The sequence below is a fragment of the Notamacropus eugenii genome, chromosome 1 (genome assembly GCF_028372415.1).
Source record: "Notamacropus eugenii isolate mMacEug1 chromosome 1, mMacEug1.pri_v2, whole genome shotgun sequence".
In the NCBI taxonomy this organism is placed as follows: Eukaryota; Metazoa; Chordata; class Mammalia; order Diprotodontia; family Macropodidae; genus Notamacropus; species Notamacropus eugenii.
Window position 1 is genome coordinate 503,593,199 of NC_092872.1, and position 72,089 is coordinate 503,665,287.

The 72,089-nt window shown below is 36.9% G+C and overlaps 1 pseudogene; it reads right to left on the bottom strand.

Annotated features, from left to right (window-relative positions):
• Positions 1 to 19,983: 19,983 nt before the first annotated feature.
• On the bottom strand, positions 19,984 to 20,680 carry LOC140518606 (polycomb group RING finger protein 2 pseudogene; annotated as a pseudogene).
• Between the last annotated feature and the right edge of the window lie 51,409 nt (positions 20,681 to 72,089).

Sequence of the window (72,089 nt, forward strand, 5' to 3'; positions counted from 1 at the left end):
AATCTGGTTATTCTATGTCTGAAGCATTTTGTACAACTTGGAGAGCATCTAAAGTAATACAAATAAGAGGTTGAATGCACTGGGACCCCTATCGTAAAAGGAGAAATTGAAGGACCTGGGGAAGTATATCCCTGAGAAAAGAATACATAGGTAGAATATGGTAGTAATCTTTAAATATCTTAAGGATTATCATGTAAAAGAGGGATTAGAGTTATTGTGCTGTGTCCCAGAGCAAAGGGCTAAGAACAAAATGAACACATTTTACAAAAAGGCAAATTTTTGTCCAACATTAATTAAAGTATCTTAATGATTAGAGAAATTCAGAAATATAATATACTACCTGTGAGTTTAATTACCTTCATCACAGAAGATCTTCCAGGAAAGACTGAATGGACATTTGTTGGAGAATGAGTAGTCAGAGTTCTAGAGTCAGGTTAAATGAACTCTCAGATCCTTTCTAACTGTAAGATTCTAATATTGTATGAAAACTGAATTTCATACAGGTTTTATGAATGCTTTTTGCTCTCTTCCCCTCCTATCCAATTCCTACCCACTTTAAAGTCTTAACAGAAGTTTTAAGTCTTCCCTTGCAACAGTTTTTTTTTTTCCGTTTTCAGAACTTGGAGCACTTATTTTTTATGCTAGTTATTTACTACTCAGAATACTGGCAACATCAATCATAGAATCAGTCATAGAATTTTTAGTTAGAGGAAATTTGAAATAGTTTGGATTAGAGATTTCATATTTAGAATTGAAAAACTGAGGTTCAACTAGATTTAAGATTTGGTTACCAATAAATCACAATAAACAATGGAATGAATGAATGGATATATGGTATGATGGCTGGCTGGCCGAAGGAAAATAAAAAGCATCTGGGATATGAAATCTAGAAAATGGGATTATTTTGTTGTCTAAGAGTCTGACTCAACCAATTTATCTTTTTTCAATTAAATATATGTGATTTTTGAACAAATTTGAATTTTCTGGATGGATGATATTGGCCTTCATCTACAACAGCCATATTAAGAGTCATCTTCACCAGTAGCATAAAAGAGCATATGTATAAGCAGTATGTGATGTTTCAATTTGATGCAGAGTAACCTGTCACATTATAGGCACTTAATAATGTTTGATGATTGAAATAAATAGAACCAAGAAAACAATATGCATAGAGATCACAAAGTATAAAAAGAAAAAGCATAGTTTAAATTTTTACAATCCAGCTTGGTCCCAGGAAAGATGTGAGAAAGTATACCTTCCTTGCTAAATTTCAGAGGTAGTAGAATAGGGGTGTAGAATATTGTTTATAATGTCATATTCAGTTAATATATGGGTTGGCTTTATTGAAAGCTATTTCTCTTTGAAAAAAGTGTGTTATAAGTGATGTGATTGAATAAGAGAGTTGGGAAGTTTTATGTTTAGAAATTATTATGGTGTAAAACAAATATTCCTGATTTTAAAATAAAATATCTGCAAAGAAAATTTGTCATATAAATATGAAAATTATGAGAAAATTGAAACTGAAATGTCACTACAAGTAATCAGAAGGTCCTTTATAAAGATGAAATGTTTGCATGTTAATGGAGAGTGTGGAAGTCAAAAAGATTCTTTTTCTTTCTAATTTCACAAGGGGTCAGAGAGGTAGTCAACTGAACCATAAAATCTACAAATAGTTATATGTTTGGGGAAGCAACAACAACTAGGAATAAAATAAATTAGTGAGAAATAAAAGACTGGGAAACTTATTAAGATGTCTAATTGGGTTGTGTATGTATAAACATTTGGACTTTAATTCAAGTACACTGATACAAAGAGGACTCCACAGATAGACAGACAGACAGACAGACAGACAGACAGACAGACAGATAGATAGATAGATAGATAGATAGATAGACAGATAGATATTTAGATAGAGAGGATAGATTTAGATATCGAAATAGTTAGATATAAGAGTTTGGTATACAAATGCTGAGTAGACTAACTCAGCACGAAAATAGGAAGGAACATGAAAAACAGAAAGAGAAATGTAATAGAAATTGTACATTCAGAAAGGGATTGGTTGTAAATAAAAGAAATCTTAAACTTGGAGAGGGGATAGTGAAGAAAAGTTTAAAAGGGGGAAAAAGGCAATAATTTGAAATTTATTACCAAAAAGAAGTATAGAGAAGAAAAAGGTGTACAGGAGTAGACTAAAATAAAATAAGCAATTAACTATCTTAACACTAAAATTGAATAGGTTCAACTTACCCATAAAATGGAAGAAAGCAGACTGAACTAGAACAAAAATATATTGTTTATAAGAAATATATTTGAAACATAAAGACAGAGTTAAAATAAGAAGTTGAAACAAATTCTATTTTGTCTCAAATGAACAAACAGACATACAGACATAAAAAAGTCGTTCAGGCATAGCAATCTTGATTTCAGACAAGTTAATAGCAAAAATAGAGGGAAATTGCATTTTGCTGAAAGGTACCAGTGAAAAAGAATGTATTTCAATACTTAATATACATGTACCCAACTGCAGAACTAAATAATTAAAGACTAAATAAATTAAAAGGAGAAATAGACAAAACAATTATAATGATCAAGGACCTCAATTTTCCTCTATTGGCTCTAGATAAATCTAATCAAAATAAATAAGAAATAAGCTAACGTCCTAAATAGCATTATAGAGCTTTAGAAAAATTAGATATTTTAGAATTTGTAAATATTGAATAGAAATACAAAGGATTAGACAAATATAGATATATATGTATAAACATAGATCAAAATCTATGCATGTGTGTGCACGCGCACACACACACACACACACACATTTTTTTCTCACCTGTGTATAACATCTTAAAAAAAAAAAGATCATGTCACAGGATGATGTTATAAACAAATAGAGAAAGCCCAGAAATAGTATATGCATTCTTTACTAATTATCATAAAGCAATAAAAGTCATATTAAAGAAAAAACCATAAAATTATTAAAAGTCAAGTGTAAACTAAATAAATTACTACATAATCATTGAGTCAAATAACAAAGCATAGACATAACAGATAATTTCATGAAAGATAGTTTTAACAATGAAAAAATATTTCAAAGTCAAATTTAGAAAATGTATCTCTAAACACCTTTACTAACAGAAAAAGGAGGAGGGAAGAGCAGAGCAATGAATTAGGAATGCAACTAAAATATAAGAAAATTAACAAATTTTAAAACTCAGAACTATATAGCAATGCAGAAAATTAAAGTAGTATGTAAAACATAAAACAAAAAAAGTGAATTAATAAATAAAATAGGAACTCTAAAAATAAGCAAATTCTCACCTAATTTTATTTTAAAAAATAAAAGGGGAAACCAAATTGCTCAGTATCAGAAATTAAAAGGAAGAATACATAACAAACAGTGAAAGGAATAATTGATCTTATTAAAAACTTCTGTCCAAATATGTCAACAAAAACAGTAATTAGATGAAACACAGCAATATTTATAAATATATGAAATATATAATTGAAAGGAAAAGTAGATAATTGAAACAACCCAATTTCAGAGAAAGAATCTGAACATGTAATAAATAAACTTCTAAGGTGGGGGAGAGGGAGGGAACTCCAGGAACAGAATGATTCACAAAATGATAGTATCAAACAATCAAAGAACAATTAATTCCTACATTACATAAATTGTTTGCAAAAGATAGAGAAAGATGGAATCCTGCCAAATTCCTTCCATAATATAGATGTCGTCTTGATACATAAATCAAGAGTATCAAAATAGACAAAAAAATTTCTAGGACAATATCCCAAATGAACATCAGTGCAATTAAAAAAAAAGTTAGCAAAGTGCATAAAATAAGTATGTATAAGGATTATGCACTATGGAGAGGTTGGGTTTATACCAGGAATTCAGGGTTATTGTAATATTAAGAAAACTGCAAACTTAATTAACAATTTTCATAACAAAATCATATAATTTTATCAATGTATGTGGAAAAAGCCTTGACAAAAACCACCAGAAAATAAAGGAGTAAACAGACCCTTCCTTAAAATAGTATAGCTAAAACTAGGAGAAACCACTATTCAAAATAAGGACAAACTAGAATCCCAAGAAGTTTGAAGGTAAAAAAGGCAAAATGAAATAGTTCATTCCTAACACTTCTATTTGATAAAGTAGTAGAAATGTCAGGTCTAGCAATAAGAAAAAAAAATGCTTTCCTTTTCTTTTTTTCCCCCAACAATGGTGGAAAGAGGTGAGATGGAGAGATAATACATTATTCATTTTTTTAAAACTGAGATGTGAGTGTATATGTGTATATGGTGGGGTACTCTACATGTGGAACATTAAATGTATTTTCATATTAAGTCATTGTATCATCAGTTTTACTTAGCTCATTTGCTTTGTTACAAAAGACTTCTCACTAAATGGAGGTAATTCATAAATGTAATTTAAAAATGAAACACATTTCCAAAACTTAAAATGCCAAATAAAATAAAACAATAAAATAAGGTAAACTTTTAAAAATATAAAATCTTTAAGAATAGGGTCTACTTTTCTTTGACTATTTTGTCTTTTTAATCTCTAGTATCTATCAAAGAAACTTTGTCCATAATAGGTGATTAATATAATTGTTAAATTGAATTGAAAGATATGAAGAACTAAGCAATTCAGATTTCAGTTTAAATGCAACTTATATCCACTTGACTTTGTATTGAGTACAGTACAATTATGGTTGCAAGTTATTACCTGAAATTGATTTGAGTGGTGAAATTTGCATGCACTGTGGTTGTTAGTGGAAAGCTTGTTTGAGATTCTTAGAGAATTGGGCATTGAATTATGTTCATTTATGGGTTTAATATTTTCCCTGAAAGTAAAAGGAAACAAACTGTTTTTTTTTAATAAAGCGAAAAATAACATCCCAGAACAGAGTGAAGCCAACCATCACTTCATTTCCCACATGGAATTATTTATCATAATCAAAGGGATCCACTTTAGAAGATAAAATTATTTTAATATATTCCATTTTTCACATATCATCCTTTGAATCTTCATTGGTTGCTTACTACAAGCCAGGAAATATGGGGGGGGGGGGATGGTCAGTTCAATTCTGAAATTATTTTTTTTACATTATTTACTAGAAGAATATCTAGAGAAGGGAAACTGGGATGGTTGAAGAACCTTGAATTTATGTCAAATGAGTATCATTTAAAAGAACTGGGGCTATGAGAAAGAAGAAGGAAAAGAATAAACATTTGTGTAGCTCTTTCCATGTATCATTCTCTGTGCTAAGTGCTTCTCTTTTAATTGTTACAACAACCCTGAAAGTTTTAATCCCCATTTTATATTTGAGGAAACTGAGGTAGATAGCAATTAAGTTAATTGCTTGGGTTGCATTGCTAAGAAGTTTCTAAGCCTGTATTTGAACTCCAGTCCCAACACTTTAGAGAAGACTAAGAAGGGATATGAGTGTAATCTTCAAGATTTGTAGGGAAGAAATGTATTAGATATGTTCTGGTTGATCTAACAGGGCAGAATTGAGAGCAAGGAAGGAATAGAAGACATGAAAAAGAAAATTTAGAATTGACATGTTGAAATACTTCCTAATAATTAGAGCCACCCTGAAGTGAAGTGGAATGCCTTGTGAAATGGTTCTTTCTCACTGGGGAAGATTATGAATTACATTTAATGAGTATTTAATAATATAGATTATACTAGATGACCACTTAAGTTCTTAAAAATTCTAACATGTGATTCTGTGGAGTAACTGGAACAGGGTCAGACCTGGTAGTTGGGCTCAAGGACATTTTATCATGCAGAAAATAACATTAGTTGCTGTTAGTTATCTTTTAATGTATTTTTTTTGCATTGCAAGATACATGGTAGGATAGGTACCCTAGTACCTTCTAAAATGACTGCACTTCATGCTTGAAATACTTTTCCTCTTAACTTTCAACTCTGATAATCCCTAGCTTCCATCAAGTCTTTGAAGTGACAGAATATTAAAATTTGGTAAGGTGTGAGGGGCCGAGAATGGACCCCCTAAGTGGGTAGGAGACACCCTGGTGTTGGGACCCGCCCGAACCCGGGACTGCCACGTCGCGAAGGCTACGCGGCCGCCGAGAACGGGTGCTGGGGAGGCACCATAAAAGGAGATGGCTTCACCCTTGGGGAGGATCCGGGACGGACCCTGGAAAGAGGAAGGTATATAAGACAACGCCCTAGGGAGCTCGGGGGAACTGGACTGAGACACGCCAAATAAACGCTTTCTCTACCCTACTCTGGTCTCTGCTCGATTACTGCTCCTTTCCCTTGTTCCCCGGGAGGGAGCCCGGAGCCCGGGTCCGAAGCCGCGGTGTGCGGAGTGGAGAAAAGACCTCGCTCTCAGGGATCGCGAAGGTGGTCGGTGGTCGTCGCCCGGCCCGTGACAGTAAGGCTTCCTATAAGACTTGAATAAATCCCATCTTCTTTCCTAATTCCTGTGATTGCCATTGACTTCTTTTAAGGCAACCTTATACCTCTTCTAGAGTGATTTTATATGCACTAATTTATGTATGCTTTTTCCACAGTTGGAAAGTAAGCTCAGTGAGGGCAGGGACTCTTTTTGCTTTTAATTTGTTACTCCAGTGCTTACTACAATGCCTGACCCATAGTAAGCACATAAATACTTATTGAATATGGGCCCAAAGAAGTGATTGAGAAGATACTTTACTGAGACAGAAGGTCCATAGATGTGGAATATTACATAGATTTTTGACTTGTTTTTTGATTTATTGAAAATTTTTGCTGATTTTTTTCTTTCCTTCTTTAAAATATTCTTTATTATATGGAATGGATCACTGGGAATAAGGAAGGATACTGGGAGAAACATTTAGTGTATAAAACAGAATTTACATATATGCATATACATATATAAACACCCATATATTTGCATATACATATGTATAGATATATCATGCACACATTTGTGTGTGTGTGTGTGTGTGTGTGTGTGTGTGCGTGTGTGTGTGTATCAATGGATCAGGGAAGGCTGTATGGAGGAGGTAGTCTGTGAAAAATGGGTAAATTTCCATAGATTAAGAGGTGAGTACTCTGAGAACTGGGGCTCAGTTTTCCATCACAACCTCTGATACAAACAATTGAGAGATATTCACCAGAGAAACAGGATCTAGGAAGGCCTCCTCACACCTCTGGTGTTCTCTAACTTCTATAAACTGTACCTTTCAATAGAAATATAAAATATAAAATTCCTATTCTGACCAGTTAAGGGACATTCCTCTGGTGTACATCATGGGCAAAAGCAATTTACCATAAATATTTAATTTAGAACCTTGGGAATCTATTTAGTAAATATACATTATTCTTTGGAGAAAGCTAAATCCTATGCCCTCAGTCATAAAACTAGTAAATTTTTACCTTTTGCTCTCTAAGTTCTGTGATCCAAAACAACTGACTCCCAAAGTAAAATATCCCTTCATCTCCTATCTCTCTTCACTCTCTCAGTCCCTATTAAGTTAGATCAAATCTCCCCTACCCCAGACCATATCCTCCCCTTTCTCCTGATCTTAACTAATTTTACGGTGCATTACAGAAGTCATGCTTTGCGACTTGCCCAGGATCACACAGTTAGTAAATGTCAGGCCGAATTTAAACTCAGGTCCTTCTGACTCCAGGGCAGGTTCTCTATACGCTGCACTACCTACTTGCCTCTAAGCTCTTTTCTCAATACATTCTCTTTCATCTTTTATCATATTCTCTCTCACTCCTCTTTTGGCACCTGAAACCTGAGTTTTTCCTAAAAGTATTATACCCCTAAAAACATGTTTAATGTTAACTGTTTCTTCTTTTTCTTTTTGTTGTGGATGATGGTTGTTTGTTTTCCACTCACCACTTGAACCACAGATATAGGCAGAGTAATTGGTGCATTCCTTAATTCCCCACTGACACTCTCAGAGTTTCTCTAAGAAATTATAATTTGGAAACTTTCTTCTTTTGAAGTCCATAATAAGCAATTAAATCATGACCAGCTTGTATTATCTTCTGATAACTTCTAAGTCTCTTTTCCTAATTTCTTAATGAGTCCATTAGTTCACAATCTTTTTCTCCACCTTGAACCCTGTTCTCATCCTTAGTAACATTTTTGACCCTTCTAATATTCAGTTCCTTTTCCGTGAAGCCTTTCTTGCAAAGCTGAAAGTGTATTTTTTCCTCCACAAAATTTCTAAAAACACTTTGTTTAGATCTTTTCCTTCACCATTCTTATTGGATATTAGCCTATCACCTTTCTCTGTCTCTGTCTCTGTCTCTCTGTCTCTCTGTCTCTGTCTCTGTCTCTGTCTCTCTCTCCATATATATATATATATATATACATATATATATATATATATATATATATATATACACATATATCCAAAAGTGTGCAAGCACTTTGACAGCCGAGACTTTCACTTAAAAATATATTCACTTTAAGCTTAAATAAAAAATGAGAAAAGAATAAAGGACCTTTCCATGCACATAACAAAACATGAGAGTGTTCAATATAAAACAATAAATTTCTATCTCAAGAAAACCTATGAAATAAATAGTACATGTTGTTTTCCAAGCTACCCAGCTTTTCTCCGCTTCCTCCTAGATTTTCTTTTGTTCTCTGCTATGCACTTTTTATTTAATTTTGCTTTTATGCATCCCCCCACCCTAGAGAAGGTTACAATTAAACACGAATATATATATAGATATATAGATATATATACACACATCTCTATAAAAGCACACATCTGTAGCTATCTATATATGTATATATATGTGTGTGTGTATGTATCTTTATCTACACACACACACATCTGATCATACTATACATATTTCTATGTGTCATACCATGTCATTTTTATCACCACCTATATTCCCTGTGTTTAGGGGAAAGCCTTGTTCATAATATTTTGATGCTTTGATAGATCTCTGATCCTTTTGATTGAAGGATTTCTCTCAATATTGCAGTTTGCAGTCCATCTACATCTTCACATCCTCTGTTATCACCAAACACATTCACCTTTAAATAGTCCACAGATGTTGCCCCTGACATGTCAAGGTTTTTCTCTATAACACTTGTTAAAAAATTCTTCTCCTCCTCCAAGAAAACCAACATGAAGTCTCTTCTCATATATTACTTTTCATTCTAATTTTGTGACCAACCCACTTTTTTTAAGAGTTGAATATCTCCTTGTTGATATATTTGACATCATTTCTGGAATTTTTTCATATTCTTTTTATTGCTAACATATTGAAACCTCTTTGTGCTCACCATGCATCTCTCCATTGTCCTTTGTGAAACCTTTAATGGCAATTCTTTGACTACTCTGGCATTCAGTGATGTGTAAATATACAACCTTACCGGATGAATATCACTGATAAAAAGGTAGATCTGTATTTCAGGAAGAAGCTTGAACCGTCTTCGCTTCCTGAACATGAGGCACTTAAAGTGTGTTTGTGAAATGACATTGAAAGATTAAATGTATGAAGAAGTAAATGGTTAGGTGATTAGATTTAGGCAGGTTGGACCCTCCAAACAAATATACACCCCCCATGCAGGGTAAGTGATTTGCTCAAGACTCAACAGCAAGGAAAATGGAAACATATGGAGAGGAAAATATTCAACATCAGAGAGGACTAATGGTTAGGCTTGAATTCATATTTTTAGGCAGAGCAGGTTATACCAGCAGAGCCCTGGAGTCTACAATAGGTAAGGTTTATGTAGGAGAGCCACTGGAATCAGATCTTTATTTTAGTATTAGTCATTCAAAACTCAGATAATTTATCTATGCCTTCAAATCACGTCACCTGACACAGCATTTTAAAAGAAGTATAGATGAGAATCTGAAGCATTCATGTGTGAACAGAGAATAGATTGTGATCATCCTGGCAGTTGTATTAGGCTGAAGGACATCTAGCTTGTCTCCTTGTCCCCTCAGTTTTGACATCGTATTATGAAGTCTCTGACCTCAGTTGTGGATACTTTAATACTAGAGAAGCTCCATGATTTCATCATTGTCCATTCACTTACAGCCCTTGAGTACCTTAGGAGACAGTATTAATGATTGATGTTGGGGAAGAGGGTCAGTGTGGCACAAAAGAAAGAAGATTGGCTCTAGATTCGATTTGCCATGGGTTCAAATTCTGCCTCAGACACTACTTGTGTGATCACTGGCAAATTATTGAAACTGCGTAGGTCTCAAGTTTCTCATCGATAAAATGAGAGGGTTGGACTAATTTGGGCAAGGTCACTGCCCACTTTGCAAGTCAATTTCATCATTTGTAACATGAAATGGTTGGACTGCATGACTTGAGAAGTTCCTTCCAGCACTTGGTCTATAGTCCTAATTGCCTTGCAACCTGACAGACAGCCTTCAGTTGATAAGTAATTTTGCTCAAAGCTAAGCTGGTCCTCAGAGCTGACCCTGTAATTCTGTATCTTGCCAGGTTAAGCCTAAGTAATATCAGAGGATATAGAATTGAAAGAGACTTTGGGGTCATCTAGTCCAATACTTTCATTTTACTCTTAAGAAACTGAGGTCCAGAAAGATAAAATTATTAATCCGTGGTTTTGTTTCATTGTTTTTTTAAATAATGTTTTATTAAATAGTCTCAGAAATGCCTTTTCTATCACTATTTGATACATGATTTCAGTCTTGCCCCATACCCCTAATAACCAATATATCACAGAAGGGTCAGCTAATAAGCATTTATTAAATACCTACTATATACTAGTACACTACAGGCACTGTGCTAAGCACCAAAGTTACAAAGAAAAGCAACAACATAGTTCCTGCTCTCAAGGGTCTTACATTCTAATAGGGGAAGCAACATGCAACAAACTATGTTTAAACAAGCTATGTAAAGGAAAAATAAAGACTACTCTCAGAGTGAGGCACTAAAATTAAGGAAGACTGGTCTTGAAGAAGGTAAGATTTTTAACTCACACATGAAGGAAGGCAAGTGACAGAAATGAGGAAGAAGAGAGGACATGGCAAAAGACAAATGTGAAAACTGTCATCTTGTCACATGTTCTCAGGCAGCAATTTCAGAGTGAGGAAAGTAAGTAGCAAAGTCTTTGTTTATTAATACTGTTATGGAATATCACCAAATCAAATTATTCATTAGGCAGAATACTAATAAGATGGCTGAAGCTTCTGTCATGTTCTTGCAAGATAATGTTCCTTCCACCTAACTCACCTGGTTCAGTTATTTAGTTTTCTGGAGGCTTCAATTTGTTACAGTTTGAAAGAGACTTTTTAAAAACTCTTTTCAACAGGACTTGGCAACCCTGGCTTGCAAGGTCAGAAACTCATTTAGTCTTCATGAGCTACTTAGCTTTTGAGCCCATGGAGGCTGCCAATTAATTTTTAGGACATGATGGGAACTATTGCACTTTCAGCGCTGGAATGAGCCGAAATATTCACTCCAGACTATATGTTGCAAGAGAAAAGAAAACAATCATCTAGTGTATTTGTCTTTATCCAGGTGCTTGAAAAATATATGCTTTAAAGAAATTAAGTTTATAATTCCAATTTAACCTGCTTTCCCAGAACAGCCCCAAATGACTATCTTGGGTCATCTTATTACTTAAAATGAAAACATTATTATTATTATTAATTATTATAACATTATCTATGCTATTACTCAAAAGACTTCACAATTTCTGAAATGCCTTTGCTATCACCATTTGAAAAGTGATTACATCTTATCTTAGTTTCTAGTCAGAGTCTCCTATCAGAGAAAGAAATGGCAAAATATGAAAGAACTTAACCTTTCACCTGCCTTTTATCAGCAATTGAAGTGTGTCATGGAGGTAACCCAAATTGTCATTGAAATTCATTCACAGTAATATACCAAACCAGGCCTCTTAGTAGGTGCTTCAGAGAACCTTACCCGTAACTAGATTTTCTGGATTGCTTTTCTTTGTTTTTATTTTTGCAGGAATGAGGAGTTGACTTTCCAGAAATCTGGTATTGTGCATACCAGGTCAAGGACAGAGGAAGTCAATGACGAACATTCCCTAACTTGCAGGTCTTTTGCTAACATCCATAGGATAAATGGAAGACAAAAGGAAGAATCTCTGTCTTTGGTTGTCATTTGTTAAGCTGTTGTCGCTAAGGAAAAGAAAAGCAGAGGAGTCCTAGAGAAATTGCTCCTATAGACTCTTTGTCCTAGGGCAGACAGGTTTCCACTTTCCTAATGCTGCAGTCTTGATTTTTTCATATGCCATTTATGCCCTAAATTTCAAATTCTGTTCTTGTAATTTTAGATACACTTAATAATTCTAGTACTATTTTATAGGTAGAAAAGGATCCAGACCCTATACAGCCTTCTAATTTTGGCTAAAAGCAGACTAACTAAGCTGTGAACCTAGCCACATACTCACTGGTGGGGTGAGGGTGAGTGAATAAAAGCTAAGGAAAACAGACTACACCTTTTCTCAAATGAGTCTCTAAAACTGGTAGATTCTGCTATACTCCTCAGTCCTTGCACCTGGCCTCTACCTTTTTCTGGGGAAGAAAAAGCCAGTGACTTGAACAAAAAAGAAAAAAATCCTCCAAAAAAAAATCAAAGACATTTTCCTGATTAAAAAATTCAAGCAAAACCAAACATTCACAATGACCATATTTGATAGGGTATATGGCATTAAAAATAATATTTTATAAATCCATGAGAAGAGAAGAGGTATGATTTACAAACATTCTTCAAGGTTGAGCGTTACAAATAATTAGGTTGACCATCTTTGGAGGTTGTTTCCCTTTATATTACAATCATTACATAGTCCTTATTCTGTTGATTGCTTACTTTTCCCAGCATTAGTTCATATATTTCACCAATTCTTCTCAGTAATCATTATTATAACTCAATAAAATTCAATTATGGACGTATGCCAGTGTTTTCTTTTATTATTCCTCTATATATGAATACCTAGTACTTTTCTTTCTTTCCATGCCAAAAGTTTTTCAAACTACACTTTTATATATCTATGTATATATAAATATATATGTAATATATATATATACATATACATACATACATATATATATATGGAACTTGTTCTTTATAGTCCCACAGTTTTGGGACTATTGGTTCAAAAGACATGAACAGTCTTGTAGTTGGTATTTCTTAACCCAAGTGTATAAATTTATATTTATCCGTGTCAAATTTCATCTTACTAAATTTAACCCATTATGTTAGAAGCTTGTTTTATAGAACAAATCCTTTCATTAAGGGGATTTGTTCTGTGAAGTTTGGATTCAGTCAAAGGGCCCCACTTGAAGAACTAGAGGGCCATCAGTAACTTCAAGTCCTTAGGTTCCCCACCCCTGTTCTAACCTGATGAGACTTTCTAACTCTCAATTGCTACCTTCCCTACCTTTGTATCTGCAAAGATGATAAGCCATGCCAAATAGCTAATGTTAAGTGTTGAAAATTGTTGTAACGTTAGTGTAAAAATGTTAAATTGCACATGCCTCCAGGCAAATCCGTGGGGCATTTCACTGGAGATGTATATTCAAAGTGACATTTGCTCCTTAATGAATATCTCTTGGAACTAGTCTTTCAAATAATTTTAAATATTCTGGACTATTCAACAATCCAGCCTAGATTTCCTCTATTTTGTGCCAAAGGACTGCATGAGAGACTTTGCTGAATTCTTCGTTGAAATCTAGGTAAACTATACACCTACTCATAAATTCCAGTGACTTTCTATGACTTACAGACTAAAATATAAACTCTTCTGTTGTCATTTAAGGTCTTTATAACTTACTTTTAATCTACCTTCTCAGGCTTATTCCATATTAATACCCATCATACATTCCACATTACAGACAAACTATCCTTACTTTTCCTCACATATGACAACACTCCATCTTCCATCTCAATGCCTTTGCAAAGACTGTCTTTCATGCTTGGAATGTATTCCCTTTTCACATCTATCTTTGAGAATCAACAGTGTCCTTCAAAGCTCAGCTCAAATGCTTCTTTCTGAATAAGATCTTTACTGATCCTCCTTGAGAATATTAATTTTTATTTATTGTATATAATATATATGTATACATGCATGTATATATGTATGTATTAATGCTCATCACATTTCTGTCTTTGGAATGTAAGTTCATACAAGTCAACAATTGGTCTTTGTATTCTCACTGTTTAATAGCACAATATGTGACACATAGTAGGTGCTTAATAAATGCTATTTATTGACTGACAGCATTTGCCTGACCTACTATTCTTGTTAAAAAAAGAGAGAAAGAGAAGTGAGATTGGTGAAACATGAAGTTTTGTTAGCATTTGCATGTGTTTGTATTTTTTAATCACAGCTTCTATTTCTCTATGTTTATTAAGAATCTCTTTATTAAGATATTCTATCATTTTTTTTTTCAGGAATCAAAGTCAAGCTTAGTGGCTCATTATTTGGAGATTGTACACTTTTTCTTTTCTTTAAAATCAGAGAATTTGCCCTTCCCTACTGTCAAATTTCTCCATTTCTACATAGATTGATGTTTTTAAGTAATTAATTAGTTTTTCTCAATTCAATTCAACAATAACCTAAATTCCATACTGTGTACAACTTATACGCAGATAAGTAAATATTATATAGGCATGCATGTGTATAAGTATATGTTCTAGAAAATAATTGTGGGGCAAAGAAAAAATGTTGACATCTGGAATGCAGGTATGCTTAGAAAAGACAATTAACTTAAGAATAAGTTGAGATGGGTTGAGCCTTGAAGGTAGCTAGGGATTTTCAGATGTGAACATGAGGGTCTAGAGCATGATAGAGAGCCTTATGGAGCCTGAAGATTTGTTGTGGACAGGGAGTAAGTTTGGCTTGAATCTGGGGTGAGAGAAAGGGATTAAATCAATCAGAAGACACAGGTTGAGGACTATGTAAGACTTTAAATGACAGTTAGGGGAGTTTTATTTTACCCTAGAAGTGATAGGGGTCAAAGCTTCCTGAACAAGGAAGGAAAGTAGTCAAACTGGTACATGTACTTTAGATCACAAAAGAATTGTCTGTGGAGGGAATTCTTACACCAATGAAATCATAGGTCATTGAAGGGCAAATACAAACAATACCTCATATTGTTCATGGATAAATAAATATAGATGCAAAAAAAGATTGAATACATGGCAGAGTTTTTTTAAAGTGACTTACCTATTTCTCTACCCAGTAACCAAGTAATAAAACTCCTCCATAATCTTATGGTTTTCTCCTTTGATTAAAAAGGTGAAGAAAAAAAGTTTAAATGGGATCCTACTGCCATCAACAGCCCTGAAAACTGTCAACTCCTTGAGAAATTTTATGAATAAGGAATATAGTTCATGAAAGACATTTCAAAAGAAGTCAGAGAATCCAGACAAAATGTGATTTTAATGAATTGTGCTGTTACTTATTAAGTGCACTTAAATCCTATGAACAGCAATGGTCAATCACATTGGAAAAAAATGACAAATGTATAATTTGTCCCATTCTACATAGCATTACTGTTGTTTTTGCTCCTAAGTTATGTGAAAGGTTTTTATGCCTGTTTTAATGAATATTTATGTTTTCAGTGATGGGAATAGAAGCTAACCTGCTTAGGTAGTTTTCTAATTTTCTAATTGCTCTCAGAGCATTCTAGGAAGAGCATATTTACACTAATTGGGAGAGATTTTTTTTTTTTTTTAGCATACTCAGACCTGGTAAAATTTGTTCTTTATTACTCTATCCACTACTTTGTTTTGTATTGACTATAGTAATAGTAGGATCTTTTATTGATATATACATACCTGTTTGTCTCTGCAATGACCAAAGCATTGGAAGAAAGGTTGGTCAAACAGCCTCTGAGATCTTAGGGGATCATAGGATTTTTGAGTTTAAAAGGCCTTTAGAACATAAAACATAGACTATCAGTGGTAGAGGGGGATCTCCTTCTCTTTTTAAGTGTATTTGAAAAAACATTGCCCTCCTGAGAGGAAAGAATCCCCCCAAGTTTCCATAGGTAACAGAACTAGAATTTAAAACCATGATTTCTAACATCAAAGGTGGGTGATTAGAACTTGCTATTCTGTTTTAGTTATGAACATGTTTTATAATTAATCTATTAATGCCTTTTATTTTGGTATCCCTTATGTTTGTAAATATGTCCCTTGACATTCAAATTTTTGTTTTCTAATTTTAAGTACTTATTATATTCCAAAACAACCAATTGCTTATGCAGTTACTACTTTGAGACCAGGTGAAAATACATCCTATTTGTGCTTGATGTATTCTGTATTTCTCTTATTCTCTTATGTTTCCTCTGTCATACTATCTTTAAAGCATATCCACATTTATGTTGATTTTTATTATAGAGCAAGTGCATCTAATATGAGAAAACCTATTCCATTGTGTGTGTATATATATATATATATATATATATATATATATATATATATATATATATATATATATATATATATATATATATATATATATACGCTCCCAAACAATCATGGTCCATGAAGGAAAAACACATACGAATAATGCAGACTGAGATGTTCATATTGATTACTATAATGTCCTCTAAGCTATTCCACAGGCTTATATTTTTTCAATAGAGGCACTCAAGTGGAGAATAACTCATTTCCTAACAAAATAAATATAGTGAGTCCAATTTTAGCCAATTTTTCTTGACAATGTTTCATTAGGAACCTTCTCCAACAGCTTTTAGTTAGTTGTTCAAGCAGATGATATCAGACCATTCACAACAAATAAAAATAATTCCACCGTATCTCTTATGATTCATTTACAAATAGTGCTTGCAGTGATATCATGGATAAAACACTCAACTTCAGGTCTGGAGAACTAGGTTTGTGTCACAGCTCCAGTACCCCAGATGGAATAGAGGTAAGTTCCTTTCCTTTCTGGGGACCTAAAACCTTCATCAATAAAATAAGAAAATTTGGCTAGGTTATTTCTAACATCCTTTATTTTTTCATAGCATTTTCTGTGCATCAGTACTATGCATTGGGCAGTACAACCTATTTTACCCATTTATAGAGGCTTAGAATAGTTTATTGACTTGCTCATGATAATATACCTGATATATTCTAGAGTCAGAATTAGAACTTTGCTTTTTTTTTCCATAATTTAAATAGAAAATTTTGTTTATTATACTCCTGAGAGATAGTTGTATAGTGGGTAGCACAATAGCTGAGGCATATTAAGTCTTTAATAAAAATTTATTGACTAGATTTATGATGCTAACTGAATGTTGGGGTTTGGAATCAGGGAGACCTCAATTTTTATAAAGCTGTGTGGTCATGGGAAAGTCATCTGACCCTAATTTTCTCCATCTACAAAATGAGTTTTATAATAAAACCTATGTCATAAGGTTATTAGGAGAATAAAATTTGAAAATGCATATAAAGCCCTTTGCAAATCCAAAAGCATTATATATAAATGTAATAACCCATTTATTTTTACTACCATTACTACTGGTACTACTGTAGCCACTGCCACCATTTCCCCATCATTTCAGCTTACCAATAACCATTTTGCAGTGGAGAGATCACTGGGCCCTGAGTCAGAAAGACTGGAGTTCAAATCCCACCCTCAGGTACTTACTAACTGTGTGATGCTCAACAAATCATGACTTCTTTATGCCTTGGTTATTACATATATGTGTGTGTATGTATCAATAAATATCTATAAATATATTTATACAGAATAAGTACAAACTAAGTACAAGATCAATAAAATAAAGTAGAAGAGGAGGGAAGGTCCTACAAGATCGAGAAATGTACTTCCTTACACATTAATTGAATTGGCATGCTACTTTTTCAAGAATATATGTTGCGAACTGGTCATGTGTGAAGGTTGGAAGTATACAATGAGTTGAAAGACAGCTCAAAGGCCATATAGATCAACCTTCTCATTTCATGTACAAGTAAACTGAAACCCAGATTGATCCCTGAAAATCTTTTCCCTTTATAACTTTCTGGACAAAGAGTAATTCATACTCTACTAGCTAATATCTAGTGAGGAGAGGCCTATTAACTTAAGAGACATGCCATTCAACTTTGAGAGAATATTAATTGTTATGGAAATTTTTCTTTACATCAAGAAGAAATCATGATGAAAATATTCTGTTCATTTGGCCAGAAGGACAGACAAACAATGGTATTTTCTATTCATTGTTCCTAGTTCTGCCTTCAAGGAGCAGAAAAAATCTAATCTCTCATTTACTTGCCAGCCTGAAAGACAGGTGAAGACAATTAATATGCTTACCTTTTCCTTACCCTTCTCTCACCTCCAACCTTGTCTTCCCTTGGCTGAGCATTATTAGTTTTGATTTTTTTAAAAAAAATATTTTCATATTGTATGGACTCCAGTCTCTTCATTTTCTTGCTGGGGCTTCTTTAGACATTAGATTGTCTTTCTTCTTTTTTTTTTTTAAATTTAAGAATCTGCAGCATTTATTACAAAGCTGATTAGTTGCACCAAGGTGGGGAGGGGAAGAGGTAACACAGACAGATTGCAGGACCCAGAACAAGGAGGACAGAATGCACACAGACAAAGACATTTGGTTGATTGTATCCCTACACATGAGTCAAGAATTGATGTCCTGCCTCCTCACCCCATTCCACCTTCTCACTATTTATACTATAGAAATGACAGGGCCAAGTTGGGATTGCTTGAGGAGGAGCAAAGATCTGGGGAGGTGCCCAAGGCAGCCCTGTAACTAAATAATTCAGCCTTCTGGATGGGAATGCCCCCACCCCACACCAATCCAAGGTGTCTGTTCAATATGCAGGCAACAGCACTGGGGAAAAAGAAACCCTGATAACCCTACCTTTGTCTTGTGATTTAAGATGTCCCTTTACATCTGTCCTGAACTTGGAGCCCCTGGATGGGGAAAGGAGGAGGGGGGCTGCTGACCCTCCCAGGGAATTTTCCCAAATCTGGAATCAGTGTGTCTGTGTGAGATTCAAGCACCCTCTTCCCACAAAGTCCCAAATGTGGACTTCACTTGAAGCTTCAGTTAACCCCTGGCCAAAGGAGAATGGAAATGGGGGAAAAGGGAATAGTGTCCACATTGGGAAAGCTTCGAGGTAGATTCAGGAACTTCTGATGCCTCCTTTCTCCTTCCCCCTCAAGTTCTCTCCTACACCAAGAAAAATGTCAAAAGGGACACAAACCAAAGGAAAAAGAATCTAAAGTATCCATAGAAGCTATAAAAATGGCGGGGAGAGGTTGAGGACTATTGTCACCCACCCTTCCAGATCTCTCCCCTCAGAACTGAAGGACAAACCACATTTGCAAAATTCCCTGTCTGAGACATGCTACATTAAGACTCTATTACATTAAACATGGAAATGGAGAAGAGGAACAATGAAGGATGGTGGAGTGGGAAAACTGCAAGCTCTCCCCACTTCTTCCTCCCCTTTATGATCACACTCCATCTCCAAAAGCTGCCTCTAATATAGAAGGCAGCTTTTGCTACCCTAAATGTGCAGTTCTTGCAAGACCTGGGGTTACCTCAAGCTTTGGTGTCTTGGAGGAGGGGCATCGCAAATAAAACAAAAGCAATCAGATCCATACCTCCCTCTGTTCCTCAAGGAGAGGGGAGAACAAGAAGATGGGGCAGACATAAAGATTCTTCCTACCTAAATGTTTAAACAAAAGATGGAAGGAGCAAGAGTAAGTCATGCAGTTCCCTTAAAAATGCGGATTAAAAATAATCCACACATGTACCTGCACACACATACATGTAAAGTCCCTGTTTCCTCTAGCTTTTAAATTAATCTTGCTAATCCATAGAAAATAACTATGTATAGATTTTTATTCATTCATTTGTTTGTTTGCTTATTTATTTGTAAAACCTAACAACATCACCTCCTGGGGGAGCTTGGGTCAAAGAGACAATAGGGGAAGTCAAGAAAAAGGTAGAAGGGATAGAGAAGAGAGGTTGCACAAATAGTAGGGAGGAAAACCCTAGTGCTCAGGTTGGGGGGTGGGAGTCTGGGGTACCATTGCCAGTCATATTATGCCCCTTGCTGGTAGATGATGGTTTTTGCAGGCAGATCGAGGTGCCACCCTTGGTGCACATATGGGGCTGGGGGCAACTGGGTGGGGCAGGGGTAGGCTCAGGGGAACTAAGGGAGCCATGGGATGGAGTCTCAGGGTTGGAGAGGGAGGAGGAAGTGGCAGGCAGAGTGACAGGACTGACTAGCTGACTGACTCGCACTCAGATACCCACTGGTGTTGGTGCCTTCTGAAGAAGCCAGTACAGTTGCGAGTGGGAGCCACTCACAGGCTGGCTGGACTCACTACTTGAGGAGAAGAGGGCCTTTCCTTCTCCATGGGTAAATATAGGCAATACCCATGAGTGTATAGCACTCCTTCAGAGCTTCATCTTCATACACCTTCACTTTATACTTGCTGGACGTATCCATCTTGTTACAGAGAAACTTGGCAAGACACACGATCATCCTGACTGCTGGGCGTTGCAAGAACTGTACCCCTGTTTTCATCTTGTTTCCCTTCTCTGGGGAGATCTTCTCTTGCCTGTACCTGATACTCTTGTAAAATTCAACAGAGAAGCTGATAATTTTATTCTCACTCAGGGCCCTCTTATCCTGTTCTAGGACCTCACCATGGTCTTTACTGGAGCCACTGAGGACTTTGGTGATGGGTCACTAGAAAAGTGGGGGGCAGAGGGAGGACATGGAAGAGAGGTACCCAACTGGAGAGGAGAACACAAACCTATCATAAAACAAACAAAAAACTAACAATTGTTGGGTGGATTGGAAATTGGATGGACCCTGATTATGTACCCCAAGTACAAAGGCTGACATAAATATGGCATACTAGAAAATGGGGAAGAGGAGGAAATGGGGGATGGGGAGGCAGAGAAAGAAAGAGTAAGAGACAGAGACAGAGACTGAGAGAGACAGGGAGAGGTTGAGAGAGAGAAAGGGAAAAAGTTTGAATCAACGGATCACTTCAAGGAGGGGGAAGTTAAGGAATCTTGGAAGTCCCTGTAGTTTTTTTGTTTTTTTTTATTTTGTTGTGTTTAGAGTAAGAGGAGAAAATCTTAATATGGGAGATGCAGAATGGGGGTGTTTCTGGAGACTGGAGAACATGTGCAATAGGAGTAAAGAAGCAGTGTGTATGAAAGTTAGGCTCAACAGTACCAGCAAGTTTGTGGGAACTTGGTATAAATGTAAATTTTTGACAGGAGATGGTAACTACTTTGTGTCTTGGTCTTATTCTAACCCCACCAATCATCCTCATCCTATCATCAATAGAAAGAAAGAAAGCCCAGAGGGTTTCTACTTTTGAATGACAAATATGTGAGCTTTCTGTTTTCTCTGCAAGGAAGAGAATATGTCTGGAAGGCGTAAGAGGGCCTCTAGTACTAGACATGAGAGACAACAAAATGACTGAATTAAATTTCCCTTACAAAGACAGATCCCAAAGTCAAGGGAAATCCAAAAAATCATAGGATTGAGCCCAGGTAGGGAGCTTAGAAATTATTTAGACCAGCCTCCACATTTTACAGATGAAGAAACACTGAGGTCCGCTAGGAACTAAACGTCTTGCCTGAGATCACAGAGTTAGAAAGTAGCTTATCTAAGAATCAAATCCAGCCTTCCAGATCGAAATTCACTGCTCTTCTCACTACTTTAAGGATGATTCCAAAATTTTTCAGGTGGAAAATTATTTCAAAGCTACTTTTGCTGAACATATGATATTTACAAAGGTATGGTCAACATGTTTCCTTAACAACATTAAGGTTAAGGAATCTGTTACCTCACTGGGGGACAAGAAAGCTTTACTTTAAAGGCACCACACTGTTTTCTCTCCACTCAAATGACTGGGTTCAGTCATTTGACTGAATATTGGGGATACAAATTCAATTTTTCTTTGGGACCTCACTTAGGTCTAGTGGAAATGACCCTAATTCATACCCTGACTCCCTAGAGTGTGAAAGCCCTTTGTCATCATCTAACATCCAATTTAACTTTACATGAAAAGAAGTTATAAATCAGATCTGAGTATTCATTTTAATACCAAAGTTGATATGAATGACTGAAAGACAACTGTGGGTACTGAACAAATTAACTGATCCTTCCTTAGTCTGCATTTAGAGAAGCATGGCAGTGAGTTCATGGGAGGTGATAGTTCCATGGCACTGTATTGGTCAGACTCATCTAGAATAACAGTTCCATTTTTAGCAAACATAATTTATACAGAGCATGAACAAACTGGAGTGCATCCAGAGAAGGAAGTAGGGGAGTGGGGGAGATCAATGGGAACACTACTAATGATGCTACTACGAGTACTAATGAAAACATTTATTTATAAAGCACTTTAAGGCTTGAAAAATACTCATATATATATGTATATAACTCATTTATCCTCACAACAAACCTGTGAAGTAGGTGCTATTATTACCCCTATTTTACAACTGAGAAAATTGACATATGGACAAACTAAGTCAGTCACTCACATAATAAGTGGTAAGTGTCTAAGAAAGGATTGAACTCAAGTCTTGCAAAAACCAAGTCCCTGTGCTCTATCCATTGTGCAACCTAGTTAGCTATATCATACTAGGATTAAAGGAAATATGAATGTTTAGCTTTCAGAAGGAAACAGAAGACATGTGAGGATGAGGGATGAGGGTGTGGGGAAAGCCAGTTTATTTTCTTCCATGAATTTAAAAAAAGTTATCATGCAGAAGGACCATGTTCTACTTGTCCTCAGAGAATAGAATGGTGATTTGTGGGTGAAAGATGCCAAGAGGGTGAATTTTGGTTCAAAAGCAGAGAAAAAAATGTCCTAAAGCTAAGAACTGTCCAAAAGTAGAATGGGCTATTTGAGGTGTGAGGGTAAGGGGTTCTTCCTAAGCAGAACTTTGATACCCGATTATTCACGATGTTGTAGAAGTGGTTAGTGCATTAAGTTGGTGTTATAAGAATTGCTGTGTTCCCAGCAGCCTTGATAGTTGGCAATGTCATGATTTAAATATATTTAATTATATGAAATCTTACAAAAGACTTTGCTATGTCAAGATTAAATGAGTGTGCAACTCAGAGTTAGCCATATATATAGGCATAAATTAGGCTGACCAATTAATGCCAATGTTAATTACAATGCTTGTAGTTTGTAATGTGCAGGAGGCTGATTTACAAACATATTATGATGATGGTATTGGTTTCAGAGATAACTGGATACCCTCATTTAGGCCTCTACAACCATGAAGAAGCTCAGTCCAATGTCAAACCCAAAATGGCTGGGATGTAGAACAGAACCTACAAAATAGTATGAGTATGTGTTATTGATCCTGCTTCGATACTTCAGTGGATCTGTGATCTCATCAATGTAGCCATTTCCTTTAATGATTCAGTTCATAATCCATCACAGCCCTGTTGTCCTTTGTGAATCTTATCTATGCACTCTCATAAGTTCTGCACAGGGAGGTCATTCATTCAAGAGATCACTTAATATTCTGGCATCTTCAATGTCTCCTGCCTTTGCAATAGGTACTAATGTAGTACACAAATGATCTGCTGCTGCATAGTGAGCATTAGACTCAGTGTCAGAAAGATCTGGGTTTAAATATGATCTCTGTCAATTAATAACTGTATGATTATGGACAATCAGATTTTCTGAATCTCACTTGTCTTTATAGGTAGAATAGGAATTATGATACCTAAAAATATCATTTATCATTCTTATATTTTTGTTTTTGGTGGCATTATGCCTTGCTTCATTTTCTACCTCATTTCTTAACTGGCTTTATGTAGAGAGTCAGTACTGATGGAGTCCAAAATATGAGGTACTGTCCAAGTTTTGCTTGAGATTTGTACTAGCATTGGGGCTGACATTCTCAGGATATTGGCTCACCATCCTATTCCTGATATGCAAAGATGAGAACGTCCTGACTTTGGCTGTGCACACCAAGGCTATCTCGCAGAAGGAACTGAGATAAAGAAGTAACTAAGCTCAGAATATTCCCATGGGAATCACCTTGCTTACTTGCTTGTAAGAGAGTATATTAACCGTAACCCTCAGATCAATAAATGGATTCAGCTCAGAGTTCTGCCTGGCTCATGAGTTTTCATTGTTCACTTACCCAGGTTTGTGGCTGCCCACCTGAGCTCTGGTCACAGCTTTAATCACTGAATGAGGATTGCCTCAGTCGAAATTAGACCTGTGAGAGCCCTTAACAAAAGGGCTAAGGTTTCTTACTGCATCCAGGGCCATCTCTAGTCATCCTGATCTGTATCTTGCCACTGGACCAAGATGGCTCCAGAGGAGAAAATGAGACTGGTGACTTTGCATAGTCCTCCCTCACTGAAATCCAATTTACTTTCATATCATGGCATCACTTCTCTGATGTCATGGTACGCTTTGAAAGTAAAGGACAAATAACATTATAAGATAGCACATTTTCCTTAGTTTTGTATTTCTGTAATAACTTTCTTTATACCTTCACTTTTCTAATGCAATTCCTCACTAACAATGTATTATAGCAAGCACATGCCCAGAACTGAACTCTCCACTTACTTTTAGATAATCTTCTTCATTATATTCTTTGGAAACTCTAGGATCCCATGATTCTCTTTCAATACCAATATCCTTCTAGTGATGTTCTTGACCATAAAGGGATAGATTATTGGAATGGGCTACCAAAAGAACATTTTGAATCACCTTCTGTCATGGCTAGACTAGACATTCCTTTCCTTCATGGTAAGAAGCTGGGTGAGATGCACACTCAGAATCCTCAAAGTGCTTGCAACTAAAAATCTTATAAAAGTGAATGTTGAAAACTATATTTACAGGTAATTGGAAAAAAAATTCTATTAAGTGAGGAAATTAATAACAACAACAATAAAAGAAAAAGCATTGAGGGAAAAAAGCAAAAGAATTCTCAAACTGTAAGGGCTCTTAAGTTTTCATTCTATTTTCCTTTCATATGTCTCTGATTCTAAGTGCTAGTCTTGTGATCAGTTTCCCCAATGCAATTTATGTGCTATCTACTGTTGCTACAATAATGTACAGAGTGAGTGGCACAGGTTGAAATATAATAGATAAATGTGACACATGAGAAAGCAGGATTTGCCCCTGAGAAAAGTCTCTATCCATGCTGCCATTAAATTTTCATGTGCATTAATGGTAAAAGTGGATATACTGAAGCCACAGACCTTTTAAATGAGGGGTTAAAGAAGGAAAAATTTAAACAGGAACGAAAAGCTTCCTCCCTCTCACTCTTGTTCTTGCTTTTGCAGTGAAGCATTTCTAAGCTACCTCAACCGAAGCAAGCAAGATTGGAAAATTATGTTATGTTGTATGGTGATGAATCAATTACTAAATATGTTAAAATCAATTGCACAATTTTGCAGAATTGAACATTGCACTTAATGTCACTATCTAACTGCACTGTTTTAAAAATAGATTAAATCCCTATAAATGATAGCTGTGAACAATTACACAGATTACAGAGTATATCATAACTATTTGCATCAGGGCCTTTTCTCCAAAATAGTTGTTCCAAGCCACACACATGAACATAATGGAGATGCATTTTAATGAAAGTTCATCTATCTTTGCTGCCACTGGCTCTAACTACTTTGATGATGTGGGAAGATAACCCTTACCGTTTTGAAGCCAGCATCCACAGGGAAGCCCCAAGTATGTTTCTTACTATTTTATTTTTTTTTCTTTTCTCCCTTGCCTTGAGACTATTCACAGCTTCACCCATAACGAAAGGCACCAGCAAACTTGATATTATCCAGCGTTCTGCAAAGTAAATTTTCAGTGCCAGGTAGTGTAGGGAATTTTTAATGTCCTAAGATATATGGCTAAAGATACACACTGGGATAAGTTTTGAAATGTTAACTGAGGTTTCCCTCCAAGACAGTTTATTAATAAATGCTGTGGTCTATGGGATCAGTATTATAAATCAGATTATATTTGACTCAGTTTAAATTGTGCTTCTATGTCTGATCTTATCTTGGTTATAGTTTTTACATCTGCTGAGAAACTTCCTGAAAATAGATGGAAAATGAAATTCCTATGTCAATATAATTTGTTTTACCCCTTAAAAAAACCTATAAAAGAAATTTAAAAAAAAATATGGCCCAGCTTCTCTTTTGTTCATCTCCCTTACCAAAGCGGAGTATCCCACTTAGCTAAAACTATGGAAGGATGATACATAGGTTGAAAATCTATCTCAACAAATGAATGGAATGTATTTTAGAGTTGATTAAAGATTTTTAAAATGGCAATTTTCTCCTGGTGATAACATAGGGCTAAAATTGTAGAAGACCAGAATTTTAGAAGGTTCAATAATTACCAGAGATTGAAACAACAGAAAGAAACCCGGTGAGTATGAACACCTTGCAATATTAAAGTGATGACATGTGCCTTCAAAGTTGAATAAAATAGACACCATTAATGATGAGGAAAGGAAGGGAACAAATATTTATATTGTACCTCCTATGTACCAGGCACTGTGCTAAACACTTTACAAATATTGTTCCGTTTAATTCTCACAAAGCCATGTGAGCTGCTGTTGTCCCTTTACAAGTGGGAAAACTGAAACAAATGGAGGATAAGTGACCTGATGAGGGTCATATAACGACTAAGTTTCTTAGATCAGATTTAGACTCAGATCTTCTTGACTCAAGGCCCAGAATTTTATCCACTATGCCATCTGAGTATTTCAAGTGGCAAAAGTAAAGAGATAGACAATCCTAATATTGATCTGGTATCCACAAATTATTTATCAGTGCATTCTAAAGGCAAAGAAAGATTTTGACCTGCACTAATGAAGAAAGTAACCCACCAATGGGAACCTAGATGTACTAATATAATAGAGTAGTTTCATGACATATTTCCTCCAGAGAGAGGTGATATTGCACAGTGGATAAAGATTAAACCTCAGAGTCAGGAAGACCTAGGTTTAAACCCTGTTTCTCAACATTTGCAGTATGACCATGGGCAAGACGCTTAACCTTTCTGTGCTACAGCCAACTCCCTTAAGACTATGAGGTGTAGACCAACCAGCCATTTGATTTGGTGGAAGGAATTTGCTCACTAAGAGTTCCCTTCACCAATAAAACCACAGGTTCAGATTTATGCCTACATATCAATCTATATAGAGAGACACATTTGCATATATTTATGTTCTATATTATGACATATATTATACCAGGTCTAGTACTTAAGCTCTACTAACGCCATAATTATGGATTTAATATCTCTATAGAGCAATCCACTTAACTAGGTTCCATAGTTAATCGTTCAACTCAATCCAGTCATCTCACCAAAGTGTAAACTTATCCCAAAGTGATCCATGGAAGGTAGTGGGGAGAGATCAATGCAAAACCATCCCCACTACTTAAGAAAACAACCAAAAAGAATATTAATGTTCTGAAGAATAGTAAGCACTTATTCCACTGAAATCTTGAATTTTAACAAGATTACTGCTAAATGAAGAAATAAATAACAATATACAATTCTAGCTTCATGCATGCATACACACATACTTTTTTACACACACACACACACACACACACACACACACATATATATATACCACATAAATGCATGCCATAGAGATCTGCATTTATAAGAAGAAAACAACATTTTAAATACATTGGTAAAAACAAAAACAAAAACCAAAAACCAATAAATTCTATCAGACAGTGCTGTCTACTTCAATCAGTTGTAGTGAAAAGGAGGAAGGTAGCTTAGTAGTTTTTCTTTCTTTCCCTTTGTGGTGTCATATAAATTATCCAAACCAACATTCACCTTTCCCCAGGAATAGACTGTCTCTGTTGGTTTGTCTTGGTTTTTATCTGGATTAAATTAAAGCCTGCCTGAAGAGCTCAGGAAACATCCTTGATAGCAGAAACTATGATGCTGCTGACTCCTTAAATCATGTTTACCAGGGTCTCCTGCCATGGGAGAGAACCAGCTGCTGTGGGGGAAAGGAAGGAGAGTTAACTACTTCAACCATCCCCCTCCCCACATATCCATGGCTCCTTTCATTCTGTGAAACTCTGCTCTCATGATTCAACCTTACATGTCCTGCAATGGACAATCTGTTTTGCTCACTTGGATCAGGACAAAGAAGTGCTATCTAAGCTAAGTGAGGCATTCTGTTATCTCATTCATCATTGAATCAGGTTGAAACTCAGGCAGAAATGTGAGGAAAGAGGAGATGATGATTAAGGGATTGATAACAACCTGGAAGGTTTCTAGTGGCATAAAACAGGCCTCTGACCTCAGTCAAACTTTTGCCAGTGATTTGGATGAAGACATAGCATATGTAGAGCATTTACAGATGGCATAATATTTGTAAAGAGCTTACCATAGTGGCCGGCATGCAGCAGTCATTAATAAATGCTTGTTCCCTACCTGGGGCAGATAATTAATACCTTGTATGATAGGCACTACCCAGTTTTTCATATGTTGGATTAAAAAAATATTTTAAGAAAAAGAGACTTAGGAGAAATGAAGGTAAAGTAGAATCTTAAAGTTCAAAAATTCACTTTCTCAGTAGAAGTTATGGGGAGGGGTATGACTTGCCAGTAAATGATATAGGAAAGAACTGGGGGAGTTCCAGTAATGTAATGTGCCTAGAAAAAAACATTGTATACAACCTTGGATTTTTTTCTATGAGTGCAACTATACAAATTGAGGGGATGATGTTCGGTGGTACAGTGGATGGCATGCTGGGTATGTAGTCAGGAAGACCTGAGTTGAAATCTGGCTTCAGACACTTCTTAACTATGTGACCCTGGATAAGTCATTTAACCCTGTGTGGCTCAGTTCCTTATCTGTGAAACGAGCTGGAGAAGGAAATGGCAAACCACTCCAATATTAAACAAAAAATCCCCAAATGGAGTCACAATGAGTCTGATATAACTAAGAACAACAACAAAAACAAAGTTAGACCACTTTTAGAGTATGAAGATCTCTCTTGGTTGTCACATTTTCAGTAAGACATAGTCAAGATGAAGTTTCTCCAGAAGAGAATGAGAGGGAAGATTACAGAATTCATAATAATTTCACATGAAGAAAAACTTAAAGAGGGTGGCTGTATTGGACTAGAGGAACAATTAATCAAAAAACATTGAAAATATATGTATCCAGCATTATACCAGGGATGAGGGAAACAAATAAAAAAAGTTTTTGCCCTCAAGTGGCTTCTGTTAGACCAGGGGAAAATAGACACAGACAAATAGATATAAAATGCATATATACATATACATATATACATACATGTACATATATACATACATATATATAAAGTTTTATATATATATGTATGTATATATGTATATTTATATATAAAGTTGTGGGAAGGAAGAAGATGCTCTAAGAGGAGGGAAGGCCTCATATGGAAGGTGACATTTGAGCTGAGCTATGAAGGAAAGCGGGATTTAATAGGTGGGGTTGAGAGCGAGTGAAATCCAGACATGGAACATAGTGTGTGAAGGGAGCAGTATGATATAAACTTGGAAAGGTAGGTTGGAGTCAAATTGTGAGAAGTTTTACATGTCAAACCAAATAGTCTGCATTTTATCTTAAGGGTCATAGGAGCCACTAGACTTCTATGAGCCAAAGAATATTTTAGGAATATCACTTTGGTAGTTCTGTTGGGCATGGATTTGAAAGGGGATCAGGTGGATACAGGGAGCCCAATTAGGAGACAATTTTTATTTTTATCTATATTAGGAGGTAGAAGATGAGAACTTGAATTACAGAAGTATGAGTGTAGAGAAAGGGATATATGTGAGGGAGGTAGAATTGAAAAGTTTTGGCAACTGATTAGATTTGGGGGAGGCAAGGGAGGAGCTGATAAAAAAAAATAACATCTCTAAGGCGAACCTGGATTTTTGCAAGGATAGTAGCATACTTTTGGCAGAAATAAGAGAATTAGGAAAAAAGAGTCAGTTGTGGGCTAAAGGTAAAGAGTTTTCTTTTGGATCTATTGAGTTGGTGGGGCCTGTGGGACAGGCAGCTGAATATGCCTAATAAGTAGTTAAAGATACAGTATTAGACCACAGGGGATAGACTGTGGCTGGATAAATAGATTTAAAAATCATTTGCACAGAGATAATCATTGAAGCCATGGTAACTGATCAGATTACTGAAAGGGTATTAAAAGAGGAGATAACCCAAGATAGGGCCTAGAGGTATAATTAAAGTGAGGAGTCAAGACATGCCTGATGAGCAGGGAAAGGAAAACTGAAAAGCAACAGCTAGATATGTAGGAAGGAAACCAAGAGAAAGCAAGGTTAAAAAAATAGGAATTTGTATCTAGAAAAGGAGATGATTAGTCGTGCATTGTTCTGTGAAAAGAAGGAGAATGAGAACTGAGAAAAGGCCACTGGATTTAGCAATTGAGAGGTCAATGATAACTTTGGAGAGAGCAGTTCCTGGTGAGTGATGAGATTAGAAGGCAGATTTTGAGGGGCTGAGAAGTGAATGTGAGAAGTGAAAGTGGGATCAGTGACTGCAGAGAGGATTTTTTTTTGGTTTTTATTGTTTTTTTTTTATTTTGTTTGTTCTTGTTCCCCTAGGAATTTGTCTATGAAAGCAAGGAGATATATAAAGTTGAGGGATATGAGAGGATGATGGGATCAAGTGAAAGTTTTAGATAAGAGGGAAACTAGTTTTGAATTCAAATATCTGAAGGCTTTCATGTGGAAGAGTATTAAATTTTGTGTGTGTTTCTGCCTCCAGAAAGCAGACGCAGGGCAGATTCGTGCAGGCTGCAGAGAAGCAGCTTTAATCAAAGAAAGGGGAAGAATTTTCTAGCAATTAAAACTGTACGACAGTGGGATAGAATTTTTTTTTTCAGATAGTGAACATTCCATCACTGTAACTATTCAAGTAGAGGTTGAATAAAGACCCATCAAAGGTATTAAGGAGGGGTCTCTATACCATATGAGAGATTGTACCAGATGACCTCTAAACTCTCTTGCAATTCTAGATTTCTAAAACGATGGCCTTTCCTTTCAAAGTGAATGTCCTTCCTATCCTACCCACTTCATAAACATAGTGTTAACACTCCCTGCCTAACACCTCTAGACCTATTTCCCCTGAAAAGACCAGGAAGCATGCAGCCTCAAGTTTTCAGGCTCCTCGACCCCGTTCCAATCCATTAAAATTAATCATTCTAATGTCCATGTCCTCAAAACCTTGCTCTTTGCTTCTCAATTTATTGTTAACTTAGCTAAAGAAAAGAAAAGAAAAAAACAGTTCATAGAATCATAGTACTAGAGAAGGAAGGGACCTTAAAGACAGTCTAGTTTACTCCATCTTCATTTTGCAGATGAGGAAAGAGAGGATTATAGTAGTGAGGTGACTTTCCCAAGGCTTTACTATGGATATTAGTGGATTGTATCAAATTAGTGTATCACTTCAAAATATATTGACATTTTCAGGGTTATTTTGCCTTAATCTATAAGAGAATATATAAGAGGATTCACCCACCATAAAAAAATGTTTGGGGTGACATCTTAAGTCATATATTGTCTATCACTACCATGTGAATATCGCTACATTGGATATATTTACTCCAACTTTTCATAATACTTACTCAGGTTCATGGTCCTGTAACATTCTCCCCATATAAGTTCAGAGCACTACATAAGTAAGATTCTGGATATACTAAGGGCTTTGTTCAGAAGCCCAGCATGGGCTAAACCAGCATTGATTTGTGTATGCCTCACTGCTTCAGAAAATGGGAGCAAGGAAATAAGCTAGAGAGAGAGGGGGGAAAGCTTTCTCACACCGCTATGCACAGGCAAAAAAAAAAAAATGGCTACTGGCACTTCTTGCAAATAAAGGATGAAAAGTTTTGTGCTTTAGGCTGCTTATGTATTCAGTGAGAAAAGCTTTTCATGGAAATTTATGACCCACACTAGGTTCTCAGGATTGTGTTAGGAACCATTGGAGTATAGAGTTCTATCCAAGTCCAAGCCCACTAAGTCACTAAGCAAGTATGGGATCTGAAGGACAAAACAATCACCAAGCATTACATAAAAATTCAGTTTGGGAACAAACCACAGAGGCAGCCAGCTGTGTCTCCTCTACTGTCTCTCAAAAGATTATGTTGGTTTCTTTCCCCTAGTTTGGCAGTTAGGTTGAAAATTGTCACTGAACTTTCAACTATTGAATTGAAGATAAACATTTGCAAGTCAAGATTACCATCTTCTACCCAGTAATAATCCCCCTGTCCTGACTGTGGGGGAGAGGAGGAATGGTAAAGAAAATCAGAAGTTGTTAGGTCATATGGTTCAGAGCTGAAAACATGGCTGCAGTGCACAAGTATGAGAATTATTGGGGGGGTTGCAGTAGGGTAAAAAAGACAACCAAGGTTGGAATCTGAGGTAGTTAGTGCAATTTCTTAAGCTAGTAAGAACCTGCCTCTGACAAGGGAGTCTGCATTACAAAGAAACCATGGGAAAATTATGACAATACTGTGTTTAACTATTTGTAGGTCTGTGACAATCTCTTCTCAATTTAGAATTATGCCTGGGTGATCTGATGTCTGAGATTCCTTTTGGTAACAAAGGTGACTTTGTATATCTGAAGCTTTCTGATTTAGCATGTCTAATAGAATTCTCTGGATAGGATCTGGACCTAGGCCTTCATTCTTGGTAAGAACACTTCCACAAATTGAGATCTGTATCTTCTTTGAAAATGACAATGTTGAGGAGCTGCTTAAAACACTGGGTAATTAAATGACTTCTCCATCATCATACAGCCAGTATGCATCAGAGGCAAGATTTGAGCAGAAATCTTCCTGGTTTTGAGGACTGCTCTCTATCCATGACATAATGCTACTTGTCTTAGTAGTATTCTATGTAAAAAAAAATGAGAAAGGTAGAAAGCCATGGTAAATATGATCTTTAACATGTGCTGCAGACTTAGTTTGATTAAGAACAAAGAGAGACAGAAATTATGGCTCCCCAGACCACATGAGAGTGGGATTAATGTAAACTGTGGATTAATGGCATTTAATAGGCTTGAGAGTGAACCCATTCTAAGGAGTCCCAATGAGGATCTGAAACAAACTAAATGGCATACTTAGTTCAAAATGAATTTGCTGGAAGAGAATATGAGGCGGTCATCAGTGAGCATCACTTGAACTTTACTTTCATCAGTATTGGCTCAAAAAGGGAATAATATGTACCATCAGTTGAATAGAGAAATCTATCTTACCTGACAGGGAAGCAGTAGTGGAAGGACTGACAGAAGGGAGGGTAGATGATGGGAGGTGGTAGACTGAAGCAAAACTCTGGTGAGGAAGGAAAGGGTAAAAGGAGAGAGGATAAACAGGAGGAAGAATAGGAAAGATGGAGGGAAATATACAGATAGTGAACATAACTGAGAATGTGAATGGGATAAACTCTCCCATAAAATAGAAGTGAATAGCAGAGTGGGTCAAAATCCAGAAACCTATAATATGTTGTTTACTAGAACCACATTTGAAGCATAAAGATACACACAAAGTAAAGGTAAGAGGTTGAAGATGAAGAAAAAAAAACAGGGGTAGCAATCCTGATTTCCAAAAAAGTAAAAGCAAAAATAGGGGAGGTGGAGCCAAGATGGCGGAGTAGAAAGATGCACAAACACATAGCTCTGAACCCACAACCCACAGAACGGCTAGAGGGGACCAACTCACGGTGAATTCTGCACCCAGAGGCCATGGCATATTGGAGCAAGGGAGATTTCTGTTCTGGAGAGACCTGCAAACCTCTCGCGGGGGGTCCTTCACGCTGTGGACTGGGCGCCGGGACTGGGAGCTGAGTGCAGCCCTCCAGCGGCCACAACACCGAGAGGAAAAGATCCGAGAGGGCTACGGGGACGGGATCTCCAGCAGCCACGCGGGTCCCTCCACCCACAGAGGGACCTGCAAGCCTCTCACAAAAGGTCCGTCACGCTGCAGACGCGGAGCCCAGCCCAGACCTGCGGCAGCCACGACTCCGAGAGGTACAGATCCAAGCAGGCTTCAGGGATGGGATTTCCAGCGGTGGCACAAGCCCCTCCACCCACAGGTCAGGGTCGGTGAGAGAGTCTCTTTGGCGGGTCAAGAGGGGAGTGGGGTGCCCCCATGGCTCGGGCCCCCCCGGGAGATAGAAGCTGAGAGGTGGCTGCAGACAGGGGCTCCCCAAGCAGGCGGGAGCCTGGATCCATTGTGGAAGGTCTGTGCATAAACCCCCTGAGGGAACTGGGCCTGAGAGGCGGCCCTGCCCCGACCTGACAATCTGAACTTAATTCTCACACTGAATAGCAGCCCTGCCCCCACCAAAAGCCCTAAGGCGGGAAGCAGCATTTGAATCTCAGTCCCCAAACGCTGGCTGGGAGGACCAGGAGGTGAGGTGGATGTGAGGAGAATATTCAGAGGTCAAGCCACTGGCTTGGGAGAATGCCAAGAAAAGGGAAAAGAAATAAAACTATTGAAGGGTACTTTCTCGGAGAAAAGACACCTCCTCCCATCCTTTCTGACAAGGAAGAACAATGCTTACCATCAGGCAAAGACACAGAAATCAAGGATTCTGTGTCCCAGCCCACCCAATGGGCTCAGGCCATGGAAGAACTCGAAAAGAATTTTGCAAATCAAGTTAGAGAGGTGGAGGAAAAACTGGGAAGAGAAATGAGAGGGATGAAAGAAAAGCATGAAAAGCAGATCAGCTCCCTGCTAAAGGAGAACCAAAAAAATGTTGAAGAAATTAACACCTTGAAAACTAGCCTAACTCAATTGGCAAAAGAGGTTCAAAAGGCCAATGAGGAAAAGAATGCTTTCAAAAGCAGAATTAGCCAAATGGAAAAGGAGATTCAAAAGCTCACTGAAGAAAATAGATCTTTCAAAACTGGAATGGTACAGATGGACGCTAAGGACTTTATGAGAAAGACAGATATCACAGAACATAGCGTGCAGATTCGAAAAATGGAAGATAATGTGAAAAATCTTATTGGAAAAACAACTGACCTGGAAAATAGAATCAGGAGAGACAATGTAAAAATTCTGGGACTGCCTGAAAACCATGATCAAAAGAAGAGCGTAGACATCATCTTCCATGAAATTATCAAGGAAAACTGCCCTGAGATTCTAGAATCAGAGGGCAAAATAAATATTCAAGGAATCCACAGAACACCGCATGAAAGAGATCCAAAAAGAGAAACTCCTAGGAACATTGTGGCCAAATTCCAGAATTCCCAGGTGAAAGAGAAAATATTGCAAGCAGCTAGAAAGAAACAATTCAAGTATTGTGGAAATACAATCAGGATAACACAAGATCTAGCACCCTCTACATTAAGGGATTGAAGGGAATGGAATAGGATATTCCAGAAGTCAAAGGAACTAGGACTAAAACCAAGAATCACCTACCCAGCAAAACTGAGTATAATACTTCAGGAGAAAAAATGGTCTTTCAACGAAATAGAGGATTTTCAAATTTTCTTGATGAAAAGACCAGAGCTGAAAAGAAAATTTGACTTTCTAACACAAGAATGAAGAGAACCATGAAAAGATAAACAGCAAAGACAAGTCATAAGGGACTTACTAAAGTTGAACTGTTTACATTCCTGCATGGAAAGACAATATTTGTAACTCTTGAAGCATTTCAGTATCTGGGTACTGGGTGGGAGTACACACACACACACACACACACACACACACACAGAGAGAGAGAGAGAGAGAGAGAGAGAGAGAGAGAGAGAGAGAGAGAGAGAGAGAGAGAGAGCACAGAGTGAATTGAAGAGGATGGGATCATATCTTAAAAAAAAAATGAAATCCAGCAGTGAGAGAGAAATATGTTGGGAGGAGAAAGGGAGAAGTTGAATGGGGCAAATTATCTCTCATAAAAGAGGCAAGCAAAAGACTTATTAGTGGAGGGATAAAGAGGAGAGGCGAGAGAAAAACATGAGGTCTACTCTCATCATATTCCACTAAAGGAAAGAATAAAATGCACACTCATTTTGATAGGAAAACCTATCTCATAATACAGGAGAGTGGGGGACAGGGGCACAAGCAGGGTGGGGGGGGAGGATGGAGGGGAGGGTATGGGGAGGAGAATGCAATCCTAGGTCAACACTCATGGGGAGGGAAAGGATCATAAGAAAATAGAAGTAATGGGGGTCAGGATAGGATGGAGGGAAATATAATTAGTCCTATACAACACAACTAGTATGGAAATCATTTGCAAAACTACACAGATTTGGCCTATATTGAATTGCTTTCCTTCCAAAGGGAAGGGGTGGGGAGGGAGGGAGCTAAAGAAGTTGGAACTCAAAGTGTTAGGATCAAAAGTAGTGTTCTTACCACTGGGAAATAAGAAATACAGGGTAAGGGGTCAAGAAAGCTATCTGGCCCTACAGGACAAAAGAGAAGACGGAGACAAGGGCAGGGAGGAAGGATAGAGGAGAGAGCAGATTGGTCACAGGGGCAATTAGAATGCTTGGGTTTGGAGGGGGAGGGGATAAAAGGGGAGAAAAATTTGTAACCCAAAATTTTGTGAAAATAAATGTTAAAAGTTAAATAAAAAAAAAAAAAGCAAAAATAGACTTAATTAAAAGAGATATGGAAGGAAACTCTATCTTGCTAAAAGGTACCATAGACAATGAAGTAATATTAGTACTAAGCATATGGGCACCCAGTAGGTTGGCATCCAAATTCTTTTTTTATTAATTTATTTTTAGTTTCCAACATTCCATTCCACAAGATTTTGAGTCCCAAATTTTCTCCCCATCTCTCCTCTCCAACCACCCCAAGACAAAGTGCATTATGATTACCCCTTTTCCCAGTCTGCCCTCCCTACTGTCATACCCCTCCCTTCTCTTATTCCCATTCCCTAAATTTTCTTGCAGTGCAAGATAGATTTCTATACCTCATTGTCTCATTTCTCAGTTGCACGTAAAAACAATTTTTAACATTTGTTTTTAAAACTTTGAGTTCCAACTTCTCTACCTTCCTCCTTCTCCACCTATCCCCACTGAGAAGGCAAACAATTCAATACAGGTTATACATGTGTAATCATGCAAAACACTTCCATAACAGTCATGTTCTGAAATACTAACTATATTCCCCTCCATCCTGTCCTGTCCTATTCCCCATTGATTCTATTCTCTCTTTTTACCTTGTCCCTACTCAAGAGTGTTTATTTCTATTTACCCCTGCATCTCATTTGCCCACCCTTCTATCATCCCTTTACCCCCACTTATTCCCTTTCTCCCTACTGTCATGTAGTGTAAGATAGATTTTCATACCAAATTAAGTGTGAATGTTATTTCCTTCTTAAGCCAAATCTGATGAGAGTAATGTTCTCTCTTTCCTTCTCACTTTCCCCCTCAATTGAAAAATCTTTTTCTTGTCACTTTTATATGAGATAGTTTACCCCATTTTATTTCTCCCTTTCTTCTCCCAATATATTCCTCTATCACCTCTTAATTTTATATTTTAGATATCACCCTTTCATATTCAACTCACCTTGTGCCCTCTGTCTATATGTATATAACCCTTCCAAGTACCCTAATACTAAGAAAAGTCTCAAGAGCTGCAAATATTATCTTTCCTTACAGGAATGTAAACAGTTCAGCTTTAGTAAGGTCCTTATGATTTCTCTTTCCTGTTTACTTTGTCATTCTTTTCTTGATTCTTGCTTTTGAGAGTCAAATTTTCTATTCAGCTCTGGTCTTACAAGCATCAAGAATGCTTGTAAGTCCTATATTTCATTAAATGACCATTTTTTTCCCTTCAAGTATTATATTCAGTTTTGCAGGGCAGGTGATTCTTGGTTTTAATCCTAGCTTTTTTGATCTCTGAAATATCCTATCTCAAGCCCTTCAATTCCTTAATGGAGAAGTTGCTAGAGTTTGTGTATTTCCACAATATTCAAATTGTTTCTTCCTGGCTGCTTGCAGTCTTTTCTCCTTTACCTGGGAAGTCTGGAATTTAGCTACAATATTCATAGGGTTTTTCTTTTCTAATCTCTTTTGAGAGGTGATTGGTGGATTTTTTCAATATTTTTGTACCTTCTTGTGCTAGAATAAGAGGACAGTTTTCCTTGATAGTTTCATGAAAGCTGATGTTTAGGCTCTTTTATTTTCATCATGACTTTCAGGTAGTCCCATAATTTTTAAATGGTCTCTCCTATCTATCTTTCAGGTCAGTTGTTTTACCAACTGATATTTCATAGAGTCTTCTATTTTTTCATTCTTTTGGTTTTGTTTTGTAATTTCTTGGTTTGTCATAAAGTCAATAGTTTCCATCTGTTCCATTCTAATTTTTAAACAACCATTTTCTTCAGTGAGGTTGTGAACCTCCTTTTCCATTTGGCTAATTCTGTTTTTTAAAGAATTCTTCTCCTCATTCGTGTTTTAGATCTCTTTTGCCATTTGAGTTAGTCTATTTTTAAAGGTATTATTTTCTTCAGTATTTTTTGGGTTTCCTTTAGCAAGCTGTTGACTTGCTTTTCATGATTTTCTTGCATCGCTCTCATGTCTCTTCCCAATTTTTCCTCCATCTCTCTTACTTGATTATAAATTCTTTTTTGAGCTTTTCCAAGCCCTGAAACCACTGCATATTTATTTTGGAGGTTTTGTATGCAGAAATCTTGACTTTTAGGTCTTCCTCTGATGGTCTGCATTGTTGTTCCTCATCCAAAATGATGGAAGAAAATACATGTTCACCAAGAGAGTAATCTTCTATAGTCTTATTTTTTCCCCTTTTATGCTCATTTTCCCAGCCAGTTACTTGAATTTTGTGTCCTTTGTTTAGAGGAGGATATACTCCAGGGACTTGTAAGTTCTTGGTTCCTCCAAAGTGGCATAATCATGGGAGAGGAGTTTACTCCTCTCTTGGCCTGTTCTTTTGTCTGGGCACAACTACAAGCTTTTCTACCCAGGATCTGTGAGCAGAATTCCCTCTCCAGAGCTTCCACCAGCTCTACCAGGCCAGTGCTCCTCTTCACCCCAGGACCACCACTCAGAGCTAAGACCCAGATCAGCCACTCAATTCCCCCAGGGTCTTTAGCTCAAAGGTTCCAAAAAATGGATGCTGCTGTCACCACCAGCGTCCAGGACTAGGGTAGGACCCTGCTCTCTTCTCACCGAGGTGAAAGAACTTTCTCTCTGATCTTTGAAGCTGTCTTTGGCATTTGAAGATTGAGGAATTTCGGAACTGCAGCTGTTACCCATGATTTCATGCCCTGAAGCCTGCTCTAGTCCTGTCTGTGTGGTGCAGCGTGGCCAAGGTTGGGCTCTAAGACCAGTGCTATAGACCTTTCCTGTCAGCCTTCCAGGCTGCCTTGGCCTGAAAATTCCTTTCACTCTGTCATTTTGTAGCTTCTGCTGCTTTGGAATTTGTTTAGAGTCATTTTTACAGGTATTTTATGGGCTGTGGAAGAAGAGTTTCTACAGGTCCATCCTTCTACTCTACCATCTTGACTCCACCCCCTAGTATGCAAATTCTTAAAGAATTAAGTGAGTTATAGGAAGAAATAGACAGCAAAACTATGCTTATGGAGGTAACTCAATCGTCTTCTCTCCAAACTTGATAAATCCAACCAAAAAATAAACAAGAAAACATCTAATGTAGTAGATGGTATCTAATAACAGAATATTAGAAGGGACAGACCTTTGGAGAAAACTGAATGGGAAATAGAGATAGAAAAAATTAGCAGCAAAATTTTATCTCCAAGAAAAAAAAGGCTCACAATATCAAGGGAATTAATTTTTAAAAATGCAAAGGAAGGTGGCCTCGTTATACCAGATCTAAAACTATATTGTAAATCAGTAATCATCAAAACTTTCAGGTATCAGCAAAGAAATAGAGTGGTGGATCAGTAGGAAAGATTAGGTATACAAACAAGGACCATGGGAACCTAGTGTTTGATAAACCAAAGACCCTAGCTTTTGGGATGAGACCTTACCATCTGACAAAAACTGCTGGGAAAACTGGAAAACAATAGCACACAAACTAAGTATAAACCAACATCTCACACTGTATACCAAGATAAGGTCAAAATGGCTGCATGATTTAGCCACAAAAGCTGACACCATAAGCAAATTAAAAGAGTAAGGACTAATAGTCTACCTGTCAGATCTATGGGAAGGGGAAGGATTCATGACCAAATGAGATAGAGATCATTACAAATATAAAATAGGCCATTTTGATTATATTAAATTGAAGAGCTTTTGCACAAACAAAACCAATGCAACCAAGATTGGAAGGAAAGCAGAAAGGAGGGAAATAATCTTTATAGCAAGTATCTCTGATAAAAGTTTCACTTTTCAAATATATAGATAATTGAGACAAATTTATAAGAATAAAAATCATTCCCCAATTGATTGATGGTCAAAGGATATGAACAGGTAGTTTTCAGATGAAGAAATCAAAATTCTCTATATGCATATGAGGAAGTGCTCTAAATCACTTTTGATCATGGAAATTCAAATAAAACAATTCTGAGGTACCACATTATACCTACTAGATTGACTAATATGATAAAAAAAAGGGAAATGATAAATGTTGGAGAGAATGTGGAAAAATTGAGACACTGATGCACTGTTGATGGAGTTGTGAACTGATCCAACAATTATGAAGAGAAAGTGGAAACCATACCTTTTCATTCAGCAACAGCACTACTAGGTTTGTATCCCAAAGTGATCATAAAACAAGGGGAAAGGACCTACATGAACAAAAATATTTATAGCAGCCCTTTTCATGGTGGCAAAATATTGGAAACTGAGGGGATGAGCATCAATTGGGAAATGACTAACCTGGTTGTGATATATGAATGTAATGGAATACTGTTGTGCAATAAGAAAGGATAAACAGGAAGACTTCAGAAAAATCTGGAAAGACTTGTATGAAGTGAAATGAGCAGAACCAGGAAAACGTTGTGCACATTATCAGAAACACTGTGTGATGATCAATTATGAGTGACTCATCTCTCCTCAGCAACATAGTGATTTAAGATAAGTACAAAAGATTCATGAAGAAAACTGTCATCCATATCCAGATAAAGAACTGATGGACTCTGAATGCAAATTGAAGCATATTTTTCTTGAACTACTTTATTCTTTTCTTTTTCTTTTTCCCTTTTAATCTGTTTCTTCTTTCACAACTGTGACAACTATGAAAATATTTTTACATGATGCCACATATATAAACTATTATCAAACTGCCTTCCATTTTCAGAATACGGGAGTGGAGGGAGGGAGGAAGAAATATTTGGAACTCAAAACCTGGTAAAAATGAATGTTATTTTTTTCTTGATATGTAACTGGGAAAAAATAAAATGCCATGTTCTTTCAAAAAACAGATTTGCTGCACTTAGGAAGCTTCACAAAACCTTTAGGACTTTACATGGTTTAAAAGAAAGAAGACTGTTTTATGCCAAATAGTATTAGGAAGGGCACTGGGGATGAAATGGGACAAAACTCTGTGAATAACGGTTTTTCTCTAACGTGACTTTTATGAGGGCAATATGCTAGTCATACCAGTTCCACATTCCCTAGCATCAGCATTCCTGTAAGCAGAGACTGAAATTAACTAAAAGAAAATATACTATGAATTAACTTTGAATTTTTCCAAGATCATCAGAATTAGAAGTCATATAAGGGCTTCATTACAATAAATGAAAGAAAGACAGGATTTAAGATTATAATGTTACAATACATAGAATGAATAACATCATTTGATTATTAAGTATATTAATATTTGACATGTGCCAGAAAATGTTCTGGGTATTGGAGATACAAAGAGTAAAAAAAAAATTCCAGGACCACTTCCCTTAAAGGGTTGATGTTCTATTAAGGAAGAGTTAAAATACACTCAAGTAAATATTTGTTGTTCAGCTGTTTCAGTTATGTCCAAATCTTTGTGTCACAGTATGTTTATTTTTTCTTGACAAAGATGTTGGAATTATTTGCCATTTTTTCTCTAGATTGTTTTACTGATGAAGGAACTAAGGCAAACAAAGTTGCATGACTTATTTAAAGTCACATTGCTAGTGAATGTCTGAAGCCAAAACTGAACTCGGGTTTTCCTGATACCAGCCCCAGAACTCTGTTCACTGACTCATTTAGCTGACTCAGATATATTTTTCATGAGGTGGAGTATGATGGAGACACAAGAGATACACTGACAAAGCACCTTATGAAAAGCTGAGGGAGGAGCCAAGATGGAATAGAAAGATAAACATATGCTAGCTCCGAACCCACAGCCCATAAAATACCTGTAAAGAAGAACTCCCAACAAATTCAGGAGCAGCAGAAGCCACAGAACAAGGGAGTGGAGCAGATTTCTGTTCCAGAGAGCCCTGAAAAACTGACCCAAAAGGTCTGTTGCACACTAGAACAGAGCAGAGCCCAGCCCTGCCGTGGCTGCATGGGACTGAGAGAAGCAGATCCCACCAGGCTTCAGGGACAGAATCTCCAGCAGCCACACAGGTCCCTCCACCCACAGGCACCAAAAGTCAGTGAGAAGGTCTTTTCGGCCAGCCAAGAGGGGAGTGGGGTGTCCCCATAACACAGGTCCTCTCAGGAGGCAGGAGCAGAGGCAGCAGCAGAGAGGGGCTCCCAAAGCAGGCAGGAGCTCAGATACATTGTTGAAGGTCTCAACATAAACCCCCTGAGGGAACTGAGCCCCCTGAGGCAGCCCAGCCCCCACCTGAGCACCTGAACTTAATCTCACATTGAATAGCAGCCTCACCCCTGGCAAAAGCCCTGAGGCTGAGAAGCAGCATTTGAATCTCAGACCCCAAGTGCTGGCTGGGCAGATCTGGAGGTGAGGTGGGTTCGGAGAGGACACTCAAAAGTCAAGTAACCTGCTGGGAAAATGCCCAGAAAAGGGAAAAAATAAGACTATAGAAGGTTACTTTCTTGGTGAACAGATATCTCCTCCCATCCTTTCAGATGAGGAAGAACAATGCTTACCATCAGGGAAAGACTTAGAAATCAAGGCTTCTGTATCCCAAACATCTAAAATAAATATTCAATGGGCTCAGGCCATGGAAGAGCTCAAAAAGGATTTTGAAAATTAAGTTAGAGAGGTGGAGGAAAAACTAGGAAGAGAAATGAGAGAGATGCAAGAAAAGCATGAAAAGCAAGTCAACACCTTGCTAAAGGAGACCTAAAAAAATGCTGAAGAAAATAACACCTTGAAAAATAGGCTAACTCAATTGGCAAAAGAGGTTCAAAAAGCCAATGAGGAGAAGAATGCTTTAAAAAGCAGAATTAGCCAAATGGAAAAGGAGGTTCAAAAGCTCACTGAAGAAAATAGTTCTTTCAAAATTAGAATGGAACAGATGGAGGCTAATGACTTTAAGAGAAACCAAGAAATCACAAAACAAAACCAAAAGAATGAAAAAATGGAAGATAATGTGAAATATCTCATAGGAAAAACAACTGAGCTGGAAAATAGATCCAGGTGAGACAATTTAAAAATTATGGGACTACCTGAAAGCCATGATCAAAAAAAGAGCCTAGACATCATCTTCCATGAAATTATCCAGGAAAACTGCCCTGATATTCTAGAATCAGAGGGCAAAATAAGTATTCCAGGAATCAACTGATCACCACCTGAAAGAGATCCAAAAAGAGAAACTTCTAGGAACATTGTGGCCAAATTCCAGAGTTACCTAGTCAAGGAGAAAATATTGCAAGCAGCTAGAAAGAAACAATTCAAGTACTGTGGAAATACAATCAGGATAACACAAAATCTAGCAGCTTCTACATTAAGGGATCAAAGGGCGTGGAATGTCATATTCCAGAAGTCAAAGGAACTAGGACTAAAAGCAAGAATCACCTATTCAGCAAAACTGAGTATAATACTTCAGGGGGAAAAATGGTCTTTCAATGAAATTGGGGACTTTCAAGCATTCTTGATGAAAAGACCAGAGCTGAAAAGAAAATTTGACTTTCAAACATAAGAATGAAGAGAAGCATAAAAAGATAAACAGCAAAGACAAGTCATAAGGGACTTACTAATGTTGAACTGTTAACTTTACTACATGGAAAGACAATATTTGTAACTCTTGAAACTTTTCAGTATCTGGGTAGTTGGTGGGATTACACACACACACACACACACACACAGAGACAGACAGAGAGAGAGAGAGAGAGAGAGAGAGAGAGAGAGAGAGAGAGAGAGAGAGAGCACAGAGTGAATTGAATAGGATGGGATCATATCTTAAAAAAATGAAATTAGGTGGTAAGAGAGAAATATATTGAGAGGAGAAAGGGAGAAATGGAATGGGGCAAATTATTTCTCATAAAAGAGGCAAGCAAAAGACTTTTTAGTGGAGGGAAAAAGAGGGGAGGTGAGAGAAAAATATGAAGCTTATTCTCATCACATTTGACTAAAGGAAGGAATAAAATGCACACTCATTTTGGTATGAAAACCTATCTTACAATACAGGAAAGTGGAGGAGAAGGGGATAAGCAGGGTGGGGGGGATGATGGAAGGGAAGGCAATGGGAGAAGGGAGCAATTTGAAGTCAACACTCTTGGGGAGGGACAGGATCAAAAGAGAGAATAGAAGCAATGAGGGGCAGGATAGGATGGAGGAAATATAGTTAGTCTTACACAACATGACTATTATGGAAGTCATTTGCAAAACCACACAGATATGGCCTTTATTGAATTGTTTGTCTTCCAAAGGGAATGGGTAGGGAGGGAGGGATGAAGAGAAGTTGGAACTCAAAGTTATAGGAACAACTGTCGAGTTCTGTTCTTGCTACTAGGATAAGAAATACAGGTAAAGGGGTATAGAAAGTTATCTGGCCCTACAGGACAAAAGAGAAGATGGGGACAAGAGAAGGGAGGGATGATAGTAGAGAGGGCGGATTGGTGACAGGGACAATTGGAATGCTCAATGTTTTGGGGTGGGGGGAGGGGACAAATGGGGAGAAAATTTGGAACCCAAAATTTTGTCAAAATGAATGTTAAAAGTTAAATAAATAAATCGATAAATTAATGAATAAATAAAAAATAAAAATGAAAAGAAAAGCTGAGGAGACAAAGATTAGAGACTAGACAAGAAGAGCTAGGAAGGTTTTGTAGAGACTATGGTACCACAGTACATTTTTTTATAGAAAAATATTTTGTTTTTCTCTCCCTCCCTTAGGTGGAAAAAAATAACAAAACCCACATAATGAATATTTATAATCAAGATAAACAAATTCCTAAGACTTGCCCACCACCCAAAAATATGTCTCCTACTTCACTCTCAATTTCTCACCTTCCTGAAAGGAGGTGGATAATAAGTTTCATAATCAGTTTTCTGGAATTTTTGTTCAGTGATGAAAGATTATTTTTTAAATATGTAATTTATTTTTCACTTCTCAACATTCATTTTCACAAGAATTTAAATTCATATTTTCCCCATCTCTCCCCATTCCCCACCCCAGGACAGCATGCATCATATCTAGCCCTTCCTCCAGTCTGTCCTCCCTTCTATTACCCACCCTTCTTCCATCCCCCTTCGCCTCTATTTTCTTGTAGGGCAAAACAGACTTCTATACTCCATTGCCTGTATATCTTAATTTCCAGTTACATGCTAAACAATTTTTAACATTCATTTTTAAAGTTTTGAGTTCCATATTCTCTCCCTCCCTCTCCCCCTTCATTGAGAAAACAAGCAATTTAATATAGATTATGCATGTGTAACAACGCAAAACACTTCCATAATAGTTACATTGTAAAAGACTAACCACCTTTCCCTCTGTTTTATACTGTGCTTCATTTATTCCATTCTCTCCCTTGACCTGTCCTCCCACAATAGTGATTGCTTCTGGTTATTCCTTTCCCCAATTTGCTGTCCATTCGATTATCTTCCCTCTCCTATAGCCTTCCCCCTTGCCTTCCTGCAGGGTAAAATAGATTTCCATATCCAATGGAGCATGTACTATTCCCTCCTTAAGTCAAATGCCATGAGAGTAAGGCTCAATTATTTCCTTTCATCTCCTCCCTCTTCCCCTCCATTATAAAAGCTCTTTCTCCCCTCTTTTATGTGAGATGATTTGCTACATTCTACCTCTCTCTTTGTCTTACTCCTACTACATTCCATTCAAAAGAAAATTTTATTTTTTCAGGAATTCTCCCTTTATACTTCATATTCAGCTCATCCTGTGCCCTCTATATACATATATGTATATATGCATATATACACATATATATGCTCATGCACATACACACCCATGTACATATACATACCTACACATAAATAATATGCGTATATATATGTACTCATACACAATCATAAATATATATATACATACATATATATGTATTCCCCTCTAACTATATTAATACTGGAAAATGTCTCGAGTTAGAAATAATATCTTTCCATGTAGGAATGTAAACAGTTCAACTTTAATGAGTTCCTTAAGGCTTCTCTTTCCTGTTTACCTTTTCATGTTTCTCTTGATTCTTAGATTTGAAAGTCAAATTTTCAATTCAGTTCTGGTGTTTTTTAACAAGGATGCTTGGAAGTTCTCTATTTCATTGAAATTCCATTTTTTCCCCTGAAGCATTATACTCAGTTTTGCTGGGTAGGTGATTCTTGCTTTTAATCCTAGTTCCTTTGACTTCTGGAATATCATATTCCAAGCCCTTTCATCCTTTAGTGTAAAAGCTGTTAAATTCTGTGTTATTCTGACTCTATTTCAACAATAACACAATTGTTTCTTTCTGGCTGCCTGTAATATTTCCCACTTGACCTGGGAACACTAGAATTTGGTTACAATAGTCCTAGGAGTTTTCCTTTGGGGATCTCTTCCAGGAGGTGATCAATGAATTCTTTCCATTTCTATTTTACCCTCTGGTTCTAGAATATCAGAGCAGTTTTTCTTGATAATTTCTTGGAAGATGACATCTAGACTCTTTTTTTGATCATGATTTTCAGGTAGACCAGTAATTTTTAAATGAACTCTCATAGATCTATTTTCCAGTTTAATTATTTTTCCAATGAAATATTTCACATTGTCTTCCATATTTAAATTTTTTTTGTTTTGTTTTGTAATTTCTTGGTTTCTCATAAAGTCATTAGCTTCCATCTGCTCCATTCTAATTTTTAAAGAACTATTTTCTTCAGTGAGCTTTTGAACCTCCTTTTCCATTTGGCCCATTCTGCTTTTTTTTTAAATTTTATTTTTCATTTTTAACACAGTTCATATTACATAAAACAATTCCAAGTTTTGGCCAGGTGATAGTTCTTTTTAAAGCATTTACAATACAGACCACAAAAGAATTTTTTTTAAACATTAACCGGCTGAGACACAAATAATATTTATGTATGCTAACTTCACAAGCCCTTGACCTAATTGTCTCCACAGTATTACTAAGAATTAAAAGACCCTAACTTATTGTTTTTGGTCTAAAGTCCTAAGTATAACAGCTTAGTTTGAGACTTAACCTTGGTAGGTAGGGGAACCTATCAACAATCTATAATTTAATAGATCTGGTATTAAGCTTACAAACCTTTTGATTATAGGAAATTGCCACTAAGAGCAGGGGCATTGCAGAGAAACAATTTCTCCACAGATTCATGTCAGTTCCAGGCAGGAGTAGATTGTCAACTTGCATTCAGTCAGGCTCAAAGTCTTCCAGGTGTCAGTGGGGAAATTGAGTCAGGACAATCCTACCTCAGCCCAGGCTGAACAGCTGTTCTCCCACCCTTCCCATGAGATCACTTTTTGCAATTCATACCAGCATCTGACAGGCTTATTGGCATCATGGATTGGAGGCTCAGACCCCTTTTCTTGCTATCCATACCTGGAGTTATACTCAGAAAAACAGTCACTTAATAGTCCCATAGCATCTTAAAATAGCAAGTTCCAATAACCAGGTTTCAAACATGACTATAATTTCACTTTGTCTAAGAAATATCTTTTGAGGCAAGTCTTAAAGGCGTACATGCCTTTCTATACATGTTCTACTTCCTGATTAAATAGCAATCATAAAATCAGATTTACTATTAAAACCTTAACTATTCCATCAGTGCCAAATTTTACCCCAGGTTACCTTCCTCTAGGAAATTTAGACTAAAATTCTTTTTCCCAAACTAAAGATGTCATTGGTTTATTCTCAGTAATTAATTCAGTCAATTGTTTTAATACTAATTGCTTTTACCTCACTTTATAACATGTCCAATTTTTCTCCCCATCACTCTCCTCTCCCTACTTCCTAATACCGTGCATTCTGATTACTCCTTCTCTCAGTACACCACCCCCCCCCCTTTTATCACACCTCACCCTTCCCTTATCCCCATCTTCTCTCTTTCCTTGTAGGGCAAGATAAATTTATATACCCCATTCCCTGTATTTCTTATTTCCCTCTTATATGCAACAAAAACTCTCAACATTCACTGCTAATACTTTGAATTCCTACTTCTTTCTCTCCCTCCCTTCCTACCCAACCCCACGGAGAAGGTAAGCAATTCAATACAGACTAAATATGTGTCATTTTGCAAAAGACTTCCATAATAATCATGTTGTATAATACTATCTATATTGCCCTCTATCCTACTCTATCCCCCTTTATTTTTTTTCCTCATTTGACATCCCTTCCCAAAAGTGTTTATTTCGAGTAACTCCCTTCTCCCATTTGCCCTCCCTTCTATCACTCTCCTCACCCCACTTGTCACCTCTTCCCCTACTTTCCTGTGGTGTAAGATAGATTGTCACATCAAATTTAGTGAGCATGTTATTCCCTTCTTCAGTCATATGTGGAGAGAGTAGTGTCACTTTTCCCCTCTCCCCTTCTTCCTTTTCTCCTCCATTGAACAAGACTTTTTGTATCTCTTTTATGAGTTATAACCTGTGACATTCTATTTCTCTTTTTCCTCCCAGTATTTTACTCCCTCACCCCTTAAATTTTATTTTATTTTATTTTTTGTGTGTGGATATCATCTCCTCTGATTCAACACAACCTGTACTCTCTGTCTATATGTGTGTGTGTGTGTGTGTGTGTGTGTGTGTGCGTGTGTGTGCATGTGTGTGTGTATGTACAATCCCTTCACCTACCCAAATACTGACAAAAGATTCAAGAGTTATAAATATTTTCTTTCCATGTTTAAATGTAAACAGTTCAGCTTTAGAAAGTCTTTTATGATTTACCTTTTCATGCTTATCTTGATTCCTGTATTAGAAAGTCAAATTTTCCACATAATTCTGGTCTTTTCCTCAATATGAATGCTTCAAAGTCCTCTATGTCATTGAATGATCATTTATTCCCTTGAAGTATTATACTCAGCTGTGCTGGGTAGGTGATTTTTGGTTTTTATCCCAGTTCCTTTGACTTCTGAAATATCCCATTCCAAGCCCTTCCATCCCTTAATGTTAAAGCCAGATCCTGTGATATCCTGATTGTATTTCCACAATACTCAAATTGTTTCTTTCTAACTGCTTAATCTGGGAACTCTGAAATTTGGCCACAAGATTCCTAGGAGTTTCTCTCTTCAGGTCTCTTTCAGGAGGTGATCAGTGGATTCTTTCAATATTTATTTTGCCCTCTGGTTCTAGAATATCAGGACAATTTTTTTTTGATAATTTCATGGAAGATAATGTGTAGGCTCTTTTTTTGATTGTGGCTTTCAGGTAGTCCCATAATTTTAAATTATTTCTCCTGGATCTATTTTCCAGGTCAGTTGTTTTTCCAATGAGATGTTTCACATTACCTTCTATTTTTTCAAACTTTTGATTTTGTTTTTTAACTGCTTGGTTTATCTCATAGTCATTCATTTTCCTGAACTCAATTCTCTCTTTCAGCAAACTGTTTTGTTCAGTGAGTTTTTGAACCTTCTCTTCCACTTGGCTAATTCTGCTTTTTAAAGCCTCCTTCTCCTCATTGGCTTTTTGGACCTCTTTTTTCCAATTGAGTCATTCTCTTTTTAAAGGTGTTATTTTCCTCAGTATTTTTTTTGTTCTCCTTTAGTAAGCTGCTAACTCATTTTTCAAGCTCTACTGTTGCCTGAGTTCAGTTTCAGTTCCCTTTGGAGGCCCTATAGGCGGGGCCTTGACTTCCTCTGACAGTATGCCTTGTTCTTCCTCATCTGAAAGGATGGGGGGAGACACCTGTTCACCAAGAAAGTAACCTTCTATAGTCTTATTTTTTTTCCCCTTTTTTGGGCATTTTCCCAACCAGTCACTTGACTTCTGAGTTTCCTCTCCACAACCACCTTGCCTCCAGATCTGCCAAGCCAGCACTGGGGGCTGAGATTCAGATGAGTTGCTCCAATCCCTCAGGGGCTTTAGGTCAGGGCAGGGCTGCAATTCAGTGTGAGATTAAGATCAGGTGCTCAGGTGGGGGCAAGGCTGCCACACAGGGCTCAGTTCCCTCAAGGGCTTTACCATGAGGCCTTCAATAATGGATATGGGCTACTGCCTGTCTTGGGAGCCCCTATCCACTGCTGCCTCCACTGCCACCACCTGAGGAGGCCCGAGTTATGGGGATATCCTGCTTCCTTCTTGGCCAGCTGGAAAAACCCTCTCACTGACCTGTAGCACCTGTGGGTTGAGGGACCTGTGTTGCTGCTGGAGATTCTGTCCCTGAAGGCTGCTCAGTTCTGCTTCTCCTGGTGTGGTGGGGTCAAGGCTGGGCTGGGCTCTGCTCCATGTTCTGTGCAACAGACCTTTCCTGTTGTTCTTTCAGGTCACTGTGGGCTACATATCTCCTCCACTCCATTGTTCAGTGGCTTCTGCTTCTCTAAAATTTGTTGAGAGTCCTTCTTTAGAGGTAATTTGTGGGCTGTGGGGGCAGAGCTAGTGTATATGCTTCTTTCTACTCTGCCATCTTGCCTCTGCCCCCTCATTCTACTTTTTAAAGTACTTTTCTCCTCCTTGACTTTTTGGGCTTCTTTTGCCATTTGGTTTAGTCTATTTTTAATGGTACTATTTTCTTTAGCATTTTTTGGGGTCTCCTTTAGCAAGCTGTTGTCTTGCTTTTCATGATTTTCTTGTATCACTCTCATTTATCTTCCCAAATTTTACTCCACCTCTCTTACTTGATTTTCAAAATCCTTTTTGAGTTCTTCCATGACCTGAGATCATTGAATTCTTTTTTTGGAGGTTTTGGATGTGGAAGCATTGACTTTATGTCATCCTCTGATGGTCTGCTTTATTCTTCCTCTTCCAAAAGGATGGAAGAAAATACCTTTTCATCAAGAAAGTAACCTTCTATAGTTTTATTTTTTCCCTTTTTTGGGGCATTTCCCCAGCCAGTTACTTGACCTTTGAGTTCTTTGTCAAGGGAAAGGTATACTCTAGTCATTTGTAAGTTCTCAGTTCCTCCAAGTTGACACAATCACCTGAGAGGAGTTTACTCCTCTCCTGGCCTCTACTGTGGTCTGTGAGCAACCACAAGCACTCTTTTCTGTCCTGGAACTACAAGTAGGATTTCCTCTCCACAGCTACCATCAGTTCCACCAAGCCAACCAGTGTTCCTCCTCACCACAGGATCACCACTCAGGGCTGAGATCCAGATCAGCTGCTGGATTCCCCCAGGGTATTTAGGCAGAGGGCTCCAAAATTGGGCTGCTGCTGCTTGGGGCCTGGGTTGGGGCCAGACCAAGTTCCCCTCTCACTTATGTGAAAAAGCTTTTTTACTGACCTTTGAACCTGTTTTTGTCATTTGTGGGTTGAGAAATCTGAGAATCTCAGCTGGTATCTGTGATTCCAAACCCTGAACCCTGCTCCAATCCTGTCCATGACATGGGGCAAAGGCCAGGCTGCGCTCTGCTCCAAGCCAATGTGACAGGCCTTCCAGCCTGTCTTGGGCTGGAAATCTGCTTCACTCTGTCAATTTGTGGCTTCTGCTCTCTAGAATTTGTTTAGAGTCATTTTTTACATGTTTTGTGGGCTACGTGGGGAGAGCTACAGCAGGTCTGTCCTACTCTATCATCTCGGCTCCTCCCCCAGTTGGTGAAAGATTTTTAAGTCTTTTAAAATCATCTTTAGATTGTTATTGCTACAGAAAAATAATCTTTCACCTAGTTCTACTGACTTGACTGAATCAGTTCATACAAGAATTCATAGATTTCTCTGAAACCAGTCTTCATTATTTTTACAACAATTGTATTACATAACATTCATATACAATAATTTATTCATCCATATCTCAACTGATTAGCACCCCCTTAGTTTCTGATTCTTTGACACAGCAACAACGAAAACTACCATAAATATTTTTGTTGAATGGATTTTTTGTCCTTTCTTTTGATCTCCATGTTGTACAATTGTAGTGTTACCATCAGATCAAAGGGTATTAAAAACTCAATAGCTTTGGGAACATATTTCAATATTGCTTTCCAGAATATCTGGATCAATCTTCAGCACCACCACCAACAGTTCAGTAATGTGTCTCTTTTCCTTCAGCCCTTCCAACATTTGTTATTTTCTTTTCATTGTCAATCTTACTAATCTGATGAGTGTGAGAGGGGAAACTACAGAGCTGCTTTAATTTGCACTTCCCTAATTATTAGTAATCTGGAGCAATTTTTAAAAAAATTGCAACTATTGAGAGTTTGGATTTCCTTCTTTGAAAACTATCTGCTCATATTCTCTGAACATTTATCAGTTGTGGAATCAGAACCAAGTCCTAAAGAGAAAAAAAGCATGTGGACAGGCGAAGTAAAGGAAGATTGTACATTCCAGACAGAAATGATGAATGGATTGGTGAGGACAATGAAGAAAATGGTACCTCATTTTTGAGTAAAAGTTAGTAAAACCACTTTAACTGGAGTACAAATCACATAAAATGAACTTATATAACAAATAACTAGAATATAGGATGGAAGGAAGTTGCAGAGGTACTGAAAAGCAAATCTTGTGTTTTTCCATATTATCCTATAGCTAACATTCAGCCACTGGAGGCTTTTAAGTTAAACAATGGAAGGGTTAGACCCATGCATTAGGCATATTATTTTTAGCTTTGTAAGTAGAATGGATTGGAAAGTATAGGGACCATTGCCATTTAATGAATAATTATTAGAAAAGATTTTATTGTTGTTATTGTTCAGACATTTTCAGTCATGTATGAATCTTCACAACCTCATTTGAGGTTTGTGTAGAAAAGCGACTGGAGTGGTTTATTATTTTCCTCTCTAGCTCTTTTTACACATGAGGATACTCAGGCAAAAAGGGTTAAATGGCTTCCCCAGAGTCACATTTCCAGTCAGTGTCTGAGGCCAAATTCACCATGGGAAGATGAGCTCTAGGTCTGGCACTTTCATCACTGCACTACTAGTAAAAAAGTAATTTTGTGCTAATTTTGGCATCCTCTCTTATGTGAACTTTTTTGACCTTGTTTTTTGCCTAGCTCTCAGAAAGACAAAGAAAGAAGCTCCAAATCAGTCTTTCTAGAGTTGTCCTTTATGGAGTAGAGACCATACTAAGTCAAAAATCAATTTACTGTTTCTTCTCTATCTTGAAAGCCCAAAAAAATCTCACCACCTCCATGAAGTCTTCCATGACCTTTTCCAGTAACAAGAAATTGAAACCTCAAAGGCTGCTCTGTTTTGTATCTTTCTGATGTTGATGTTATTTTGAATTAGTCATCTAAGTAGCTTACTCTCATGAAAACAAAAAACTGAACCTTATTTAAAATGTATATCTTCTTAAACACTTAACACAATTTTCTGTACACCATACGTACCTTTTGGTTGTATAATTAAATTGAATTTTGCTGGGTAGGAAAGTTAGGAAGGGGGCTATATCAATCTAATACCCAATAAACATTTATTAAGTGTCTACTAAGTGCTAGGTACTGTGCTCAATATGGGAATACAATGAATAAAAAGGAATATAGTACTTTATCTGAAGGATTTTATAAGCTAAAAAAGGAAGACAACACACAAAAGTTGGCAGGAAAGGGAGAGGACAACAGGGGGTACCTGAGGCAGGGGCATCTTGTTCTGTGAAACCAGGGAGAGTAGCAGATACAAAGTGATATGAGACAAAAATTTCAGTTACTGCCCTCTATAAAGGAAATAATTAGGAGATTTATATTCCACCTTCAAGCCCTCCAATCAGAGGCTGAGAGAGGTTAAGTTAAAGCTTGAGTTAACTGCATGTGATGTGATTAGAGAAGATGAGCTTAACTTGGGAGAGGCATCTTTTTCCAAGGAGTTGAAACCAGGAAGAGCAACAGAGACACAGTAGAACACCAGGATCTCAGATAACACAAAAGCAAATCTAGACCTATTTAAAAGAGATAAGCAGGGAAACTACATTTTGCTAAAAGGTACCATAACCAATGAAATAATATCAATATTTAACATATGTGCAATAAATGGCATAGCATCCAAATTCTTAAAGGAGAAGTTAACTGAATTACAGGAGGAAATAGATAGTAAAACTATACTAGTGGGAGACCTCCACTTTCCCCTGTCAGAACTAGTTAAATCCAGTGACAAAATAAATAAGAAAAAATTTAAGAAGATAGATAGAATTGTAAAAAAGTTAGATATGATAGACATCTGGATAAATTTAATGGAAATCTTTTTCTCTGCTTTACATGGCATCTTCAGAAAAGTTGACATAAAGCACAAAGCTCATACAACTAAATGCAGAAAAATTAGAAATATTAAATGCTTCTTTTTCAGATGATGATGCAAAAAATTTCAGTCAATAAAAATACATGGAAACATGATCAAATTAATTAGAAACTAATCTAATCCTAAAGCATATGTGGGTCAAAGAACAAATCATAGAAAAAAAAATTGATAATTCCATTAAAGAGAGTGACAACAATGAGACAACATACAAAATATATGGGATGAAGCCAAGCTAGTGTTTAGGGGAACATTTATATCTCTAGATGATAAAGAAAGATCTAAATACTAGGTGAAATATTAGCTCTTGGGTAGACCAAGGCAATATAGTAAAAATTTAATTCTACCTAAATTAATTTACTTATTCAGTTCTATACCAAACTAGCAAAAATCATTTTATAGAGCTAGAAAATAAATAAAATGGAATCATGGAAAAAAATTGTTTATCAAATATATGGATAAGGGAAGAATTTCTGATCAAACAAAAGATAGAGAGGATTACAGGAAATAAGAAGGATAATTTTGATTACATTAAATTTATAAAAAGGTTTTGCACAAACCAAACCAATGCAATCATAATTAAAAGGCAAGAGGGAAATTGGTGGTGGTGGAGGGGGGAATATTGCCATAAGTTTCTCTAAATAAACCTCATTGCTCAAATAGAGAAAAGTGAGCCAAATTTATATGAATTATATTAGAAAGGCTCATATTACAGAAAAGAAAATGATAAATGTTGGAAAGTATATGGGAAAACTGGGACACTGATATATTGCTCATGGAGTTGTGACCTAGTTCATTCATTCTATAGAGCAATTTGGAACTATGTCCAGATGACTATCAAACTGTGTATACCCTTTGACCCAGCAATGCTACTACTAGATCTGTATCCCAAAGAGATAAAGGAAAAAGGGCCTATATGTACAAAAATATTTATAGTAGCTTCTTTGTGATGTAAAAGGGGATGCCCATCAATTGGGGAATGATTGAACAAGTTGATTGTATATGTATGGCTGTATATGATTGTGGTATATGATTCTGATAGAATATTATTGTACTGTAACAAGTGATGAACAGGATGATTTCAGAAAAACCTGGGAAGACTCATATGAACTGATGCAAAATGGAGTGAGCAGAACCATGAAAACATTACATACAATAACAGCAATAGTTTATGGTATCAGCTGAGAATGAGTTTGCTATTCTCAGAAATACAATGATCCAAGATAATTGTAAAGGACCTCTGATGAAAAATGCTATCCACCTCCTGAGAAAAAAGTGATGAACCCAGTGTACACTGAAGCACATTTTTTTCACTTTCTTTATTTTCCTTGCTTTTTTTTCAACATGACTAAAAATGGAAATATGTTTTGACTGATTTCACATTTATAATTGATATCACATGTCTTGTCTTCTCAGTGACTGGGAAAGGGGTGGGAGGGAGGGAGAGAATTCAGAAATCAAAAACGTTTTTTAAAGGATGTTAAATATAAATTAATCTTAAAAAAAAAAACAAAAACAAAAACAAAACAAAACCTGATCTTCTAGGAGTTCCCATACATAACATTTTTCATCTCCTACCTTCATGTGTTTACATAGGTGGTTCTACCCCCACTTCTCTAATCTGGAATGCATTCCCCTTATATCCAACTCCCAGAATCTCTTCCTCTCTTGCAAACACAGGTCAGTGCCAACTCCTATATGTAGCTTTCCTTGAATCCCCACTTTTAGAGATTTTTACATCCTGAAGTTGCTTTTCCTTGCTTCTTCCTTACTGCCTGTGCAATGTTGGGCAACTAACTTAAGCTTCTTAGGACTCAATAAAATGAGCTACTTGATTTAGACATCTTGTGACTCTCTTTACAATTCTAAATCTACAATCCAATGTCATCTCTCCCTTCTCCAATAGAGTATCAGTTTCCTAAGGGCAGGTATTATTTCAATTTTGTATTCATATCCCCATCTCATAGCACAGTGTCTTGTACATACTAGGGGCTTAATAAATGTTTATGAAATTGAAAGAAATTTCTGCTCTGAAGTATTTGCTTCACTTTGTAACATCTCCATGTAAAGCTAAAGTTGCACAATTTCCCTCTGAGTATAAAAGTAGTAGTTATTTAGGTAGGTATCTGTTAGTTTACATATTGTCCCTGTCTTCAACTTCTTTCTCCCCAAAGGGGCTTTCCTTGAAAGTCATGAATCTTTCCTACTGTTCTTCTCATTTTTCTTCCTTCACACACATCTGCAAATAAATAAGTTATGCTCCCTTCAGCATCTGAACACATAGATCGGCCCCAAGGTGGCTCATTTAGCTCCAGGGCTTGGACTGCTATGATTTCCTACAGATTTGTTGAGGAAGAATTTCCAATCTCTGTGCAGACATTCATCCTCCTACAGGAATTGGAATAAGCATCACAGAGCGAGTGGGATATATCTTCTCAGCTGAACAGCATCACTAATCTAAAAATAAAATTCAAGTAGCCAGAAAGCAAAAAGAGTTCTTATAGGTGCTGAACACTGTTACTTGATTTGTTTAATGATAACTCATTCCAGCTGCTAGCTCTCTATCACCATTACCCAAACACTTGATCTAAATGATAATGAGAAAAATCCACCTAAAAATATTACTATAAAAGATCCCTCAAGGTGTTTACATATACTGATGTGATCTGAGATAAATTCAATGGCTTCTTTTATCTCTAGGTGTTAATTGCATATGAATTGTTTCTGAAACTGGCCACCTAAAAAATGTTTAGGCTCTGCATATAGGTCACTTATGTGTCTGTATAAGGACACCTGTTCCCAATAAGCCCAAACTCATTTCTAATGATCTTGACATAAAAAAGGTTCTAAATTTATAGAGCAATAGGTGGTTGTGTGTGTATCCAAAGTGGGCAAGACATGGTTAAAAATCTCTTGTCTAAGACAGATATGAGGGTTTTAGTAGATTACAAGCTCAGTCATTGTGAATGAGGAATATGGTCGTAGCCAAAAAAAATAATGAGATATTGAGTTGCATGAAGAAAGAGATAGATGATAGTTTTGCTCAGGGCATTCCTTATCTAGAACATCAAACTCAGATCTGGGTACCATAGTTTAGAAAAGATACTGATATACTCAAAGGTAGCCAAAGGAAGATAATCATGATAATGAAGGGCCTGTAGTTCAAGTCCTGTGAGGATCAATCAAAGAAAGTGAACAAGATAAGCTTGAGGAGAAGACATGAAAGTATCTATTGATAGCTATTATAAAGTATTTGGAGGTCTTTTCCAAAGAAGAAAGATTGGGTTTGTTCATTACTTAGAGCTGAGAAGACTGCATTCAAATCCTACCTCAGACATTCAGTGTGATACTGAGTAAAGGTAATCTGCCTCTTTCTGCCTCAGTTATGTCATGTACAATAAGACTAGCAGAAGTACCTACCTCACCTAACTGAAGATCAAATGAACCTCATCTATCTATCTATCTATCTATCTATCTATCTATCTATCTATCTATCTATCTACACATATATACATACATACACATATATATGGTGCTATGCAAACTTTAAAATGCTACATAAATGCTGAATATCATCATCATCATCATCATCATGCCTCAAATGGAAAAACCATTAATAATTGGTGGAAATTTTAAAGAAGAAAATTAGATTTGTGAGAAGAAAAAAATCCTAATACTTAAAACCATCCAAAAGTGGAATGGGTAACTCTTGCCTTGGAAGGCAATAGAGTTTCCCTCAGGATCAGCTGATCATTCTTTGATAAATGGGATAATGTATATAAAGTTCTCCGCAAGCCCAAAATTGCTATGTAAATCTTAGTAGTAATTATGGTAATAATAACTACAACAGCAATAGTTTTACAAAAATGCTACTGTTGTTGTTGCTGTTGCTGGGATTATCACTATTGTTGCTATTTTGGGAATTCATTTTCCAGGATCATTTGAACTAGAAGATGCTAAGACTACTTCCAAGGTTACAGTTCTTTAGTTCTGTGATTATTCATGACTTGCCTATATTTCATCAACCAAATGTTAAATACATACCTTAAGTCAACCTGAAATTCCCAACAGAGGAAGGATTGTTTTTTTAACTGAAGAGTTAAGAAGATAGAGAATTCTTCATCAGCTGGTGATAAATCAAGTTATATGAACTGATTGTAGGGAGCTTTTGAAATCTCAACATTACATCTTGTACTTTTCATTCCCTCCTTTCATGGGTGGCCGAGGACTGCAAGAGACTCACCTTTGTTTATAATGCCAAGTGGTCCTTATTTAAAGGTCACATCTCCATGCTTACCCTCTCTACTGCTCTGTGTAATATAGCACAACCTATTCAAACCCTATTTGGCTGATGTCAGGTTTGCCATGTCATGTGGAACCAGGGGTTGACTGAACTTGAAAACTCTGCATGGCGATGCTAGATCCCATGTGAGTGGCCCAGCATGCTTCCTAAATGTGCTCTGTTTCTCTTCTAGCTAGAAGACTTGGATTATATTGCAGCACATAAACCCAGGAGCTTTGTGAAATGTAAAATTAGAAATAATTCTGTTTCGCAAGATTTGTGAAAAAAATGTAATGCAAGAGACTACAGAATTCAAAACAGATGGGTGTTAAGTTTGCCATCCAAGCATCTTTTTAGGATTATTAATAGGGAAAAAATAAATTAAAATATATGTATATATATATATATATGTATATATATATATATTCCATGTCAATAACAGCTGTGTATATTAACAACTGTGTTGCTACACATACCCTAGAAAGGAGGCAGGCAATGAGGGCCAAATAAAGTCATTTTTAAATCTTCTGTGTTTCTTATAATGTTGCCCCTAATACAAAGTTCTTTAATTTTTCATGAAGGTAAACATAAAAAATTTAGATTAAATCTATTAGGAGTGACCTCCTGATAAACAAATGCTAAAGCCTGCCAGCCCCCATGCCAGGGGCACATCTGTCACTCACCCCAATTTCCCCCAATAAAGGGAGTGAAACAAGACCCATCTTCAATTACAAATGGAGCAGCTTTGGGGTAGGGGGTGAATTTATGGAATAATCTTTGTTTTGAGAGGCAGATTGTCAAGGCTGGAGCTGTGTTCAGGCCCTCATGTTGGGTTGCATTGGTTTAAATTTTTTATGTGTGCCCTCATGAAAAATTAAACCAGAACGTTCTTACCCTTTAGCAACATGCTTTATCATCAGGACTGATAAAGAAACTCAGAACCAAGCAGTCAAGACAAGCTTCTAGCGTACCTAAGACACTTCAGATGCCTAAAGCAAAGAGGGGTCCTGACTTGTGCTGTCAGGCTTCATCCTCAGTTCAAGCCAGAGAGTTTATATTATCAGCGCTAGCATCTCTCTCTTATTAACATTATTTTAACTAGCATTAGTAGATGACCAACTGAAACTCATTAAATGGTTCTAGTGCTACAAGCTAATTAACCCTTGGCCTCAGAAAGGGCAACTGGTGAGCAGCTCTGAGAGAGTCTGAGTGCTTTCCAGATATGAACTCTGCAGTCAGTACATTCCAGGCAAGGCAGTGTTAGGAAAAGGATGAAAGTCACCACATCAAAATGAAGTCAGCTTTAATAGAGCATTTTAATAAATAGGCCCTAGGGCACAACAAGCATGATGGACTGAACAGAAATCTGTCTTTATGACAATGAATATAAATGATTTTGTGGCAAGCTACAAATCTACCATATTTATTTCTAGACTGATTTGTTGAATAGGCCTTTCTTATTGAAAATAGTTAATGCAACATTCTTTCATGAAGACTATATTTGCTGGGAAAAACATTCCAGGTGAGGGGAATGTTAATGAACAAAGACCAACGTATTTCCTTTTCATCTCCACTGCCACTCTATTATAAGTTCTATGTTACCTCTAAAGTAGGTAATCATGAGGACCTCCTAACAGGCTTGCCTGGCTCTAGTCCAGGGATGGGGAACTTGCCTTCTCAAGGCCACATGTGGCCCTCCAGGTCTTCAGGGCCACACTTGAGGAGCTAGTAGGCCATGTGTGGCCTCAAAGTGGCAGATTTCCTACCCCTGCTAGTTTCTTACTCCTTTCATCCAGCTTATCCACATTAACAGATTAATCTCTCCTAGTGAGCAGTCTCCAACCATATACATTGCCCTTCCCTGGGTCCATGCCTTCTGCTTGTCATTCTTCCCTCCCTATTCCACCTCCTGCCCAATACCCTTTCTATTTATTATCATCAATTGAAATGCCACTCAGACTTCAAAATTTCCCTCAAATGTCAGGATCTTCATCATGTTTGCTCATACCCTTCCCACCAGAAATAATTTATTCTAGGTACTACTAGCACTTTAGTTCCTACTTCCATGAATCACATATACATACATGTGCTTGCACATGTGTGTGCACACACATGTGTATTTGCGTGTCAGGGGCTAGAACCAATCTTTGTGTTCTTCGTAGTACTTTACTCATAATGGATATTCAATAACTATTTGGCCTAAGCAGTATTCCCAAATACTTCTTCATTCATTCTTTCATTCATTCAAAAGTCTAGTTGGAACATAAGGTTTATGTAGGGGAGTCCTGGGAGTTAAGATTGGAAATGTAGATTGATAACAAAATGGAAAATTCTTAAAATATAGGCTGAAGAATTTAGAGTTTCTGAGACTGCTTCAATCCACTACAGTTATTTTAGGACATAGAAATTTTAACGAAAGAGTCAGACTAGCCAGTGATACTAAAGTAAGGGATTTTAACTATGCATACATTTTAACTCACTTAAGGAAAGTCTTGAAACTTCAGGAGACCACGAGAGCACAAACTGGGAAGAGAGAAGTAGAGGAAGATAGAAATGGAATAGTTACTAGCCCAGAACAAAAGAGTTCAAAGGGAATTGGTTGGTTGTTATCCTTTGTCTTTGAAGAGTACCAAAGTGACATCACCATGATAAAGAGAAATTTCTGTGTGTCCACTGTGGCTGATCAGACCAATACAAACTCGGAATGCTCTGCCACAGGTTGGGCACAGATAGTCCATGTGAATATTTCACGTGGATATCCCGAATTTCTGCATCCTGCATTTATTTTGTATTGTCTCAATTCTTCTTTGCTCAAAGACCACAGCACCCTTTCTGATGTGAGCATGCCGTGATGAGCGGTCCTGTGCCAGTGTCTCCCGTGTTGCACAGTCAAATCCAAAGTTCTTTAATAGATCTTCAGCATTTCCTTGTATCATTTCTTCTGGCCACCAAGTGATTGCCTGCCCCATGCGAGTTCTCCATGAAGTAGTATTTTTGGCAAGCGTACATTTTGCATTTGAACAACATGGCCAGCCCATCAGAGTTGCGCTCCCTGAAGCAAAGTTTAAATACTTGACAGTTTAGCTTGAGCAAGGACTTCAGTGTCCAGTACCTTATCCTGACAGGTGATCCTCAGAATCTTCCTAAGACAGTTCAAGTGGAAGCGATTCAGTTTCTTGGCATGGCACTGGTAGACTGCCCATGTTTCACAAGTATATAACAATGAGGTCAGCATAATGGCTGTTTGGTAGTCAGTCTAATATCTCTTCCCTCCCAAACTTTTCTTTGGAGCCTCCCAAACACTGAGCCAGCTCCAGCAATGTGTGCATCAACCTTATTGTCCATGTGTATATCCCTGGAAAGTATACTACCAAGGTAAGTGAACTTATCCACTCATTCAAAACTTCTCCATTTATTGTATCCAATGGTTCCATGTATGGATGGTGTGGTGATGGCTGATGGAGCACCTGTGTTTTCTCTGTGTTAATTATTAGGCCAAAAGTAGCACAAGCAGCAGAGAATTGATCCATACTTTGTTGCATCTCAGCTTCAGAGGCTGTATTAAATGCACAATCATCTGCAAACAGAAAATTATGCACCAACACTCTCTCCACTTTGGTCTTGGCTTGTAGTCTTTTCAGATTTAAGAACTTGTCAGCAGTACAGTAGTTGACCTTGATGCCATCTTCATCCTCATTGAAGGCATTTGTCAACATGGCTGAAAACATCATGCTAAAAAGCATACAGCCCTATTTCACTCCATTGATGACTGGGAAAGCATGAGAGCATTGTCCATTATCCAGAACCCAGGCAAACATGCTATCATGAAATTGACGTACAGTATTGATGAACTTCTCCTGGGAACCAAATTTTGACATAATTTTCCATAAGCCCTCATGACTAACACTGTCAAAGACCTTGATCAGATCTACAAATATTATGTACAGACCTCTGGTCTGCTCCTGGCATTTCTCCTGGAGTTGTCAGGGAACAAACACCATATTGACTGTTCCTCAGCCCTTTTTGAAGCCACACTGGCTCTCAGGTATATGACCATCTTCCAGGTGAAGGATTCTTGATAGGCTTATCAAGGAGATGAAATGAAAAATGAGAACTCCACAGGATTTACCAACAGGATAGTTCATTCACCTCTAAGAGGGCAGAATTTAATTCCATCAAAAGCAAAGTACAAGCAAAGCTTAGAGAGATGCAGGCTTCCTGGCTCAGTAAGAAAGCTGATGAAATTCAGTTTTATACTGATAATAACAATCCAAAGAGCTTTCATGATTCCCTGAAAGCTATTTATGGACCAAAAACCATCACAGCTACTCAGTGCAGATGGAGCCACATAGATTGGTGATCCAAGAGAGATGGGTTGAACACTTCCACAGTGTTCTCAACAGACCATCACCAATTAATGCTCAGGACACTGACCATTTACTTCAAGTTGAAGTCAATACCTCCTTAGCTGAACTTCCAACTAAAGAAGAGATTTTGAGGGCCATTAGGCCTCTTTCATGTGACAAAGCACCTGGTGCTGATTCTATTCCAGTTGAGATTTACAAGGTAGGAGTACCATTACTCATACAAAGGCTGACTGAAATTTTTCAGGCCATATGGCAAGAGGAGGTTATCCCCCACGAGTTCAAGGATGCCTCCATTGTCCATCTCTGTAAGGGTAAAGGGAATAGATTGTCCTGTGACAATCACAGGGGGTTCTCTCTCTTAGTCATTGCTGGCAAAGTTCTTGCTAGAGTCAAAGGGAGTGAAAGGATTTAAAGAGATAAAATTCCTCAGGCTCTTTGGCCTGTCACCTTCAGTTCTAGAGTCACTTTTAATTTGTTTGGGAGGTAGCTATTGTGTGTCTCCAGGGCAGCACAACAAAGTTAAGCACCCTGAAACTAGGAGTCAACACAGCTGAAATTGGCACAGTAGATTCATGCTATTTCTATACCTATATTTTCTGCACACTTTGACAGCTTACCCTATCCCTTGGGGTAACAATGAAACAGACAACATTCATGGATTTTATAGGGAGAGGTGAGGTCTCATTCTTCTTGATTGTTTTGCCCTGTCTCTTTTCCCAAGAAGGTCAATTCCACAATTTAGTAGTGACCTTCTCCCCCGAACTGTGCACCAACCCCTCCTACCATAGGTCAAGGATATTTCTAGCAAGAATAATTGCAACAATTTCTGGGAAAAAAATTCAGCATGGGGTGAAAAGGAGTAGGAAGTGGTGGAGTCTAGAACAAAGGTAATATGCTGCAAGAAAAGCCAGGCCCCCCAAACAAGAGAAATTATTTTGCACAACAAAAAAGTGAATTACTAAGGGGTAAAATGTTGTGTTTATTCCTTGAAGTATGCAACCTATGATCTTATCCCTACTCGTCTCAGAACAGGTGTAATATTCTGTACAGGAAGTGTTTGAAGGGAGTATGATGAGGGTTTGATAGGAGTATATCAGATTTGCTGGTGGAGCTTATCTAGATACATTAAAGATGTTTGTCACAAAAAATAGTTAGAGGTAAGATTAAGTTCATTCTTTTCTGAGAATGACTGAAGGTCTCCAGGGCATTAAAAATATATTAGAAAATTGAAAGAAGAGTCTCCAGGAAATTTTGCAAGGATGCAAGGAAGAGGCAAAGAAGAAAATAACTATAAATGAATAAAGTAGAATGAAGCCTAATTAATTCATGGAATTATGGAAGCTGAGATTTTTAAGGGAATTCAGAAGTCCAACTTGAACATGAACAGAAATCTTCTTGGCAGTATCCTTGAAAATTGACCATCCAGTATTTCCTTGAAGACCTCTAGTGGGGGGTGGGCTAGGAGAGCCTCCAGAGGCAGACCATCATATTTTTGGACAGTTCTGATCATTAGATTTTCTTTTATGTTGAGTCAAAATTTGCCCTTGAAACTTTGCACTGTTACTAGTTTCTATCCACTGCGGGTAAGTAGAACAAGTCTAATTTCACTTCAGTATACCCACTTTTCAAACACTGAAAAAAAAATTTATCCAATGATTCCTAAGACTTCTCTGTTCTCAACATTCCTAGTTCCTTCAAATATTCTTCATACATCATAGTGTCCAATCCCTTCATCATCCTGGTAGCCCTCCTCAGAATGCACTCAGATTTTACATACTTGCTGGTGAAGAAACTCCTTCTACTATCTACCAATATGATTTTTCTGCAAGTTGTAGTTTTACAGATTTATCTAGAATAATGAGAGATTAAGTGATTTATACATGGTCACATAGCTAGTATGTATAAGAGACAGAACTTGAAACCAGCTGCTCCTTAATATGAGGTTGGCAATCTAACCCCTTTACCATGATGTCAAGACTTTTCTTAAAATAGGAGGTCCATTTTAGAGGAAACTCTCACCTATTTGGAAGAAATGGACATTTCAGTTTCATCCCATCTGTTATCACAAGTTTTAAAAATAATTCCTGTGTAAAGAAGATCAAAGTTTTTGGGTTGGAAGCAGGGAGACATGTAACCTGTCTGGAAGGGAAAAAAATACTCAAAGAACTATAATTGTTATTATGTAAGGTCTGTGTTAGAAATAACTATTAAAATTCAGTGGTAGTCTGGTAAATATTTAATAACTGTTTCTCTGGAAGGAAATGCAGGAACTTTTAAGAGTAATCTGCATTATTAACATTTTCTTCATCACTTTCATAAGTCAAGAAAATCAACAAAATAATAAATCAAGTCCTAATGTATAATTTTTGCTGATTTCTGAGACATAAACATTCACACAAAATTTAATAATTGGTTTTCATGATTTGCTTACAGCTGGCTTCAGCACATTCCTGATTGTCATATAGATTGTTGTGCTTTATAGATTAATCTATTCTTTATAGCAGTCCAAAAAGATCATACCCTTCATTTGAATCTTTTAAGTAGCCTTTTTATGTATGTACTCAAAACATAGAAAATTGCGTACTTATGCTCTGATGTTTCTCTTATCCCATTAATGTGAGTATTCCATCCAATGATAAACATTACATCTGACTCACACCTGTTTATCCTCTCTGACTCTAATCAATGTCTTCAGTTCACCATGGCCTGTCCATTCAATATGCTGAGGACCTTCCTATTCTCTAAAAATCAACAGATGAAGAAGATGGATTACCCTTTCACTCATGATACATGAACAACCTTGTGTGTGTGTGTGTGTGTGTGTGTGTGTTTATATATTTCTTTGATAACATTCATTGCAAAATTTCTCCCATGACCTATAATGGTAACCCAAAACTATATCCTTTTAAAAACATCCTTCAATTCTGACTTCACATTGACTATTTTTAAAACACTGAAATTCTCCTGCATTCAGCTTTTCTTAACTAAGGACACCATGTTTGTTTCTACCCACTTAATGGCAAAGTGATTCAGAGAATAGTTCCTGCTATCTCCACAGATTGCATTGATTAGACTGATTGGAAGTTAGAAAACAGGACTGAAAGTTTGTCTGCATGAAAATTATCATTGGAGCAGTTCTGTCACACATAGACATGCCTCAAATGGCCATTTGCATAGTCCTCTTACCTGTGTCACATTCTAGTTATTTTCATTTTTAAGTGATAGTATGAAACTACTTTCAGTAATAATAGCTCACATTTAGGTACTTTAGGGTTTGCTGTCCTGAAAAAATCCCATGAGGTAGGCTGTGTAATGTTATTTTTTCTAATTTTGCCAATAAGGAAACTGAAGCTCTTATAGTTTAGATGAATTTTGCAAGTTAATGGAGAGCCTTGATTCTCCAACCTTCTCTAATTTCCTCATTCTAGTATTTTTTGTGGGGGAGGGGTGGAATTGGAGAATGGATATTTTTTTTTTCTTTCAGAGAATTCTATCAATACAGATAGACAACTTCTCTGTAATATACTTTTAAGAGTTGTCAGTATAAATGACTTGCCCAAGGTAACTCATTATGTATGTTTTAGAGACAGGACTTCTTGATTCCAAGGTCATTACTCTATGCACTATAACAGGCTACTTCTCAGACAGGGTATGTTTTTCAACTGTTAATGAAGATGAATGATTTTATCTTAAGGATGCACATTCTCTTGAAGATGTGGAAAATGGAGCTTTAAAAATTGATCTTGCTATTTACATATATAATTAAAATCCATAATCTACACACAGTCAGTGTGGCACACTGGAGAGAGAACTGACCTTGGAATTTGGAAGACCTGAGTTCAAATTTGATCTCTATCGTATACGGTCTATGAGACTTTTACCTTAGCCAAGTCATGAAACCTTTAAAAGCCCTACACAATTCTTTCAGGCTATAAACTTCAGAAAGAGGTGCTAACTGCATTAGCAGAACAAGTTCTTCATCAAAAGAACCCTAGTATACAATTGAAATTACAGATCTGATCTTCCTACCCTGCTTCAAGAAGGAAAAAACCTATACATGATGCACAGCATACAACATTATAAGCTGGAGTAAGCATCTTACACTGCATGTAAAATATAAACCACCTAAGCATTCTATGATTTTCTACAAAAGACAAGAATCTCTGAGTCTTCTTTTCAAAACAAAAGACTTTTCAGTGAATGTTATTTTAGTCTCGGTGTGTGACACATCAACAGAACATACATAATTTAAAAACCCTATATTTTCAATTATTGTGAGTTGCCCAAACAAGAGAATTTTTGTGGCTGCTCACTGTAACCAGGTAATCATTAAAATATTGCTCGTGTTGACATTTTCCTCAGTTCTGAAGTGAAGTTAAATTAACTTAGTAGTAAATGAGATCTCATGGGGAGAAATGGTTTGATGAAAAGATTTAAGCAGGTTTTCCACTAGGCAAGAAAAAAAAAAGAAAGGAAGAGGAAAAAGGAAAGAAATAGCCTTTAACCTTACTACTTGTTTTGGAATCAAAGTCATGGACAATATCCCACTGAGATGAAAATTATTCCAAGCTGGAAGGTTGGTACCATAAATCTATGTGTCTGTGAAAATGTACTGACATTATGATCTCACTAATGCATGCTAATATCCAGTGAAACTTGAGTGCATAGCCAAAACTATCGGGCAGTGTTGTCTAAATTTTCAGATTTGTATTCTGATGTGATCTCATTATCACAAAATTAATTCAGATCCTTGTAGGATGTTTTGAGATGCCTTCCAGAAATAACAAAACTGACAGCCTGGTAAATCATATTTCAGTGACACCTTAGTGAAAAGTCAGAAGAAATCAACTTGATCTTCCTAGAAGTTCACTATTCAGACTACTTCTTGCCTTTAGATACTATGTCTATAAAAATATCACCTATCTCAGATACAGAGTTGTCAAGTTTCACAGTTCTTCTTTGAGAATAATTGATTTCTAATTACATGTCTAGGTATGTAAAATATATTTCCTTGCAAATCAAGTTACAGTATTTGTTCTGCCCAAATTTTCTGGGCCTCAATTTTTTGTTGGAGTAGAAACTTAAGAAAATTAATTTCATTTTCAGTTTTAAAAAGTTAGATATTCTAAATTCCATAAATGACATCTAGTGTATAAGTATGTTATGGTAGATAATGAGCTGAGCTTGGAGTCAAGAAGACCTGAATTCAAGTTCTTCCTTAGATGCATACTAACTGAGTCACTCTGGATGGTTCATTTATGTTTTTGGCATCCCTGGATAACTCTCTAAAACTATAAGTTTTAAAGAAGCTGATTCAATAGAAACATCCTATGCCAATCACAGATTTAAAACCAAAAAACAGTGTCCCTAACTTTGGAAATCCAGAAGGGTTTTGGGCATCCAAAATCAGATGGTAGAAAATAAAGTTAGTTCATAAATCTTGCCTTGAACCCAATAAATAGCATCACATTTACTTAAACATTGTGGTAACAACAGTCACCAAATCAATAAACAATTTTAAGTACCTACTCTGAGCTGGATACAAAGAGGTAAAAGAGTCCTTGTCCTCATATAAATCACACTCTAATGGGTCACGGGGCAACAAATAAAGAAACACATATCTACAAAATATGTAGGAGAACATTAAGAGAGAGAAGGCACTAGAATTAAGAGGATTATGAAAGGCTTCCTGCCAAGCAGGCCTGCACAACATAGGGCCCATAGTCTGCTTGCAGCCTGCTGAAGGATTTCAGGCATCCTGCAAAAAATCTAGGGGTGCCAGTGGGCATGTTCTCCTGTTTGTTATGTGACCCACAACAACCAACCATCCTTAGTCTGTCTCTAGTCTAACCTATCCACATCCCAAAGAAGTTTACCCTATTTTAATTTTGGCCCCTACCTACTATCAGATTGTCCAGGCCTTCTGCACAGCAATGATGTCAACTCCAGTAGAAATGAGGGAGGACCATTAATCAGTACATAAAGATCCCTGCAGCTGACATTATTTCCTTAGTTTTAAAATGTAATATTATATATATTTTACTCTATTTTGTGTTGTTAAATATTTCCCAAATACATTGTAATCTTACTCGAATGTCCTCAGGAGTATTGCTATTCTTATATTTGACCCTCTAGAAAATAAAGTTTTAGTTGGAATTTAAAGAAAGCAAGAGAAGCCAATAGGCAGAGATGAGGTGGGAGAGTATTCCAGGTAAGAGATGTGGTAACACCCCACATCCCAAGGTATAACAACAGCAATGTCAAGTAAAAAATACGCATACATACACACTCATGAGTGTGTGCATGTATGAGTGTGCATGTGCATTCATTCAAAGTTTTCAAAATATGTAAACCAATCCTCTTACCCATCCCCCCAAAATGTCCTATTTTTTTCACATTCCATCCAGAAAGGTAAAACTTAGCCTAACTTTATCCAAGTAACTTTTCTACAGAAATAGCTTTATCTACAGTACATAGCTTTCTATGCTACTTGGCTTTGCCTCTTCTCTTCCTAGTACTGAGGGGCACTTTATTTATGGAGTACTATCTTTCAAAACAAGATAATGATTGTACAGATTTTTGTTTTTTGGAAGGAAATCAGCATGGCTGTAACAAAAAGATGCTGCAAAGCAATGGACAGTTTTTATTTAGTTAAAAATGCACAATGTTGATTTCTGACTCTGAAAGTTTAGGAGCTCATCATTTTTGAAGTCAGAGGACATAGCACATGAATCATAATGCATTTTCTCAGCTCAAGAACTTCTACTTTCACTGTGACTATCTTCTCAATCCATAACATGGAATATAAGACTTGATGGGTTTCTCCCCCTCCTCCTGAGATTGAATATGCTTAGTTCTTGAAGTTCATTCTCTGAATATGAAGTTTCATACTCTTCTCAAAAGGAGGATATATTGACAATAAAAGATAAGATGCATTTGCAAAGAAAAATATAACAGTATATGCATTTAAAAGCATTATTAATGGAATAGATGCAGGTGCTTTTTGGTGTGCTAATGCAAAAAAGAAGGCTTCTGGTTAGACACAAAAACAAGTGAGAGGAGTGCCACTTTTCCAGTAGATATTTTTGCCTTCCATTAAGCATCTGTGGTCCTCATTTAGAACTTCATCATGAGTTTATATTAACACCTTTTCAAAGACTTCCTAATTGTTGTGTCTATCTCCCTAACTCTTTAGCTGAATATTGAGAAGGACTGGGACCAGATTCAAGATTTATTCCTAGACTGTATGTTTTTGAAAGGGAAAGACAGAGAAACACTGTGAAGATGGTTTGGGAATACTGTAAGCAATCTTCCTCCCTGAAATGAAACAGATATTTTCAAATTACCCCATGGAGGAAACTCTATGTCCTCTTCATCTTTTTAACACGAGTACTTAGCCTAAGGGCAAACTTTACAACCTTCCTTATCATCCATCTCCTTTTCTAAGGAAACTTTTTCACCCTTTTAAACATACAGGCTTTCTTAACTGTTCCATAGAGTGAATTTCATCATCCTAATTCTCTTAAACTGTACTGAATTATCAGCATGAATAATGTCTTTCTTTCTCATTCTTCTTCTCATACTCAAAACTAATTTGAAGGATAATTGCTCACATTTTCATAGAGCTTTAAGGTTTGTAAAATTCTTTACATATGTTACTTCACAACATCCCTATGAGAAAAGTTCTATTATTATCTCCATTTTACAGATGAGGAAACCAAGGGTCATAGAGTTAAATGTCATTGCTAAAGACAAATAACTCATATGTTTGAAAGGCAGTATTTGAACCCAGTTCCTCCTGACTCTAGATTCAATACTTTTGTCATTATACCATATTTGACTGTATGAGAAATGTGCAGGCAATGCAAAGTAGAATAAAGAATGTTGGGATTTGAAAGCAGGCACGATCTGTACACAAATGCTGCCTCTTATACTTTACTAGCTGTATAGCCATGGAGAAATCACTTAACCATTGAGCCTCAATTTCCTCTTCTGTAAATTGGAAATATAATAATACCTATATTATTGACCTCATCGAGTTTGAGGAGCAAAATAGATGAATATGAAGAGCTTTGAAAACCATAAAATAGAAAGTTACCTACCAGTCTAATATTAAAAGAAGAAAAAGTCATAGTTGACTAATGTTAAACACAAGGTACACTCAATAAAGCTACTTTACTTCTTTGAAAGATATCATCTTTAAAAAGTCTCTAATATCTTAAAATGCAAAAGACTGATGTTTCCTTTAGAGGAAGACAATTTGACCTTATATTCAAGATAATGACATTTTTAGAAATTAACACTGAGGTCACAATATCCTAAGATCATAGATGTACAGGTGGAAGTGATTTCAGAAGTTGTTGATCTCACCCTTATTATACAGACCATTTCAGAAATTAGTATTATAATAAATTGTCATTGGAGCTACTTTATGTAGCTTGCCCAAGTTACTTTTTTCATCTGTGAATTGGTCTCTTATTGCTCTTTCATTTTGAGAAAGTAGTAGGAAGGGTTTATGAGGTGCTGAGGGAGGACCAGCACCTCTGGTATCAGAACTGATTGAGCCTTTTTCAGGGATGCTCATCCACCTTTGGTGTCTACCTGTCACCAACTCTGACTTGTGATTGTAAGAAGCTGTACGTAGCATGTGCAGTGGTCATACTCTGATAAACCAGGTAACTGACAGACCTCAAACTCATCAAAGAGTTAAGGGGATGACTGTTACAGGCATGTGAAGACTTCCCCAGCAGAATGGGCTGATGAGAACAATTTGTTTCAATGGCCAAGAAGGCAGCTGAAGCAGGTGCTGTGGAATGCTTAGAGTTTGGTCAGACATCAAAAACAACAAGGTCATACCTTGCATCTTG